We start from the raw sequence: 72,089 nt of genomic DNA on the forward strand, positions 1-72,089 counted from the left end.
AATAGGTCAATCCATAGAAAAGTAGTCACCGGGGGCTACAGGGAGGAGGAAATGGGAAGGGACTGCTTAATGAGTAGAGAGTTCCCTTTTGGGGTAGTGAACATGTGCTGGAACTAGATGCTGGTGACTGTAACACAAAGTTGTAAATGTATTAAGTGCCCCTGAATTGTACAATTAAAACAGTTAAAATGGTGATCTTTATACTATGTGTATTGTACTATAATAAAAAGATAGATTATGAGAGGGAAGGGATTGGAGAGGGAAAATATGGACATTTCTTTCAGAACTTTTGCTGTAAATGGGAGTTGATAAATGGTGCAGTGGATATGCAGCAAAGGGAAAGGTTTTAAAATATTGAAGATAGTTGCATTTTATAATTATTAAGTAGATGCTGTTGAATGAATGAATAAATGATGTGTGGCTACCAGACAGGCATAGAGAGTGCCAGAGTTCACCTCAGGATGAATAGATGAAGACTGACATTGAATCTTTAGAGCCGTAACAGATGATATAACAGATGACATCATGACCCACTTTTTCCACTGACACTCATGGCCTCACTATGCTAAAGAAATGAATTATGGTACTAGGAAAGCAATATAAAATATAGATGACCATAGAAACTAACTGGCACATTGCTTAGAAAAGCAATTAGATTTCACCCCGATTTGTCTTCCTCTAGTGAGATAGTGGATAAAGCTCACTCATGTGTGCTAATAGCCAGTTGTGTGAATGAGAAATTCAATTCCTATTGATACATTGTTGGTGAATATATCAGATGAATGATTCATAGAATTAGATGATTGCATATAAATATGCTCCAATAAACTCCAAATGCTGATTGAAAATATTCTATAAGTCTTTAGAAATCTGCCTATTGAAGATTCCCATTATAAAATTATTAAAATTAGTATTCATATCTCTAATTGTTTTACTTTTCTAAATCCTTTTATTATTGATATACAAAGGTAAAGAGAGATATACACAAAGGTAGAAAGAGGATTAAAATGACCCTCCACATATGTATCACCCAAGTTCAACAACTGTCAATCCACAGTCAATCTTGCTTTGTTTATAACTCCATCCACTCCTTTTCCTACTTACTGGGGATTATTTTGAAGTAAATCCCAGATAACGTATCATTTTACCTGTAGCTATGTTAGTATGTATCTTTTAAGCACAAGGCCACTCTTTAAAAACATAATCACAATACCATTTTCACATAAAAAATAAACAATACTTGCTAAACATTATCCCTTTTAACCCAGCCTTCCACTATCTAGTTGACAAAGAGTTTGTCCAGTGTGAAAACCTAAATTATTCAACTTAAAATTCTATCAGTGGGTTGAACTAACACTGACATAAATTGAATCCAGTTAATTTCAGATAAGAAGTACATAGTTCATAAGGGAAAAGTTTTATATCAGATGCGACTGAGCCAATGAACAGTGACTGATTCTGGAACACCCAGAGAAAAAGGCTATAGTTACCTATACTCAATAGTGTACCAAAGAGGAAAGGTGCTAGCTAGAAAATTCTATCTACCCACGCAGTATCCTGATCATTTTATTGAGATGCTCAGCAAGTGCTGTATGCGGACTTGACATGGCCAAAAAGAGATGCTTTTCAGTTTTAAAGGCAACATCTTGGAGACAGAGATAATAGAGAGTTTTCCAGGATTCATTAAATTCATCAAAGACTAGCCATTTCAGATAAAATGAAATGCTGCCTGCAGAGGAAATTCATATTGTCAGGGAGCCAAAAGTCTCCAGATGTTAGGGAACTGCAAGTTTTGAGATTAAACATGTAAATTCAGTTTTTCAATTGTGAAGGTACTGACTCTGAAAATAAAAGACATTAGATAAACTGGCCATATAGTATTGATTTACAGGTCTTGATTTTCTTCCCCATAGTTTATGTTTTTAAAGAGGAATGGAATGTATGATTAGACTTGGAATAACACATTTTGGGGGAGACTTACCAGAATTATTTTAAAAAAAAGAATAATAAGGGAGAAAGAGTATTTGGAAGTGAAGTTTATAGGAGGGAAAATTCTCTCAGTGAAGTTATAAAATGGTACTCTATGAAAGACAACTGATATGACATAGAAGGTTGAACTTGCAAGGAGAGATCAGACATTAACTTTTGTGCCCCCTGTATTTCATCTTTCTTTGAACCAGGTAAGTGCTTGTATCACTGAGGATTAGAGTAAGCTACATATAACAGGAAAAAACCAAGACAGGACTTTATTTCTCATTTACATAAAATAAGTCTGGAGGTAGTCGTTGCTGGTTTATGAGACAACTCTACAAAGTTGTTATATGCTCAGATTTGTCCATATTTCTGATTTACTATCCTTAGTTTATCCTTTGTCTTCATTGCCCAAAATGGCTGCTGGAGCACCAGCCATTTCATCTATATTCCAAGCAGCAAAATAAAGAATGAGAAGAAAGGTTGCTCCATTTTGCAGATGTCTTGTAGTAATGCCCACATAAAATTTGAGTAAAACATATTCTCTTGGCCACACCTAGATGCAAGAGACAGTGGAAAATGTAATCATTTAGCTGGGTGCCATGTGCCAAACTAAAAAAAAAAAGGCAAAGATGTTGGGAAACAATTCTCAGCTTTTGCCATAGAACTCCATATAGAATAAAGATAAATTAAGGAAAGAGAGAATAAGTACATTTCAGGAGGAAAAAAAAGTAGTAAATATGTTGAGGAAAATAAGTATGTGATTAGAGCTGGGCGTGGTAGCTCACATCTATAATCCCAGCACTTTGGGAGGCAGAGGTAGGAGGGCTGCTTGAGCTCAGGAGTTTGAGACCAGCCTGGGCAACATGGTGAGACCTTGTCTCTACGAAAAATTAGCCAGGCATGTTAGTGAATGCCTGTAGTCCCAGCTACTTGGGAGGCTGAGGCAAGAGGATCACTGGAGACAAGAGGTCGAGGCTAGAGTAAGCTGTGATTTCTACTGCACTCCAGCCTGGGTAAAAGAGCAACACTCTTTAACCATTGTTTACTGAAATCACATAACATGCTAAACACTATGCTAGATGCTTTATACACATTATCGCATGTCATAAACAACACAGCACTGAGGTGGTAGATACAATTAACCTGATTTTACAAATAAGAAAACTCAACCTTAGAGAGGTTGGGCAACTTACTGAAGGTTACACAGCTACTAGATAGAAAAGCCATGATGTAAACCCAGTTCTACTTGATTCCAAAGTGTATTTTTCAAAAATTCTCTTTATATAACAGGGTTGGAGAACAATCTAAAATAAAAATAAAGTAATATAAAAGAAAAGAAAATAAAAATAAATTTAAAATGATTTAAAATTAAATCAAAGAAAAATCCTCAGTGTGATCCATGTAGCGGCAGCCTTGGAATTACTTGGAAGCTGTTAAAAAAGCAGACTCCCCACCCCCACCCCAAACTACTAAATTTGAACCTGATTTAACCAAGACCCCAAGGTAAGTAGTAAGCCCATTATAATTGGAGAAATACCACTCTCTACCACCCTACTATAAATATATCAGATCTCACCGATAATAAAACCCCAAATTTAGTCTTAGGGACTAAGTTGCAGTGTGAGTTTCTATAGTAACACTAATTCCTCATATGTCATTAGCAAATAGGGGAATGATTTCCAAGCAGTATGGAAGTCACCTTGACTCAGCTGTGACTTTTTTTCCCAGCACATTAATTTTTTGATCCCATCAAGTCCATGTAAAACAAATTAACACAGCTGAGCATCTAGCCACAGAGAACAAAGCACGGCACATCGTGCCCATTCACTTCAAGTTAGCTTTTGGCTCACTTTATCTCCATGTTGTGTCTTTGAACTGCTTAGTGCAGCAAGCACTTAATCTCTGCATTGACTCTCTTTTCTCATAACTCAGCAACTTCTTCCTCTTCTTATACCCCTTCCACCAAGCACTTTCACCTTCTTTGTAGTAAAAGTACTATATTTGCTATATTATTTCCTTGATTGGTGGCAATTTAACATGTCTTTAATAATTCTTATTAGGATTTTGGCACTTTTGTTAGTTGCATTGGTTTTAAGAAATCTATCTCAGTCCTATTTTTCCTTAGTTTTCCCAGTAATTTTTCCAATCAATTTTGCAGAACGAAAGGAACAACGTACATTGTATTAAAACAAAAATGTCTGCATTCTGGAATGGCGAAAGTATTTCAGAATAAACACTAACCTTCTGCTTTTAGAAAGCACCCATTATTTTTTATTTCTTTTTTTTTTTCTGTTTTTGGAGTTGAGGTCTGCTACATTGCCCAGGCTGGATTTGAACTCCTGGGCTCAAGCCATCCTCCCGAGTAGCTGGGACTACAGGTGCACACTACCGTATCCAGCTAGCACCCATTATTCTCAAAGATGCGGCACAATTATGGAAGATATGATGGGCTTTAAAATAGAGGAAATGCATCAAACTACTCACTGAGAAAAATTCCCAGATAAGAGTTAAAAATGCTCCCAGCATTGAAATATTATCATAATGAAATTTTCTGAAAAAAGTCCAAGTGATTAACACAGACCTTGACCCAGCTTCTGCCTCTGAGGCTTCCCCTGGTCTCCACTTCAGTTCTTGACAAACTCACATTTCCATTTGGCACAGAGACTACCCCCTATTATCCCTGGGCCCACTCCTGGGCCCTGGTGATTTTCCATTGCTGATACATACCTGCCTGAGCAGACCCCTAGCCCAGCCATAACAGGGATGCTTGCAGCTGCTCTCTGGAGTCCTGCCTCAAACCCCAAACCTCAACTCAAACGTTAAAACTCAAACCTCAGCTTCTGCTTGAAGTTGAGGATGTGACTGTGAATGAAATCTATGTTTTCTAAGGCTTACAAAACTCTTTCTTTCTCTCTGTTTCTCTCTCTCTCTCCTTTTCTCTCTCTCACACACGCACACACTATTACCACTAATTTAATTAATATCTAGTGAATTAAGAATTGTTGTTTCAAATAATGACATTTTGTCCTTAATTCCTCTACATCTCATATAACGCTTATGTCTGATTATGACATTTCTTCCTTGAATTTTGTCCTTAAAATGCATTCCCTTTTTGATCAAAACCCCTTGTAAGGATAGATAAGATACTGTTGGCACTAGAAGAAAAGCCAGAGTCTACAATTTTTTAGTCACTTTCAGTCCATTTTTCTTTGCTTGGCCCAAAATCTTAAAGAGGCTATTCAGTCTTTCTGAACTTTTCTTTGATCACCTTTAGAAACCTCATGTAACAAATATTTTATACCTTGATTTTTATTTAAATAAAAAATTTTAAAAATCTAGTGCACCACATGTTTAATACCCATACTCCCAAACATCGAAATATCTATTTTCTTGTCTTATTCTTCTCTTCATCTAACCCCTCCTACTTACTATAATTATATATATATATATTTTTTTTTTATTTTTTGAGACAGAGTCTCACTCTGTCACCAGGCTGGAGTGCATGATCTTTGCTCACTGTAACCTCCACCTCCCAGGTTCAAGCAATTCTCCTGCCTCAGCCTCCCAAGTAGCTGGGACTACAGGCACGCGCCACCATGCCCAGCTAATTTTTGTATTTTTAGTAGAGACGGGGTTTCACCATGTTGGCCATGATGGTCTCGATCTCTTGACCTTGTGATCCACCTACCTCGGCCTCCCAAAGTGCTGGGATTCTATAATTATTTTAATGTTATAGAGAATCCTGTTTTAAAAGTTTGCCAGTTCAGAGGAACAAGTCTACAATAGTATAGGTAAATCTTAAACGAATCTGCCTACTGTAAGTTCTTTCGTCTTTTTCTATAACAGTATTTTTTCTTTTTCTTTTTCTTTTTTTTTTTTTTTGGTATAACAGTTTTTATCTCACAAAAAACTCTCAGTTGTGTGTGTGTGGGTGGGGGTGTCATAAAATAACATGATATAGACAGAACACAGCTGTTTTTATAGATATACTCAAGACAGTGACAACACCCAGTTTCTCAGACAGTGATTTCCCCAAATCATACAAGTCATCAACTGAGTAATCAGAAAAGGAAAGCATACCATTTACAACTGAAGAAAGACAAAATCTGTAATTGAAATCTGTCCTCTCGTGGTTTTAGTCAAACAAATTCACAATTACTAATTTTGACAAATGCACATTCCAGGGAGAAGAGATACTGCAGCTAACTCCTGCAATACGAAATTTAACTTGACATTTTAATACAAGGAGATTGATGAGTATGTTGATAAGTGGAGACTCCAAGCCAGAATAAAACATACACCTTGTTCAAAAGAATCAAATCCGGCAGTTTAGGGGATTAGGATTGTATGTGAAGAAACTATATCAAAATCTACAAATGGGAAGGTGGGCTCAGAGTTGAGAGCTCTGAGTAAGAATAAATAGTTCAAGAGAAAAGAAATGTAGTACTTTGGGAGGTAACTTGGGGTAGGAGAACAGCATGTAAGAGAGAGATGGAGAGAGAGGAGAGAGAGAAGACAGAGAGAGAGAGAATAATTTTCAAATATAGACATGAAACAGGATATAGTTAGAATGGGGCATTTAGAGTATCCTGGTGTTTACTGATGTTCTTATAAATTGAATATCTGATAAATATTTCCCATACCTTGCTGGATATCTTATCACTCAGAAAACAGATAAAACTAGAGTAATAGCTGCCATTTGTTAACCACTCAGTTCCGAGCACTATACTAAGCACTTTGTGTATGTGATCCAATTGAATTATTTCAACCATCATGACAAGTATTATCCTCATTTTATAAATAAAGAAATCAAAGCTCAGACATTAATTGTACATGTTAAAACAGCTGGGAGGTAGAAGAGAAGAATTTGAACCCAAAGCCCATGTTCATAACCATCCCCCAAAAGTGAAAAAAAAAAGTCGTAAGAAAAAGGTAAGTCTGTTGATTTAAATATTAGAATCAGACTTGCTGCTAGAAATGAGGAAAAGAGAATTGTTTTTATTCAAATACAGAGGAGAAACATATGGTTCCATGAACAAAAACTCTAAAAGCTAATGTAATATAAGAGAGACAGGAAGTACCAATGCATATTCACCTGGCCATCAAGCTTAGTTTGAAGCTAAGATTGATTTAAACTGAAATTTAATATGAACAACAACATCTTCACCATGCAACATGGTTGTGTGATTCTTAACCTGACAGGAGACTTTTCCCACATGACTAGTTTTGAGGTCATTTAGCAGCTGATACACTTAAATTATTTTGAAGTGAAGGATTAAATTGTTCACTGACAGAAATCTAATTTCTGTTGCAAGGAGTTTAATTGTCAATGAGCGTGTATTTTTTTCTTTCTTGAGATGATGCAACAACTGCCACTGTTGAGTTTGCTTAAAGCCACACCAGCAGGAAGGATTTAAGTGCTTTGAGCGTCTAATCTATATTGGTCGAGGGAAAGCATGTTTAAAATGTTAAAAGTGCTTGTACCCTTTCACTCTCCAGCTTGCGGTTTTAACAACTAGCCTTAATGCCAACTTCTTAAAGTCTCCATTAAAAAACACACCAAAAGAACCTAACATATTTGGCTAACTAAAACAGGAATTCACTTGATGAAGCTTTGAGCTCTGGCCAGTATGGCCACTTAGCTAATGGATTCCAGCCAGTGAGACTAACCTTGCCCCAACCCCAAAACAGTTGACCCACTGTGAGTGGAGCACAAGACTGTCCACTTTCTTATCCACCCCCTATAGCAGCATAAGAAGGGTAAAAGTGAGTTGTTCTGTGTGTCATTAAAACCCTGGAAGTGTCCAGAAGTAGTGGTTGCTGACAATGAGGAGTATATGGACTTAAATGTCTGCTTTTCCTGTGTTTTACTTTAAAATGAAAATACATTCAGCAACTGGACACAAAATTTCTTTTTAAAAAACGTTTTTATTATTATGGATTCATAATAGTTGTACACAATTATAAGGTACATCTAACATTTCAATACAAGCATACAATGTGTGACAAATCAGTCCAGAAGTAGTGGTTGCTGACAGTGAAGAATATATACTTATATGTTTGTTTTTCTTGTGTGTTTTACTTTAAAATGAAAATACATTCAGAAACTGGACACAAAATTTATTTTTAAAAAACGTTTTTATTATTATGGATTTATAATAGTTGTACATAATTATAAGGTACATCTGATATTTCAATACAAGCATACAATGTGTAACAAATCATGGTAATTGAGGTATCCAACACCTCAAGTATTTATCATTTCTTTGTGTTAGAAACATTCCAATTCCACTCTTTTAGCTATTTTGAAATACACAGTAAATTATTAGTTTCCCTATTATGCTACCAAACACTAGATTTTATTCCTTCTAATTGTATTTTTGTACCAAATCTGAGGGGGCAGATTTTGTACTCATCTGCCCCCTCCCCACTACCCTTCCCAGGCTCTGGTAACCATCATTCTACCTTCTCTCTCCATGAGTTCTTTTTTTTTTTTTAAGCTACCACATATTAGTACGAACATTCACACTAATGTCTTTCTGTGCCTGGTTTATTTCACTTAATGTCTTCCAGGTCCATCCATGTGGCAGCAAATGAAAGGACTTTTTTCTTTTTGTGGCTGAAAAATATTATCTTACGTATATGTACCACATTTTCTTTACCCATCTATCCACTGATAGACACGTTGATTCCATATCTTGACAATTGTGAATCTTGCTGCAATAAATGTGAGAGGGCAGATAACACTCTGATGTACTAATTTCCTTTTTTTTTTTTTTTTTTTTTTTTTGTATTTATGTAGGAGTGGGATTGCTGGCTCATATAGTGGCTCTATATTTAGGTTTTTGAGGAATCTCCATACTGTTCTTCACAGTGCTGTACATTCCTACCAACAGTGTACAAGTGTTCCTCTTTCTCCACATCTTTATCAGCGTTCATTATTGCCTATCTTTTGGATAAAAGCCATTTCAACTAGGATGAGATTATACTTCATCCCAGTTTTGATTTGCATTTCTCTGATGATTAGTGATGTTAAGCATTTTTTTTCATATACCTGTTGGCCATTTGTATGTCTTTTTTGAGAACTACCCATTCAGGTCTTTTGCTCATTTTTTAATTGGATTATTTTCCTATATTGTTTGAGCTCCTTATATATTCTGGCTATTAATCCTGTGATAGATGAGTAGTTTGCAAGTATTTTCTCCCACTTGATGGGTTGTCTCTTCACTTTGTTGTTTCCTTTGCTTTGCAGAAGGTTCTTAACTTGACATGATACCATTTGCCAATTTTTGCTTTGCTTGCCTATGCTTTTAAGGTCTTACTAAGAAATATTTGGTTCTGAAGCATTTCCCTAACGTTTTCTTCTAGTAGTTTCAAATCTTAGATTCCAGTCTTTAAGCCATTTTGTTTTGATTTTTTTAATATGGCAAAAGATAGTGATCTAGTTTCATTCTTCTACATATAATTATCTGGTTTTTCCAGAACAATTTTTGGAAGAGACTGTCCTTTTCCCAATGTATGTTCTTGGCAGCTTTGTCAGAAATTAGTTGACTGTATATGTATTGATTTATTTATAGGTCCTCTCTTCTGTTCCATTAGTCTATGTATCTCTTTTTATGCCAGTACCATGCTGTTTTGTTTACTACAACTTTGTAGTATAATTTGAAGTCAGGTAATGTGATGCCTTCAGTTTTATTCTTTTGCTTAGGATTGCTTTGGCTATTCTGGGTCTTATTGTGGTTCCATATAAATTTCAGGATTTTTTTCCTCTTTCTGTGAAGAATGTCATTGATATTTTGATAGGGATTACATTGAATCTGTAGATTGCTCTGGGTAGTATGGGAGTTGTAACAATATTGATTCTTCCAATCCATGAACATGGAATATATTTCCATTTTTTGTGTGTCCTCTTCAATTTCTTTCATCACTGGAAAGATATCTACAATAAAAACAAAAGTAAATTTCTTACAAGTAAGTCTTTTAAGATAAGAAATTTTAAGATTCCTCCCAAGCTATACTGAAAATTTCCAAAGAGCAGGTATTATCTCTGTTATATTAATCACTATATCCAGAGCCCAAAGTATAGCAAACAGAAGACCCTCTATAATATAGGTCAACTGAACAAATGAACCTCTATATTTTACGGAGTTAGTTTGAGGTTTTTATGTTATCTCATCCCTATAGAGCCATAAAATGAATTTTTTGTTGGGGGCACACAAAATTGCACCACGACAGCTTTTTTCTTTAAAACAAGCACAAGAATAAAGCTAAACGCAAATATTCGCCGCACTGGAAAGCACTCCGCGTGCGCTATCCCGCTCTATTGGCTAACACCGCAACTCTCAAAGACCCTGTCGCAAGATAATCACCTTTGCGCTTGCTCAGTTGCGGACTCCACAAACAGAGGGCGGGTTCCAAAGAAAAGGAAATAGTCATTGCGCCTGCGCCGCTCCTTCTGGGCCTTAGGCTGGCTGCGCAGGCGCACAGGTACCATTTTGACCGTAAACATCCTGCCGATTTGAACCGAGGATTTGGGCGGCAGGAAGAGCCGCGGCGTAACGGCAGCCATCTTGTTTGTTTGAGTGAATCGGAAAGGAGGCGCCGGCTGTGGCGGCGGCGGGAGCTGCTCCGAAGCTACACCTCGCTAGGGCTCCCCCCTTTCCCCGCCCCCTCCCCCGACCCTTTTCCCCTCCCCGGGCCACCCAGCCAGCCCAAATCCCAGCGGAGAGCAAGGTAAGAGACTCGGCCGACCCCTTCTTTTCCTCCAGCTCCCTCCCCCCACCCTTTCCCCGCCGCGCTGCCGTCGGGGAGCCGGACTCCTGGGGGCGGGAGGGCGAGGGAGAAGGCGGCCCTCGCCGCGCCCCCGCTTGCTGCCACCCTCCCGGCGCCCAAGCGGCGGCGACACCCGCCCAGCCCCCTTCGCCCCGGGCCCGCCCTCGGCCCGGACCCATGCAGCTTGGGCCCGCATCATCGCTTGTTCGGTAACAAATGGTTCTGATCCATTCTGAGATCTACAAAGGCTGTTACTCTGCGGGTCCATCTCACGTCTCCCCGGAGGCCGGGGAAACCCTGGGCTGCGGAGGGAGGGGAGGAGGTTTGAACAAGCCCGCTCTGGGGACCGGGCCGCCTACTCCGCGGGTAAAAATGGCTGTCTGGGAGGAGGCGGTGGCGGGCCCGGCTCCCGCGGTGCCAGCCCCGGGAGCAGCAACCTTCCGCCAAACTCGGGTGCGGGGCTCAAGAACGTGCGGACCTGGTGGGGCGGGGAGGGGGGGGGAGGTCGGTGTGTGCCCCTCAGCCAGTGACTGCTGCTGCCCTCCTTTTTTGAAAAGATAATTTTTACGTTGGGAATGCTAAATATTGCCCCGACCCGTAGAAAAAGCGACGGAGGGAAGTTGCTTCTTATTCCAAGGATATTTGCATAATTGGTTTTTCCCTTCAACTTTTCCAATCATTCTTTAAAGTGATTAAGGATATCGGGTGTTGTAGAGACTCTCTGGGGAAGTGTGTGTTTCTGATAAATGCTTGATGCCCTTTTCGTCGCAGAAAAAGCCTTTTTGCGAATGATCCGCTCTGATAGTGTGGGGTGACACTGTCGGGTTGTGCTGCCAGACTTAGCGGCCGCCTTCAAATTTGTAAGAGGGAAACGTTGGGGATTTACGTGGTCATTCTGATTTGTTAGTGTCTTCAACGTGGAGAAAAAAGCGTTTGTGTGAAGGGTTTCTGGGAAAGGCTTGTGTTTATCGGCTTCTTTTTGCAAGGGAAAGTTAGTGTTTGCTGTCATTATACTGGTTAGAAGAGTAATTGGTTTTCAGGCAAAAATTTCTATTTTCTTAAATTGGGTGTAAATGCCAGCGGGCTGTGCGAGTCTGTAGGATTTTGGAGACAGGCAGGAGAAGGTTTCTGAAATCATGAAGTCATTAAATACCTTTGTTAATGTCGGAGGCAACCAATTATTTTTGGAAAAGCGTTGATGAGGACATACGCCGTATCTAATCTTCAAATAAGTTAACAGTTTGTATAGTTGAGGTGACAGCAGTGCATAACTAATAGACATAGTGCTTTTTATACACAAGTCGGGATTACAAAAGAGAATTTCTGGTGAATTATTATTTTGTGAAACATACAAATTCTGAGAAACTGTCTTTTATGTTTGGTACAGAATGGAAATTTTCTAATTCTTGAGGAATAAAGGCTGTACTTTTAGTTTAAATGTCATACCAGAGTTGTTAGGCATACTAGCTGGTTAATGTTTTGCTGCAAGATTTCTTCAGAGTTACTCTGCATCAGCAGTGGCACTATGTTAGGTGTGCCCTTGTATTTAATTTTCATAATCTTTTTTGGTGAGTATTATCCCACTTTGTAGTTGAGAAATATCTTATTCACCGTTACAGAACAACTAAGAAAAGAGGGAGCTGAATTTGAACCTACGGCTGTCTGATTGTAAAACCTTTAGTCAAAGGATGTTAGAACCAAAATGGAGTTCTAGTGTGCAGGGTTAGAAATACCTTCTGAGATCCTTCCCACCACTACCCTGCAGAGGTAGCTCCATTCTGATCTGAGTTAGGTATTGATGTTGTCAAAGGTTAGGTAAATCACCAGATTTCAACCTTTCAGGTTTTTATAGTGGGGAAACTGAACTGCATAAAGGTTAGGCAGCTTAACCTGCTAGTTAATGACAATAGCAGGATTATGTCTTCTGAAATAGTTTTTACTTTGAATAGGTGGTGTACGTGTATGTCCCGAATTAAAATATATGTGTGTGTGCATATATATATATATCAAACAGTACAAAAAGGTAGGCCTCGCTTGCCCAGCATACCTACTTTCCAGAGGTAACCAGTATCACCAGTTTCGTGTGTACATCACAGATATTTTAGGCTTATTCAAGAACTAAATATATAGAGAAAGAGCATTCTTTTTTAAAACTCCAACTTTTCTGCACTTAACCTGGAGATTTTCCATGTTAGCCCAAATGTTGTATTCTTGTTTAAAGCTGTGCTGTACAATCGTCCCTTGATATTAAAGGGGAATTGGTTCCAGGACCAAAACCACGAATTCCAAAGTCCCTTATATGAAATAGTGTAGTATTTGCATATAACCTACTCACATCCCATATACTTCAAATCATCTCTATTTATAATATTACAATTTAAATGCTATGTTAATAGTTAATATAGTTGTTATAGTTTTTTATTTGTATTATTTTTTGTCTCCTCCCCCCTCCCCCAACAATTTTTGATCCTGGGTTGGTTTAGTCCATGGATGCAGAAGCCATGGATAAGGAGGAAGGACTGTATTCCGTTGTTTGGGTATATTAATTTATCATATCATTTATTGATGGCCAAGTAGGTTATTTCGAATGTTCTATTCTGCTCTGGCAAGGCAGCATAGTGTTGTACTTAGAAGTGTGGATTCTGAAGTTCAAGTTCCACTTCCATTAAATACTAGTGACATTTACTTATCTTCATCTGTTTTCTCCATTTGTAAAATGGGCCAGTATTTACTTCTCTAGGACAGTCATGAAGAGGTTGGATACATGAAACATGTAGTGCTTTAGTAAGTTTTTTTGGGGTTTTTTGGTGTTTGGATTTTTGGTTTTGTCTTTAGTAATACGCATCTCCAATTATATCTTTTGGTTACTGAAAATGCAATTTTTGGCTAGAAAGTTTAAGTGAAATTTTTATAAAATGTTGTCATATTGTCCTTCAGAGAGGACAGTACCAATTTACACAACCACTGTCCTGCCATGCTTTCTAATGTGTGAAATTTTGGTAATGACTGATACTATCCTAGAAGCATGAGCCTCAGTTTGATTCTTTGAAACAGTCTTAAATTGCCATTTTTTGCATTCTTGAATATGTTCTAAAATAGCAGTCTTTCTGCTGTTTCACATCAGACTTTAATTTTTTAGGATCAATTGAAAAAAAATGCTTGCTGCTTTAGAAAAAATTGATTCTCAAATCATGAAATGCTAAGTTATGCTCTGGTATCAAATGCAGATTTTCTGCACAGGGTTTTCATAAAGGATTTAGCAGGATATAGAATCTTCAAAACCTGAAGAGATTAATCGACTTTTTAAAACATTAGATACAGTTTGGTATTATCAAGGGAAAAAAAATTGGCTTAAAAGGGAATTATAATTACACTTTCTCCTTATTTAGATACATACCAGGAGTCGATCCACCACTGCTCCTTTGGCTTCCTTTAGCTATTAGAGTGATTTCCTCTTGCTAATTGTTTCCCACATTAATTTTAGCATTGCTCTGCCTTCCTTAGCCCCATCCTATGCCAAACAGACATCTATTTAGGAATCTCTGCCTCTGCATAGCTGGGATATTTTAGGCACGGTGCTCTGACCAGCAGCTGAAGTGCTGGCCATGAGCTACTGACACCTGTTGAAAAATACCAGTAGTTTTAATTTTTAAAACGTCTAAAATTTTTTACATATGTCAATTATGAGATCACTTGGTGGATCTTATTTACTTATTCATTAAGCACATATTTAGTAATTGTCGTGCAACAGATAGTATTCTAGAAGCTTAATATTAGGGAGTTTTTTGTTTAGGATACAGTTGCTTGCTTCCGTAGTGGAAGTTGGGGCTTGTCCTGTACAACAGCGATTATATTTCTCAGAAAACGCTGCCATGTTGGATTTCTATGAAGTTCTCTAGATTTTATAACAGTAGGAGCAGCTTAAGTTTTGTTAGAACATTTTAAGACTTGAAGTAGGCACTGATTTGAAACATAGGAGGCTCTCTTCCAGTATGGAAGCGTGTTTTAATCTGTAAAATACTAAATGGCAAATAAAGCATCTTTTAGGTGTTATTAGTTAATGCTCGTACATTAAGAATATTTTGTCTGCGTTCTTAGTATAGAGCATAGTATTTCTTCATTCTTTTCTTTTTTTTTTTTTCCAATAAAAACAGAGTCTTGCTATATTGACCAGGGTGGTCTGGCACTCCTGCCCCTCAAGCAATCCTCTTACCTTGGCCTCCCAAAGTGCTGGGATGACAGGCGTGAGCCACCACGCCTAGCCAATTTCTTCCTTCCTTAACTCCAAATTTAGGAGGAAGAGTTTACAACATTAGACAGTTGACAAAGCCTGTTTGTTTTTCTTTTGAGAGAAAATTTTTTTTGGTATGAATTAATAATCCTTTGGGAACATTAGATTGAGAGAATGAGAATTTCAAGGCTCTTTGCTGTTAAGTGATGGAAATGGAGATAAAGCAAACCTGACTGCAGTAGTCTTGCACCACAGCCCCCCACCCTCCCAAATATTTTTGACATGTAAGAAATCTGTTGCCTATGATATGCTTAACTAAAATATATTTTCTCTACATCATTGGAAAGAATTGGCACATTTTTAATTGAAAGTACAGTAAGCAAAATTCTGATTTTAAGATTTACAGACTCTGACAACATGAAAAACAGTTACTCTGTGTCTTTTAGAAAAAAGCTAATTCAAAAGAGATTTTAGTCCCACCTGTGGTGTAAGAGATCCAGCTTCTCTGTCTTTGCCAGCATTTGATGTTGCCGCTGTTTTTTAATTTAGCTCTTTATTAAGTGTGTGGTGATAACGTTTTTGGCCTTAATTGGTATTTCTCAAATGCCTAGGATGATTGAACGTCTCATGTTCTTATTTGTCATCAGTAAACTTTTTCTGTGAAATTTCTCTTCTTTGGCTCACTTTTTTTTTTTCTTTTTAAACAGTCTTGCTGTGTCACCCAGACTGGAATGCAGTGTCGCTTTCTCAGCTCACTGCAACCTCCACAGCCTGAGTTCAAGCAATTCTCCTGCTTCAGCCACCTGAGTAGCTGGGATTATGGGTGCATGCCACCACATGTGGCTAATTTCTGTGTTTTTTAGTAGAGATGGGGTTTTGCCAGATTGCCCTGACTGGTCTTGAACTCCTGGCCTCAAGTGATCTGCCTGTCTTGGCTTGCCAAAGTGCTGGGATTACAGGCATGAGCCAGCATGCTTGCCTCTTTGCTTACTTTCTAATTGGATTTTTTTTTCTTTTTATCCCTGAAGTTTTGAGAATTCTTTACATATTCTATATCTGAGTTCTAGTCAGATGTGTGGTTTGCAGATATTTTTTCCCTAGTCTGTAGTTTGTCTTTGCATTTCTCTCGTAGAGCAAAAGTTTAATTTGATAAAGGCGAGTTTATTGAGCAAGAACTTTTCTTTCATGGGTTGTGTTTTTGGTGTTGTGTCAAAATTTTTACCAAGCTTTAGATACTGAAGGTTCCCCCTGCCATTTTTTAAAAGTTTTGTCTGTTTTGAATTTTTATATAATGTGTGAAATTTAGGTGGAGGGTTTTTTTCTTGCCGTTTTTGTTTTCTTGGGGGTATGTGCGTGTGTGTGTGTGCATGCGTGCATGTTTTCTGGCCTTCAGATCGTATTTAATCACTTCAGCACCGTTTGTTGAAAAAATCTATCATTTCTCCATTAGATAGCTTTTGCATCTTCGTAAAAAAAAAAAAATCAGTTGAACTTAGTTGTGCGGGCTGTTTCTGGGTTCTCAGTTCTGTTCCATTGACTGTGTTTCCTCTGCCAATACCAATCTTGAGTATTATAGCTATGCAGTAAGTCTTGAAATCAAATAGACTAATTTTTCTTTTTAAAAAAATAGTTTTAGCTTTTTTAGTTTATTTTCTTTTCCATATAAATTTGATGATCTTGTCTATAAATATAAAAAAACTCAATAACTGTATTAAAATTTCTTTAAAAACTAAACAAATATGACACTTGTCAGCAGTCACACTTCGGGACAGTTGTCCTAGAGAAATGAAAACTTAACGTTCACTAAAAATATGTACATGAATATTTATAGCAGCTTTATTTGTAATAGCCAAAAACTGGGAAACAACTAAATGTCCTTCAGTAGGTGAATGTCCAAGCATATGGTGGTATATGCATCTCATGAAATGCTGTCCAACAGTTAAAGGGAATATACTATTGATAAATATAATAGCTTGGATCCCAGAAGCATTGTGCTAGATTCAAAAAGCCATTTCAAAAAGTCACATAGTATATGATTCATTTATATAACTTTCTCAAAACAACAAAATTAAGTCCAGTGTGGTGACTCACACCTGTAGTTCCAACTACTTGAGAGGCTAAGGCAGGAGGATTGCTTGAGCCTAGGAGTTCAAGGCTGCAGTGAGCTATGATTGCATCACTGCACTCCAGCCTGGGAGACAAACTGAGACCCCATCTCTTAAAAGAAAAACAGTAACAAAATTAGAAACATAGAATTAGAAATTAGAAATGGTGTTTGTCAAGACTTAGGAATGGCAGGAAGAGAGGGATGAATGTGAAGAGTTTTATAGTGATGGAATAACTATGTATCTTTTTGCAGTAGTGATTATACAAATCTGCACATGTGATAAACTGTTATAAAAGTCTATAGACATATTGAACCAATGTCAGTGCCCTGGTTTTGATACTATATTGTGGTTATTTAAGATGTCACCATTGGGAGAAACTAGGTAAAGTACACAGGACCTACTGTCTGTATAACTTCCTGCGACTATTTTAAATTAAAATTTTAAAGTGCTTTTTATGTATTGTACGTGTACTTGATTTTGTTTCTGTAAAGCAAGGCATATATCGTTTTCTAGTAGTGGACATTTTAGAAAAAAATTAAAACAATAGATTTGTTTTAAATCTGGAAATTCATGCAGCTAATATACTCTTCTGAACTGGGATTTTCAGGCTGCCTTTCTTAATACATTAGAATGCTGAAGGAAAGTAAAATGTCAGTAACATATTTGTGATTCCAAGACTTTCAGTCATAAGATAAATCTTCTGCTGTACCATTGTCCCTGATTTCATATTTAAATTATAAGTGGACAAATGCTTTGTAAGTTCTTGAGTTAAGAAAACTATATATATAATTCTTTACCTTTTTTGAACCTTGATTTTTCTAAACTACCCACCTGTAAAATGGGGCCAGCCCACCTGCTTAGCTTTGCTTGGTGGAATGTGAAATGCTTAGTACAGTACTTTTCGTGTAGTAGCAGTTTTACAGATAATTTATCCCAGAATCACGATTTTTAATGGGATTCTAAAAATGGAAATTTCCACAGATAGATACCTGTATCTGAGTATCTTTCTTCATAGATTTTCTTTTCTTGCCATGAAAAATATATTCTCTAACTTCTGGCCAGTAAACAGACTATTTCTACTGTCAGTCATGATAGAAATGAAACAAGGCATGAAAGCAATTTGACTCTTGGCCCTTTTACTTTTAGCTCTTAGTATTTTGGGGTCTGTTTTTTTTTCTTCTCTCAAAATTAAAACAATAGATTTGTTTTAAATCTGTTGTTTTTAAAATACATATTAAACATTTACTCAAGCCTTTTATAGTTTTTATATTAGTGAAGAAAAATTTTAGATTTCTTATGTCTTGATAAGTATTTCAATTGTCAGATGATATTTACATTAACTGTTTTTCCCCTTAGGTTTTCTTCTATTTTCATAGCCAACCAGAACAATGTTCTACGCACATTTTGTTCTCAGTAAAAGAGGGCCGCTGGCCAAAATTTGGCTAGCGGCCCATTGGGATAAGAAGCTAACCAAAGCCCATGTGTTTGAGTGTAATTTAGAGAGCAGCGTGGAGAGTATCATCTCACCAAAGGTATGTTTGATGTTGACATTTTTATTCACTTTGTTGATTTTTTATTGATATGTGAAAATAGAACTTCTGAAAGTTTTTTAGGTAGGTGCATTGGAGGGCAAGGAAAATCCTTCAAAGTTTTTATTATGTGAAGTCCTTATCACCTCTAGATACATTTGATATGATTACGGTATGATTCTCTTTTTCTTTAAAAAACTCTCTATATGCACTGATATTTTGATTTGCCTATTTTTAATGGCAAATAAGCATCAGTCAGGGCAGTGCCCAAATATTGTTTACTGACCTGTTCCTTAGAGGAGCTTTTATTTGAGACCCTGACTCAAAAAAAAAAAAAAAAAAAAAAAGAGGTGGAAGTGCTGTAAATGCATATTACTTAGTAAAATAAGCCAATCTAAAAAGGCCATATATTATGTGATTGCAGCTGTAGGACATTCTGGAAAAGCCAAAACTATACAAATGAGACAGTAAAAAGATGGGAGGTTGGGGAGAGAATGGAGGGTTGAGTAGGCAGAGCGCAGACGATTATTTTTAGAGCAGTAAAACTGTTTTACTTGATAGTATAATAGTTAACAAATGTCATTTACATTTGTCCAAACTCGCAGAATGTATAACACTAAGTGTGAACCCTGTTGTGAACTAGGGACTTTTGGTAATGATGTGTTATAAGTTTATCAATTTTAATAAATGCAACACTGATGAGAGGTGTCAATTGTGGGTAAGATTATCTGTGTGTGAGGAAGGGGGTGTTTATGAGAAATCTGTGCCTTTTCTTAAGTTTTGCTCTATTTCCTGGATGCAGCCTTCTAACAATCGTTATGTTAGTTTTTATGTATATACACAAAGAAAACTTGTGTACATGTACACAGGAAAGCCTAGAAGGCATACCAAAAGATTATTACAGATTTCTGTAGGTGGTAGGATTACAGGTTGTTTTGTTTTCTTTTTAAAGACTAGCCATTTAGTAAACATTTCTTGTTAAATGTTTGTTCACACCCTTAAGTGTTTCTTAAGATTTATTTTTAGCATTATAATTGATATGCCAAGTGATGTACATGTTTTTGAGATTTCTGATAAATACTAACAGTTTGTTCTGGTGAGATTGTACCAGTTTGCAGTGCTGGTCAAATTGTATGAGAACATTGGTATTTTCCATTTTTTTTTTTAATAGGTATGCTTGCTGGGATAAGTTAATGGAAAAGGTAGAAATCGTACTCTTTTTCTGGAAAGTATATGTGTGGCTAATCTTTAACATCCGTAAGCAAGTATCGAGTGTTCAGCTTAAAAGGATAACAGATTTTTTCATGATATGTACCGAGTACTTTGTGCCCCTTTAGGGACACTACAAAAGAGTATGAGACAATCTGATAATGAACATATACACAAACAGCCACAAAGGAAAGCAGACAGTTCAGGAATAATGTAAAAGATTGTAATGTGTTTATGAGAGAAAGTGATTTCTCTTACTTCAAATTTTTTAAACCATTTCTGACTGAGCTTTTATCTATTTGGTAACAAGATGTAAAGATATTTCCAGAGAGTAAACTGGCCTGAAATTTCTAATGTTTGCTTTGGTGTGCAGTTCGTGTTATGAAAATGTTGGTTTAGTTGTTTAGCGTAAGTGTCACACGTGGCTCATTTGCAACTGCGAGCTTGCATACTCTTTTTCTCTTCTCTCTTCCACTCCCCCATTGGAAGAGCCACTGGCCCCCTTTGCAGAGCCTTCCCAGAATATGTAGCCTGAAATCTTTATTATATTTATGTTTACAGTTTAACACACCCTGGCTCAAAAACATATGCCATACGTCATTTTACCTACTGCTAGGCTAAACTCTGAACCAACTAATCCAGAAAGAAAGCTTTTGCCCAAACACCACTTTTTGAAAGTTGCTAGTGCTAGATAAGATAATAGTTAGCAGAGGTTTTTTCCCTCCTCCGTTCTTAGGTGAAGGTTCAGTCAATATTAATTTTGAATTTTATAGCACCACATTACAGATTCTGTTTTTCCATTAGGAGCAACATTTTAATTTGAATTTTTTTTTAAATTAGGGATTCATCATCTGATACATTCTGAATCTGATCACAAATTTGGTATAATTTCAGATGTCTAAAAATGTATGGCCATAGACATCATCCTTTATGCTGTAAGTCACATAAAATGCTCATAAATACAGAACCTGAGTGTCATAAGCAGGGTCCTAGAGTACTATAGAGAATACACATAAAATTTAAAATACAATATTTTCTTTTACAAATAACAATAAACTAAGCATAATTGAAACATGAAGCAAATGTTTAAAAGCTTTTTTTGTTACCTTAGAACTTGTTGCGTTTTATGGCATGGTTTTGGAAAGTATTTGGGGATGTTTGAGTTCACATTGCCTTGTTCTTTCAGTAAATTTTCCTTATGGCTAGAGTAATTTTGAATACTTGTGTTTAGATGGAGTCTTGTCTCATTATTTTATCAACTACTGCTTTTCCACCTACTGTATCTCATATTAATGTTGATCAAGATCTGCCTTGAAAAAAGGTTGGGAGTATATTTTCTGGTGAAAAGCTATGGCTACTATTGTTCTTTATCAATTAGTATGCTTTCCAAACTTTGTTTTTAAATCAGTATGCTTTCCAATTAGTGGAAACTTAGTAAAAAGTAACTTAATAAGGGAAATAACAGTCTTAATTAACTAAAATTTTGGAAACAGGGAGATCTGAGATTGGTTCAGCAGCTTGATTATGTCATCCAAGGATTCTCCATCTTTAGTGTGTTGGCTTCTTGTCCTCATACTTTAGCATTGTGGTTTACAGGGTGACTGCATGAAGCACCAAGCAAGCCCTACCTATTCACAAAGCAGGAAAGAGAGAAGGAAGAGAGAGACGTTGTTCTTTTTGGGGGAAAATCTTTCTGGGAAACTCTCTGGCATACTTCACCTATTACTCAATTGACTGTTTCATGCCCACTCATGAACAGGTATTAGTAGAGAAGAATGCGACATCTGCCAATGTGCGGGACATTTGCTTCTCAAACAAAATCAGAATTGACTTAGCCAGCAAGAAACAATGGCTCTGGTCTGGCAACCAAAAGTGTTACGTGCTCCTTAATGTGCTAATGACACAATTCATGGAATGGTTTAGTGCTCGCTTCCTAGCTTCCTTCATGTTTGTGTTAATTCATGAATTACCACTCACTGTTTCTTTTCAGGATATTCAATATTCAGGGAATTTATAGATAAGGACAGTGAGAAATGTATGTGATTATAAGGCAACTTTAAAGGAAAAAGATAAAAAAATAAAGACTATAAATAGCACGAAATGCAGGTTTTGAAATATGATTAATGTTTTATTCATAGGTGAAAATGGCATTACGGACATCAGGACATCTCTTACTGGGAGTAGTTCGAATCTATCACAGGAAAGCCAAATACCTTCTTGCAGACTGTAATGAAGCATTCATTAAGATAAAGATGGCTTTTCGGCCAGGTATTGTTGAACTTGTTTTTTTTTTTACTTTGGAGTTTCTCTTGTTTTTTTGTGTTACTTAGCTAAACACATTTTCTAAATCTACTTGCTTTATTGTAATTGCAATACAAGGAACCCTTCAAAGATAGTGCAAGGCTTGGGGAGGCAGTGCTTCAAGGGAGGAAACCTACTTGCATCTCTTCTCCCTGTGAGGTAATGGAGCTCACCCCCTTTTTTGTTCTTCCTTTGGAGCTGCCTTTTTAATACTTTTTTCAGCAGCTTACATAGACTGAGTCATCAAGAGGTTGAAATGTTGAAAACTTAATTGTTATGTAATGATTTTTTAAAATATAGCTCAGAAAAGACAATTTTAGGATTTTAAACTTTTTTTCCTAAGTAAATATTCTTTGTAGTTTTTTGTTATTTTGTTTTAGGTAATGATCAGTTATAAAACTGGAGTCTGCCAACCACACCACCATCTAAGTAGATAATTAATATTTAAATTCACGTATCTTTCTATAATTTTTAAAAGCATTGATGAAATTTTTATTCTAATGAAAATAATGTGTATAGTAGAAACACCTTAAACAGTTTCTACTGAGGATACATTCTAGTACTTCAGTTTATGTCAATATTTGAACAGTAAAATGTTTGAGATCTAAGATTTTATTTAAAAGTAAAATATTTAGGAAAAGACAACAATACTTAACATGTGACCAACAGCACATTTTATCTAAATAACATGCTTTTTGTCTTTCAAAGTAAGGCATATTTATTATAGACAACTTGAAAAATATAAAGAAAATTAAAATTGTGTAATTCTTTCTCTAAAATAACCAGCTCCTTTTAACATTTAAGGTACTCTTTTGCAGTCATTCTTTTTCCGCCCTCATAAATACCATGTTTAATTAGGAAACTATTACTGGTTATTTGTTGATATGTCCGTTTAAACATTTATGAGCTTAATGCATAATTAGTGCTTTGACTTTTTCCTAAAGCAAGGAATACGATGTATGAGTATGGAAAAAGAGAAGTACTTGTGCTTCAAGGTATTTTGCATATGTTGTCAACCTTTCTATTAGAATATAAACTTAGGAAATTATACCTACTTATCTCTCTCTAATCCCTAGATAATTTATGGGTAGCTAGATATTCAAGCTTACCATTTCTTTTCTAGGTGTTGTTGACCTGCCTGAGGAAAATCGGGAAGCAGCTTATAATGCCATTACTTTACCTGAAGAATTTCATGACTTTGATCAGCCACTGCCTGACTTAGAGTATGTGTCTTCTTTTAAAAAAAATTGTTGACTTGGTCTACAAAAAGCAGTAGTATTAGCTTTCAAATATATAGTTTTCCTTGGAATGTTTTACATTAACAGGTAGCTAAAATGCATATGTATGTTTGTTTAGGATAGTATATAAATATGGAACATAAAACCTAGAAAGTTGTTCTTCTGTAAGAAAATCGTGGATGTCAGCTTTAACACAGCTAAGATGTGAGAGTTTTGACGCGCTTAGGCCAAAGCTTATGTAAACTGAAACAGTCAGGTATGCTTGTTACGTAATGATAGCAGGGATTGTAAACTGTTGCTTCATGATATTTTTCAGAGTTACATGTTAAAGTCGGCTACTGGTTATCTTCTTGGCCAGGCTATACTCAGAGCCATAATTCTGTTCTGGTTTGTTTTTATTTTTGTTTTAAATGAACATGCGAGATAACTTTTTATGAAGAGCAACAAAGGGTCATTGTCACGACACACATTTGAGAGGAGAGAGTTACACAGAAATGGCCGTTACAGCGGAGTACTGTAGTATGTTTCCCTTTTCTCAAGCCATTACCATCCAGCTATCATGCCATGATGTTGGAACGTGACTGTAGCTTTCCAAGGGACTTAGTAGCATAACTGACAACCAAGCCACTCTACACTATTACAAATTTCTCTGCTTTTTGAAATGATCTGTGGCTTCTAATTAGAGTAAGTTCATGACCTATTTTGTTATTGCATGTGTATTGATTAGTTCTAGGCTCTATCTAGCTATTTTACTTTTTTCTCTCCTTTTGACATTTTATTTGAAAATTTTTTATCGTGGAAATTTTTAAACATAACTAATAACTAGAGAAATTAGGATTATGAACCTTACATGTCATTCAGCTTGTTAAATTACAAGTATATTGCCAGTCTTATTACATCTATTTTTCCCCCAGCTTACCTCACAGCCCCCACCAGATTATTTTAAATTAAGTAACAGATAATCTTATTTCATCTGTAAATAGTTCGATATTTGTCTCTTAGAGGTAAAAGAATTTTTAAAGCCTCCATAACACATCACACCTTTAAAAAAATTATCAGTAATTCCTTATTATAGACATACTTTGGAGATACTGTGGGTTTGGTTCCACTGCAGTAAAGCAAGTTACACAAATTTTGGGGTTTCACGGTGCCTATAAAAGTTATGTTCACACTGTACTCTATAGTCTATTAAGTGTGCAGTAATAGTATTATGTTTAAAAAAGCAGTGGGCATAACTTAAAAATACTTCACTGCAAAAAAAAAAATGCTAGTGATCATCTCAGCCTTCAGCAAGTTACAGTTCTTTTGCTGGTGGAGGATTTGCCTCCATGTTGGTGGCTGCAGACTGAAATGGGTGGTGGTTGCTGAAGTTTGAGGTAGCTGCGGCAATGTCTTAAAATAAGACAGCAGTGAAGTGTGCTGCATCGATTGACTCTTTCATGGGAGATTTCTTTGTAGCATATAATGCTACTCGATAACATTTTACCCACAATAGAACTTCTTTCAAAATTGGAGCCAATCATCTGAAACCCTACCACTGCTTTATCAACCAAGTTTATGAAATATTCTAAACCCTTTGTAGTTGTTTCAGCAATATTCACAGTATCTTCACTAAGAGTAGAATCCATCTCAAGAAACCAATTTCTTTGCTCATCCATGAGAATTAACTCCTCATTTGTTAAAGTGTTATTCCAAGATTGCATCAATTTAGTTACACCTTCAGGCTCCACTTGTAAGTCTAGTTCTCTTGCTTTTTCCACCATATCTGCAGTTACTGCCTCCACTGAAGTCTTGAACCCCTCAAAGTCATGCATCAGGGTTAAAATTAATTTCTTCCAAACTTTCTATTCCACTGAAACTTTCTCCATATGAACACTAAGGTAGTTTTGTTTTCTTATTCATGTTCACTAGAGTAGTATTTTTAATTTCCTTCAAGAACTTTTCCTTTGCATTCACAACTTGGCTGTTCGGTGCAAGAGGCCTAGTTAGCCTAAATCAGCTTTAGACATGCTTTCTTCACCAGGCTTAGTCATTTCTAGCTTTTGATTTAAAGTGAGATACGTGTGACTCTTCGTTTTACTTGAACAAATAGTAGCCATTGTAGGGCTATTAATTGGCCTTATTTCAATTTGTTGTGTCTCAAGGAACAGGGAGGCCCAAGAAGAGGGAGAAACATTGCAGGGGGCAAGGTGAGCGGGAGGGCAGGAGCAGTCAGAACACACAGAACATTTCTTAAGTTTGCCATATTATTTGGGCATCCTTTGTGGCACCCAAAATAATTAAAATAGTAGCATCAAAGATCACTGGGCCAGGTGTGGTGGCTCACACCTGTGATCCCAGTGCTTTGGAAGGCTAAGGTGGGAGAATCGCTTGAGGCCGGGAGTTTGAGACTAGCCTGGGCAACATAGTGAGATCCCGCCCCCCCATCTCTACTAAAAAATAAGCAAAAAAATTTAAAAGATCACTAATCAAGATCACGGTAACAGATATAATAATAAAAAGTTTTTAAATAGCATGAGAATTACCAAATATGACACAGAGACATGAAGTAAGCTTGTGCTGCTGGAAAATGGCACCAATAGACTTGCTCAAGGCAGTGTTACCACAAACCTTCGGTTTATTAAAAACTCAGCATCTGTGAAATTCAGTAAAAAAAAAAAGTGCAGTAAAACAAGGTATGCCTATATGATATCTAGTCAGCATTCAACTGTCCCCAGTTGACATGTTGGCTTTTTTTTTTTTTTTCCCCCTCTTTCCAGTTTGAGTTGAGGCTAAACAAAGTCTACAAACTGCATCTGGTTGATATAGCTTATGAGTCTCCTAAGAATCTATTATAGCTTTGCCTCCCTCCTGTTTTTTTTTCCTTGCCGTCTATTTTTTTGTACACACTTGGTCAGTTGTTTTGAGGTATTATTGTTCTGGATATGGCTGATAGTGTTTAGATTGGTTTTTAGCGTTGTACACTTTTTATTTTTTAGTATTTTTAAACTATATGAGAGATTATTCTTTATTAGAGGAAGAAACTGAGTCTCAGGGAAGTCAGGGAACTTTCGAGTTTACACCGCCTGTAAGTTGCAGGGTCCTAATGAAAACCCATGCCTATCTAGCCCATCATTTCTAATTTTTTCCTCTATACTTGGTTTAGTGACTTCTGCATATCACATTGTATTTGCTGATTATTGATGCTTTTCAAATTTAAATACAAGTTAATTTCCAAATCACTTGCATTCTTGGATTATACTGGAATGTATGAAGATATTAAATATTAAGGCTTCTAAAACTTGGTGGGTTGTGTGTATATATGTGTATTTTTTTTTTTTAATTTTTCTTATAGAGAGAATTGGGATTTTTTTTTTCTTATAAACACAGTGAGACTTGAGACTAAAATGTATTTGACCTTCTTTTAAAGTGACATCGATGTGGCCCAGCAGTTCAGCTTGAATCAGAGTAGAGTGGAAGAGATAACCATGAGAGAAGAAGTTGGGAACATCAGCATTTTACAAGAAAATGATTTTGGTAAAAGAGAAACAAATTACTAGCCATTAGTTTATAATGTTATATTGTGCCGCTAATAGCAGTTTCAGAAGAAAACCAGACTATATTCACATTGACAGAAAGACTTAAAATTTCATGTAATGCATTTTCATCAAGAAAAGAATTTGGCTTTCTTACCAGTATATTAAGCATCATTTTCATATTTAGAGCTAATTGTTTACCTACTCCTCTCCCTATATACAATCATAGAACCTATATATTGATTTCTGCGAGGAGTCCCAATATTGAAGTAGTGATCACATTTAAACCAACCATTTTGGAATGGTTAGATTCCCTATTATACTTGCTATTCAAAAGCAGGTATTCAAAACTAGTAGCAAGCCATACTCTTTTTTAAAAGACGGGGTCTGTGCTGTGTTACCCAGGCTGGAGTGCAGTGGCTCTTCACAGGCAGGATTATACTACACTACAGCCTCGAACTCTTGGATTCAAGTGATCCTCCCACCTCAGCCTCAAGTAGCTGGGACTACAGGCACATGCCACTGTACCCAGAACCAGATTATTTTCTTGATGAAACACATTATAACAAGAAAGTTTAAGCTGTGACTATTAATGTAACTTAACATATGTACATATTTAGAGTTTAACATATTTTAGGATCATTTAAATCTAGATCTAAGGTTGAATTTGCTAGTCATGCCCAAGTATTGTAGCTGTGTGTAATTGAGTCATTTTTAAAAATTTAGATGCTAAGATTTAAAGTTTAAACTAGATATTTTAACATTTGAAGATAAGACTTCAGTAAGCAAATGTGACATAATTATAATAAATCATTAGCTGTTTTATCACAGTGCTATTTCTAATCTTTCTAAACTAATGACAAAATTTGTTTAGGTGATTTTGGAATGGATGATCGTGAGATAATGAGAGAAGGCAGTGCTTTTGAGGATGACGACATGTTAGTAAGCACTACTACTTCTAACCTCCTATTAGAGTCTGAACAGAGCACCAGCAATCTGAATGAGAAAATTAACCATTTAGAATATGAAGACCAATATAAGGATGATAATTTTGGAGAAGGAAATGATGGTGGAATATTAGGTATGTGAGAAAATGATGTTTACTCGAACATAAACAGAATTTCTTTATTGTAAAGTTTTGGAAGCAGTTGCTAATTCTGAGTCTTGAACAACTTTTAAATATATGTGAGTGAATTGTGATCAGTTGGTTCAGTAAGACATTTCGGTAAAATCAGCCTCTTAAAATATTATAACAAAACTTAAATATGCTTATCAGAATGCTGAATTTTATTAGTACTTAAAACTGTTTGTGTTTGATAGCTGTGTTAAGTAAATATTTTTTAAAATAGATAAATGAACTAGAAAATACAAATGAAGAATGATAATTTTTTTATATACTAAGTGTTTTATACTTTTATAAACTATCTGGAGGAGAAACAGATAAAAATTGAATATATGTTTAAATTTTATCCCTTTTAACGTAATTTTGTTTTTCCATTGATTGGCTATTGTGGTTTTGGCATTTCTTTTAGAAATTACAACTAACTTACATTCCCTATTTCAGATGACAAACTTATTAGTAATAATGATGGCGGTATCTTTGATGACCCCCCTGCCCTCTCTGAGGCAGGGGTGATGTTGCCAGAGCAACCTGCACATGACGATATGGATGAGGATGATAATGTATCAAGTAAGCATTTCATGTTCAGTGATTCTGGGTATGATTGTATGGCATCCAAAAAGATACTTACCATAGAAGATGACAAACTAGAAGTTACAGTTTTTAATGAATTACAAATATCTTTAAGTACAGTGCTTATGATTGATTACTGGTTCTGATTCTGTGTTTAATCTTGCGCCCCTCCCCATTTTTTGGCCAATTGAGTTACAGGTCTGGTGGGGCTTTCCCATTAACTAGAAAAATATTTTTTCTTAGTAATAATAGGATTTCTTTCTATTTCATGAAGAGATTTTTCTCCCACCATTTGTAGGATATATATTACATACCAAAGTTTTTGTGACTGTTTTTTTTTTTTTTTTTTTTTTTTTACAGTGGGTGGGCCTGATAGTCCTGATTCGGTGGATCCCGTTGAACCAATGCCAACCATGACTGATCAAACAACACTTGTTCCAAATGAGGAAGAAGCATTTGCATTGGAACCTATTGATATAACTGGTGAGCATATGAACCTTTAGATTTATACAGCATACAACATAAGGTCTTACTTCTGGTTTTTGCCTGTCTACTGATCTGCTACTGTTGTTTTAGATAACTAGGCTTCTTGCTTTTTTCTGGTTTTTTGCCTGTCTACTGATATGCTACTGTTGCTTTCGTTAACTAGGCTTCTTGCTTTTATGTCACAGTCATCTGTCATAGTCTTCTATCGAATTATAATTTTGAGTATTTTGTAGAATGTCTGTGCAAGTTGCTGTGAAATATAAAAGTATAGAACAAGCTTTCTGATAATGCGTATCTTAGTCTCCTGGGGTTCCCAAAATGTTAGCAGCTCACATGTGTAACAACTAGAAAACACTGGAAAAGCATTTTTCAATAAATTACAATTCTAAATGCTGTACAGTTGGGCTACAAGCTGGAAAAAAACTAAAAGTATTCTTTAAAAAAACAAAACAAAACTGGAGGCTGGTGTGGTGGCTCACACTTGTAATCCAGTACTTTGGGAGGCCCAACCAGGAAAACCACTTGAGGCCAGGAGTTTGAGACCAGCCTGGGCAGTAAATATAGTAAGACCTGTCTCTTCAAAAAGAAAATTTTTTTTTTATGTGCTCTTAGAATTTGCCTTTTTCCGCACGTTCTGAAAAAAGAAATCTTTTTAAATTTAAAAACTGGAAATGTCAAAAATTCTAGAATAAGTAATTTTTTTCTTGTAGTTTTTTTAAGTAACATTGTAAGACACATTATTTATATTTGAGGAGGGCTGCTTCTGAATGACAGACAGTTTGAGATAATGGGGATATAAAACTTAATAGTTTCTAGATGGTTTATGAGGACAGTAGGAAAGAATACTTGAAATCGATTACAGTGTAATTTAGACATAGTTTTTACCTTTAAGTAGGACAAGATTACCCTTTTGGGTTTCCCATTGATGAGGGAAATGTACAATTAAGTAAAATATATACTTTATTAGATAGTGAGATTAGAGAGAGACTCTCACTGTGTGTAACATCTTTTTGTGTATATATATATATATATTTTTAAGTGTTGATCCAAAAACCTTTGGGGTATGTCTGACAGGGTGAAATTTTGAGGATTTTATTTAACCCCATGAGCTTTTCTGCATTTTAAAAAAGTGAGACAATACCACCTACTTGTAAGTTTTAAGGATTAGAAATGACTCTTTTAAAATGTCTAGGATGGAGTTACAGTTCTATCTGACTGGGCCTGGGCTTGTTTCATTCTATCAAGCAGCTTCCACAACTGCCATATATGAATTATAACTTTTCTAATAAAAATAATAGTATTTGCAATCATTAAAGAAAACTCAGTCTGTGAGTTTGAGTGATGGGCCCTGTTTCAAATGAGAAAATGAGCCCAACTCTGAAGGGTATGATATGTTCATTGTTTGCAGTATAAAACTACATAGTCAAAAATGTATTGGACCTTACATCATTTTACTTATTTTGTGCTAAAAGTCTATACTCATTCAGCAAATTTTTGTTGAATGCCTCTATTTTGTTCCAGCCTCTATTCTAAATCATGGTTGGAAAACATCAGTTAAAACATTCTATCCTCATGAAGTTTAACTTTTCTGCTCGAGTCTGTGTGTAGAAAAGCAGGGAATATAGTCAGGCCAGATCTTGTAACTGTGTGTTCCATGCTGGCCTCTCAGGAAAATGATCTTATTTTTTATTATCATTCCAGTTAAAGAAACAAAAGCCAAGAGGAAGAGGAAGCTCATTGTTGACAGTGTCAAAGAGTTGGATAGCAAGACAATTAGAGCACAACTTAGTGATTATTCTGATATTGTTACTACTTTGGATCTGGCACCACCCACCAAGAAATTGATGATGTGGAAAGAGACCGGAGGAGTAGAAAAATTGTTTTCTTTACCTGCTCAGCCTTTGTGGAATAACAGACTACTGAAGGTAATACAGTTTGCAGAATTTTTACTTCATATACATTCTGAGCATCTAAAAAAAAAAGATTCTAAAACTTTTGAATCATTTTTGATTAAGTATTTTGCAACCGTATGGCACGTTTTCTTTTTTCTGCCTTAAATCACAGTGTACTGGGCATAACTTTATTTGAAATATATGGATAAGTGACACCTGCATTTCTAAAAGATGTAAAATGAATTTTCCTTATTTTAAAAAGCCACTGACATGTTTAATAATACTTCTGTCTGTAATGAACTATTAGTTATATCATCTTAGTGTGTTTTACATCTGAATTCTTGAAATGTTTTCTGAATAAAACATGAGTGGTTCTGCTTTTTCCACAGTAAAGAATTCTGGCTTCAGGAGGTTTTTTGGTTTTTTTGTTTGTTGTTCCATTTATAGGCTCTTTTCTGCTCACATTCCACAATATTCCAAAATAAGATTCACAGGTGTCTGGTGAATGAAGCAGTGCTGTTCGGCTACTATTCTGTCTGAAGTTGAAATATGCACAGAACCTATTGATTTTACTGTGTATTTAGAATATAGTAGTATATTCTAAATCTAAAGTATCCCAGAGCAACAAAGTTGTGCTCTTTATTGTAAGCACTGTCATATAATTATTTTTAAGAAGGTCGTTAAACTATTTATTCTTTGACTCAGTAATTTCATTATTAGAAATTTTTCCTAAGGAAGTAATTCAAAGTATGGAAAAGCTACCTCTGTTAATGTTGATTACATTCTTGTTCACAGTTTTAAAAAGAGAGAAGCCTGACATTTTAAGAGTAGAGGAATGGTTCAAAATGAAATATGTAACCATTAAAAGTAGTTTAAATGAGACTGGGAGCAGTGGCTCACGCCTGTAATCCCAGCACTTTGGGAGGCTGAGGCGAGTGGATCACTTGAGGTCAGGAGTTAGAGACCAGCCTGGCCAACATGGTGAAATCCCGTCTGTACTAAAAATATAAAAATTAGCCATGTGTGGTGGTACACTGTAATCCCAGCTACACAGGAGGCTGAGGCACAAGAATCACTTGAACCCGGGGGTGGAGGTTGCAGTGAGCTGAGATTGTGCCACTGCACTCGAGCCTGGGCAACAGAGCGAGACTCCGATTCAAAAAATAAAAATAAAAAATAGTTTGAATGATAGCTAATAAGGTTACTATGTAAGTGAAGAAAACACAATTTAAAGCTGTTTGGTATGAGACCAGTTAGGATGAGTTTTAGTTGATGAATATGAAAATAAACTGCAGGCAGATAAATGGAAAACCCTTAAGGTCGTGAGATAATGGATACAGTTTTTTTAGTTTATCTAAAATGTCTGCAGTTATAATTTGAAAACTCATTTAAAATCATTTTCAGATGGAATGAATTGTGAATATGATAAAAGCCATGCTAAATTATACACTTAGAATATACTTTTGGAAGATATAAATCAGTGGTGACTTTAGTTAGATTTATTTTATCATTGAAATTTTTCTTTTTTTTTTCTTATAGCTCTTTACACGCTGTCTTACACCGCTTGTACCAGAAGACCTTAGGAAAAGGAGGAAAGGAGGAGAGGCAGATAATTTGGATGAATTCCTCAAAGAATTTGAAAATCCAGAGGTTCCTAGAGAGGACCAGCAACAGCAGCATCAGCAGCGTGATGTTATCGGTTTGTTCTGTTAGAATAGTTCCTTGATGAAGTTCACATGAGTATTTGGCTTAAAATTTACCTTTATACTGTCAGAGTGAAAGAAATGAGGAATCAAAGATATACTCAAATGTTTGGGCAGGGAAATACATTGGACCTGATTGCCTTATTTAAGTATGAAGCTTCCTGTCTTTCCAGAGGTTTAAGGTTCAGAACTGGCAGGGGAGATAGTCTGCTAAAGAATTGTCCTACATCGTACTGGGGGTAGGACTTGTCCTTTTAAGATCCCCTTTACGTATATTGCTAAAAATTGACTAAACCTTTATGGAACTAAAATTTTATCTGGCCGTCTTCATTAAAGAAAACATTACATATGTCTTAGTGTACTAGTTTTAAAAAATAAATGGTTCTATAATGTTCAAAACTGTATGACCTATGTTTTCTCTTCATATGACCAATTGCAGATGAGCCCATTATAGAAGAGCCAAGCCGCCTCCAGGAGTCAGTGATGGAGGCCAGCAGAACAAACATAGATGAGTCAGCTATGCCTCCACCACCGCCTCAGGGAGTTAAGCGAAAAGCTGGACAAATTGACCCAGAGCCTGTGATGCCTGTAAGTAAGCAAATCTATCCATTAAGTCATTTGAAGGTATTCATACAGCAGTAGCAAGTGGTGTTTAGGGAGGCCTTTTAAAGTATCTTGGTTTTGACAGAAAATGGTAAGGAATGAGTCCCGAGGAAGAAGAGCAACAGGATATAGATAGTCCACTCCTAATGGGAGGATTTGTTCTGGGAGTCTCTGCAGTCTTTCTGACTCTTTTTGAATAGTATTGCTTTAGAGTGCTCCAGAGTGAGCATCCTTGACTCTGAAGTTGGTTCTGATTTATTATTTGGCAAACATTCCTGCATACCTTCAGTACTAGGTAGTTTTAGGTCATCTTATTAAGTAATCAGAATAAACTTGTCAAATACCTGAGAAAATGTAAAGCATTATCTGTCTGCTTCATTCAAACTTTGACTACCATTAAGTTCGGCTACGATAGGAAAGCTAAGCAATTATGAAGGAGGAAATAGTAGGGTTTGGATTAGGGCTTTGCAATCTTAAGTCTATAGAATAAATGAATTTGAGCAAAGGGAGGCTTTTTGATAACCTTAGGCTTCTTGTTCAGCCTCCATCAAGAATACTCTGCCAATTTTAAGAACTAGTTTTCTGTGCCCTCTGGTGGTAAGAGTTGTCAATAAGAGCATTTTTCTGTATTAGCTCAGGACTAGGAAGACAGTAATGAGTAGGTGACTTGCATAACCACCCTCCTTCTGGTAATTCTTTGGTTTCTTAAAGACTGGTTTTGATGTTCTTAACTCTTTTATATTAAGCCTGAGAGAAAATAAATATAGGAAGTGGACCCAGAAAAGCAGTGTCCTCACTCCTATTATTTGCTGCCGTGAGACATTCAAGACTCTCAGAGTGAAAGCTTATGATTTTTAAGTTAAAATATAATAACCTTACAGAAGCTTTAGTAGTTAAAAAACATTTGACTCCTAAAAAGTAAGTATGAAAATGAAACATGGTTTAAGATAACGGTCAGTTTCTTTTGTAAGCTACTTCAATGTAGTTTTATAAAAAAATCAAAAAAAAATATATACTATAATAAATTTTTTCTTGTGGGGAAGTGTGGAGATATAATCTCAGTATTTTCAACTAGAAAACTTCAGCCACTGTGTATTTGCATATTTAAAATAAGCTACTTTAAAAACATACATCTTAAATTGTCTTATTTGTATTGCTTTAAGCCTCAGCAGGTAGAGCAGATGGAAATACCACCTGTAGAGCTTCCCCCAGAAGAACCTCCAAATATCTGTCAGCTAATACCAGAGTTAGAACTTCTGCCAGAAAAAGAGAAGGAGAAAGAAAAGGAAAAAGAAGATGATGAAGAGGAAGAGGTAAACTAATTAATAATTTTCATTCCAGCTTTAGCAAAAGCCTCCAGCCAGCTTTTTTATTTTTCATATTGGGGCTAACTTAATTGATGTTGAGCATCAGAGTTATATAAAAAGAAGAATATAAGCAAAATTTTACCAAATTCATAGTGGTATCGATCATCGTTAGGAACATCAAATTTTATGCTGTGCTGTAACTCATTGGCTCCCTTGTGGGCTGTTGAAGGACATAGAATTGCCCTTACGCTGATTTCTTGCCTGACTTCTAGACTGCTTGTAGCTGCTTTTACTATCTTGTCAGTGGTCAATTCTTAACTGCTGTTATCATCTACTTATAACCTCTTATGTATCTGTGGTGGCCTGGAAATCAGATAACTGTACATTTTCCACTTGTCTGGGTTTTGTTTTTGTTTTTCCTTTAGTTGGACCCCAGGGTAAAGCATAACTTTGCTAAAAACTTAGACTGAGTGAAGCCTTGAATGACTTTTTCTTTTTACAAAGTAAGAGGTGTTTTAGGAATCAGTTTCTTTTTCCGGGGGCGTGTTTACGCTGTTGAAGGTCCTCCTTCTTCTCCTTCTCCTTCTCCTTCTCCTTCTCCTTCTCCTTCTCCTTCTCCTTCTCCTTCTCCTTCTCCTTCTCCTTCTCCTTCTCCTTCTCCTCCTTCTCCTTCTCCTCCTCCTCCTCCTCCTTCTCCTTCTCCTCCCTTCCTCCCTCCCTCCCTCCTCCTCTTCTTCGTTCCTCCCTCCCTCCTCCCTTCCTTCCCCCCTCCCTTCCTCCCTGCCTTTCTCCCTTCCTTCCTCCCTTCCTGCCTTCCTTTCTCCCTTACTCCCTCCCTCCCTCCCTCCCTTCCTGCCTTCCTTCCTCCCTCCCTCCCTCCCTCCCTCTCCTCCTCTTCCTCTCTTCTTCTTCCTTATTTCTGCATCATTGAGGTTGTTAAAACTTAGAATTTATTCTTCTGTTTGATATTCTGTCAGATATGTTACTTAAACCTTTTAATTTAAAATAAGGTGTCCTTTAGGTGGCATTGAAGCTGTTTAAATTTCTTCAGGACCAAAAAAGGTTATGGATTGGATAAATTTTCATTAACATCTGTTCTTAATTCTAATAATAGTGCATATCTTTAATATGAATACCTTATTTTACAACCAAAATTAGCTTCAGAGCTATTCCTATGTGTGAGGGTATGCCATTATCTCAGACTTAGTTGTGAATGAGTATTAAAATAGTTGTGGTTTCTGTATATAGTTTCAGCATAGCCTGGGAACATCACAACTGCTGCCTTGCACCCACCTTGGACTTTAAAAAGTCATTTAGGCAGCACGTGGCTGAGAACTATGTTGCTCAAGTGAAATATATAATAAGGGTTATAGCCCGTTCATTTTAAAACGCCATATAGACCAATAATAAATCCTCAACTTAGCTAGTCTGCAGGCTCTTTGGTACTGCTCCACAATGAGATTAGGAGTCTGCCAGAACATAAGTCATCTGGAAAATCATGTTGCAATATTTATGTATGTATATTTAGTTGAAATAAACATTATATTTAATGGTACAGTTGATTTTTATCCTTAAGTTCTTGAAGAGGGACCAGTAACCAAAAGCTCCATGATCAGCAGCGTCCACAGACCACATAGTGTGTGTAGACAGCATCCTTATACTGCAGTATAAAAGCATACTTTTAGCCAAATGTTTGCTTGCATATAAACAGAGGACTTTGCCTTGTAATTTAAGAAAAACTCTTCAGTTTATACTCTAGATGCTAAGTGATTGCTCAGCAGCATTAAGTACAGTTTTCTCTTAGTTCAAAATACACAATCTCAGGGTAGTTGAGGAGCTTTTAGGAGATGTAGAAATACTTCATTTCGCATTGGACTTGTTTTGTCAGCTTTTTGGGGGTCATTTTCATTCAGGATGAAGATGCATCAGGGGGTGATCAAGATCAGGAAGAAAGAAGATGGAACAAAAGGACTCAGCAGATGCTTCATGGTCTTCAGGTATTACTGCTGTTGTCTTAGAGGAAAATGCTTTATCAAAGGATTTTGGCATTGTTCCCTGAAAAAAAAAAAAAGTTACATGCTGGAAACAGAAAGCATACCTTTGTGAAACTTTCCCCAAAACGACATTATTTTTAAATGTTTTAATTAAATACATAAACTATTAGGCCAAGAGTAAGCCTGAAAAGCAGAACCGTGGTGACATATTACACAACTCCTTTGTATGCCTGCACCTTCTTGTTTTTCGTTGAGTAAATTTAATGTGATGGATTATTACATTTATTGGGTCATTATGTAGCATCAGATGTCACTTTTCCTTGTGCTTTAATGTCCTAGACACAGACAAGATACCTTGAACATCTGCAGAATGCCAAGCAAGTTGCTCAAGGTTTCTTAAAATAGGACAGTTGACATTTAATTTTTTTTTTTACTTTAAAAACTGTAAGTGCTAGATTTTGCTATTATATTACATTAGATGTCTAAATAAATTGATTATTTTAATAATACATGCCAGAACAATTTTGCTGGTTTCTTGGACGTTCTTATTTAGATTTTAGATGTACCATAACATACTTTGGCCTTTTACCCTCTTGATTAACATGAGAATCATATACTGTTTTAAAAAGTGCAGTCTTTGTCCTGAGCAGAATATATAGTTTGTTTTTTCCAGTAACCAAAATTAGCATCTGTGTTAGTCTGTTTTGTGTTGCTCTAAAGGAATACCTGAGTCTGGGTAATTTATAAAGAAATGGAGTTTATTTGGCTCGCAGTTCTGCAGACTGTACAAGAAGCAAAGCACCAGCGTCTGCTTCTGGTGAGGCCTCAGAAAGCTTATAGTCATGGTGGAAGGCAGAGGGGGAGCAGGTGTGTCACATGGCGAGAGAGATGGCTAGGCTCTTTTAAACAACCAGCTCTCTTGTTAACTAATGAGCAAAAATTCACTGATTGCTGCGGGGAACCATTCCTAAGGGATCCACCACCACCCCCATCCCCACCCTCACCCTGTGACACAAACACCTCACTAGGCTCCATCTCTTAACAGTGGGGAATCACGTTTCAGCATGAGATTTGGAGGGGACAGATATTCAAACTGTGTCAGCATCCTCACTGAATTACTACTTTATTTTACAGGTTACTTTAAGTTATCCTTTTTTGGTTTTATTTCAGCGTGCTCTTGCTAAAACTGGAGCTGAATCTATCAGTTTGCTTGAGTTATGTCGAAACACGAACAGAAAACAAGCTGCCGCAAAGTTCTACAGCTTCTTGGTTCTTAAAAAGCAGCAAGCTATTGAGCTGACACAGGAAGAACCGTACAGTGACATCGTTGCAACACCTGGACCAAGGTTCCATATTATATGAGGAGCTAGAAACATTATAGCTAGTGTTTGATTCACTAGTGCTTACGAATTGCCCCCATGTGTAGGGGACACAGAACCCTTTGAGAAAACTTAGATTTTTGTCTGTACAAAGTCTTTGCCTTTTTCTTTCTTCATTTTTTTCCAGTACATTAAATTTGTCAATTTCATCTTTGAGGGAAACTGATTAGATGGGTTGTGTTTGTGTTCTGATGGAGAAAACTGCACCCCAAGGACTCAGAAGATGATTTTAACAGTTCAGAACAGATGTGTGCAATATAGGTGCATGTAATAATGTTCAGCGGCAGTCAAAAGTCATGATTTTTATCTTAGTTCTTCATTACTGCATTGAAAAGGAAAACCTGTCTGGGAAAATGCCTGACAGTTTAATTTAAAACTATGGTGTGAGTCTTTGACAAGAAAAAAAAAAACAACGCCTTTCCATCAGTAACACTGGCAATCTTCCTGTTAACCACTCTCCGATTAGGGATGGTATCTGAAACAACAAAGGTCGCCCTCTTGAGATTCGTTTTAAGTGTAATTCCCTAATGAGCAGAGGTGTACGTGAAGTTGTGTTGTGACTGATAACCTTCAGCTACAAAAAGATAGGACTGACTTGGTTTAAGTGTTCTGTTTTGTAAATCATTCCATTTGAGTCTTTCTGATGAACTTGGCTATCCTGAAATCTGTTATTTTAGTGAGGTTCCAAAATGAGCAAAGCTAGGCCTGATTAGAGTAGAGTAACTATTAAAAAACATAACTTTCTAGGAGCTATAAATCAAAGTTTTGAAAAGATGTTTGGATATATTTGAGTATTCAGATCATGAAAACAGAAATTGCCCTGCCTACTACAAGGACAGACTGATGGGAAATTATGCACCTGGTCAACTTAGCTTTTAAGCAGACAATGCTGTAAAAACTAATGGCTTCTCTGGTATTTATTATAAGTTTTAGTACTGATCTCCTTTTCCAGTGCTGCACACTCCTGTGTTTGGAACTTTAATAGCATTGCAACGAAATCTTATATCCAGTTTCCTGTAATTTAATTGAAGAAAAATACGTCCAAATAAAGACTTTATTATTAACAGACCAGATAGCATCAGAAATCATGTGACTATTATGATTATCAGAATATGTCTTAACTTTTTAGGGCAGAGTTAACACTGAAAGTTACAGCTTAAGTGTTGGAACTTTTGTGGCAAAAACATCACTTTTGAAACTCAGACTTCAGTGTATACCCAATAATTTAAAATTATGTGAAATGTTTTAAATTTGTGAACTCGTAATTACTGTTTTAATGATTCAGTTTCTTGAGAGTGGTAATTGTATAAAATTGCTTTTGCAGCTTTATATTCAATATGACGTGCCTGTAAACCAAGGAGTTTTCCCCGTTTGTAAAAAGACATTGTAGATAATTGAATGTTTGATTTTAGAAAGGTCATTAGTTTCTTGTTACACATTTTGTTAGTCTGGTTTTTGTTGCTTATCGGGTTTAATATTGTTCTTGAAAATAGTTGATGCTATGTTATGTATAACTTTTCTAATAAAAGTTGTGTTATAAGCTGTACTTTTTTTAGTATTTGTTATTCAGTTGGTGGTGGTCCCCAAGGGAAAGTTGGCTGAAAAAGTTATTATAGCCCAACACCTCATTTGTTTGCCTTATCTAGAATAGTTGTCCATATAAACCAAATGAATTTTTCAAAAGAGGTCTTAGACTACAAATGGAAGACAGACTAGCTTGTCTCCAACCTTCTTTGTTAACAGAACTATGTGACCTGAAATTTTAATGTATAACTGTTATGTGTGAATGTATTAAGAATAAAAATGAAACTAACAAATGGCTGGTACAGAGGAAGCTTTGGGACATAAATATGTATGTGCAACTGCTAAGTACATACAAACTGACATGCTGTGGGTGTACATCCTTGGTGCTCCAAACAAGCTAGGTGGGTAGGCAGGTGCTAGAAATACCCTAGGTCAGTCTCAGAAGCCTAACTGAAAACCAGGACATTCAGTTACCTGACATGTACCCACTTTTACATTCTAGCCTCTTGACTAGTCCTGCTGCCCCTGCCCCCCCAGTCCCCCGGCCCCCACTGTGAGCTTTAAAGCCCTGAGATTTTATGGTTTAAACCCTGATTTGAGTGTAAATATGTTGCTGTTTTTAATAGAAAAAAATCAGATTTGACTAAGCACCAATTATCCTGAAAGCCAAAGCAGCTTGAATTTGGGGCTCACTGCCATAGATACCTCTAGTAAAGAGTTATGATTAATGTGAAAGTGCTGAGAGCCTAGAATACAGCATGCCACAGTACCTGGGGGAAGTTCAGAAAGAAAAGATTGTCAGATGATAAAAAGCTTTTGCTAAAATGTAAAAGATGGCTTCGCATAGTAAAGTGAAATGATGTCTAGAGCAGAACCATGAGTGTTTGACTTGGAATTCAAAGGCCTAGGTGTAGACAGTAGAATCCAGTCTCATGACTGTTCTGAAACTTGGAATTACCAGAGTGGTATAGTGGGAAGAGCAATGGGCCAGAGGCCTAGGCCCCAGGCTATAATCCTAATTTGATTATAGAACCTGAAACTTCAGATGCTTCATTCTGTATCTGGGTCTAAAAATGAAAGTCAAGTCCCACCGATTTCCAAGAGTTGTGAAAACCGTATGAGCTAATTAAAAGCAATTTGGAAAACAACTAACATTTGTATGATGAAGATAACTGGCTTTCATTCAGGCTGCTTAGGCGCATGCCGCTTAGGTGCACTTAGGTTTTAAACTTCTAGAGTACGTCATGAGATGGACATCTCTACTTGCAGGAACCACATACACTTTAATTTCTCTACAACTGAATTCTACTTTACTACTTTAGACCTTCCTAATGCTTCATCTTTGGTGAGTGGCTCCTTCACTTTCCATGTCCTCTCAACCTGGTGATTCTGTTCCTACATTTCAAATAACCATTCCTTTGCTCACACTATTGAAGACTTGCAGAGATTACTTCAACAGCTCCAGTTACTCAAAATTTAGACTGTTTCCTCTAAACACATTAGAGTCAACTGGCAAGTCAGCAGAGGGACTTTGAAAAAGGTAGGACAGGAAGGTTTTTATTTCAAGACCATGCCCTAGAGCCATCTGCCCGGCTTTCTGTATTCCCCCTGCTGTCCTCCCAGCTGTGCTCCAGGTCATGTGTGCAAACGCTTAGGTGGCCAGGCAGGTCATGGAAATGAGTGAAGCAGCCAGGTGACCAGCAGTGGAGGGTGAGGAGGAACAGTGCTGAACTGGATGAAATGGGGCAGGGACCCCCTTTGAGCTGAGGACAGCATCTGGTCATGTTACTAACCGCTAGTTCAGAAAAGGAGACAGAGCATTGCCTCATTGCCTCAGGAAAGGCCAGAGGTCCAGATTCTTCTCACTCCTGATTTTAAAATGTGATATATGATTTAAAACTGAATACCATGAAGGCCACACACACCTTGGCAGACAGATCCAGCTCATAAACCTCAGGTTTGTGGCTTCTGTTGAGCTGACTTTGAGGACCACAAGGAAAGCAAGTTGTGCCACTTAAAGAAGCAAGGCTTTCTGGGCTCTTTCCTGTCACCACTTCAAAGGCCACAGGCTGGCTGCTTCCTCTTAATGCTGTCCAATGGTTTTAAGGCCCTATTTGATGTTCCAGGCCCACAGGCAGCATCCTCACCTGACTTTATGCTTCATGTGTGCCCTGCTAACTTTGTGTGACAGCTGTTGTATGACATTCCCAACCTAATGGAAATGTCTTCTGAAAAGCAGGACTTGAAAAATGTAAACTTAAAGACAAAAGTCTCATTTCCTCATATCATCCAAAGCCAAACAATGCAGGAATTCTCAGATGTTAGCTCAAGAGTCAGAGGGAAGATTGTAAACCTGTAGGCTTGACATATAGCCAGGGAATCAGCATTTTTAATAAGCACTCCAGTGGTTCTCAAGCAGACAATTCTCGGATCGTTTTCAGATACCAGAATTCAGCCTTACCTCGGAGCTGCCATCTCAAATGCTCGGCCAGCATCTGGAGCTGCGGCTGGGGGTAGGAAATGCCCTCCATGATCAGCTGTTACTTATGCTCTAGGACTAATTAGCTCTCAATTGGCCAACAGCTGTTCAGGGGGAAATTCTCATGCAATTCAAGGAGAGAATGAAGCTCTCCAACTTGAGCAAACTGGTACATTGTTATTTCCAGAAGGCATCTGGCCAAAGGGGTTCTCAGGTCCTGTTCTAATTACTCCAACTGTGACAGCCTGCTATGTGCTATGAAAGCGAGTTAAGGGCACCAATGGGTGGCCAGTAATCACACCAGCAATGATCATCAAAACAGCAACACAGCTTCTCTAATTGACCGAGTGAGTTTGGTCCAGTGGTTGAGAACATGGGTTGGAATGCAAGAGAGGTGAGTTCAGGATTAGGTCGGCCTCTAACTAGAAACTGTGGTGACCATCTTAACTTCTTTAACTCTTGGTTCTCTTCTGAGGAAGCTCGTAAGGCTCCTGTGAGGATTAAATAACACAATGCAAAGAAAGCACTTAGCATAGTGCCTGGCCAGTGGTCAATGCTATATATTAGCTGTTTTTCAGGCCAAAATACTTCCTGAGTGCTTTACTCTGAGCAAGGAATGATGCTAGAACTAAGTGTACTGATGGGAACAAAACACACAGTTGCTGTTAAGTTTTGATAAGTTTTTGGTAAGTTCAAGAAAGGACATCTCCAAAGAAGTAAACCTTCTTTCAATTCCCCCAGAGAAACTATTCCCCCATCTTCTCTATTTCCACGATATTTTATTCATAACTGATAAAACTTTTCATGATATGTCATACTTTGCCTGTCTACTTCTCTTGACTAGCTGACTATGGATCTTTGGAAGACTTGTCTATAATTCTAGAACTACCTAATCCAGTGTGTGACTCTGAGTTAGGGCACAATCAGTCTTATTGGCTTCAACATGACCATGATAAAGGATGAAAATAACTCCTATGAAGCCAATTTCTGTGAAAATTGGTTTTGAGAATAGAATATGAATTCTTACAGTTTCTAGACATACAGTTCCTGTAAGCTTTGGTAAGTGTGTGTTATTTTGCTTAGAAAACAAAAAAGGGGCTGGGCACGGTGGCTCACACCTGTAATCCCAGCATTTTGGGAGGCCAAGGCTGGCGGGTTGACTGAGGTCAGGAGTTCGAGATCAGCCTGGACAACATCGTGAAACCTCATCTCTACTAAAAATACAAAAAAATTAGCCGGGCATGGTGGCACGTGCCTGTAATCCCAGCTGCTTGGGGAGCCGCGGCAGGGGAATCGCTTGAACCTGGGAGGTGGAGGTTGCAGTGAACCGAGATCGCGCCACTGCACTCCAGCCGGGGTGACAAAGCTAGACTACGTCCGCCACCCCCAATCCCCGCCCACGCAAAAAAAAAAAAAAAAAAAAAAAAAAAAAAAAAAAAAAAAACAGAAGGGAGAATAATTTACCTGCCACCTTCCATCTCCCACGAGTCAAAGGTTTGCTCTTGGAACATTAGTTACCCATTTCTTCCAGGGCCACGAAGCTATCCCCTACCTCACCCATCAAAAGGCTCCTATGGGGTGTGTCCTTTTGAAATTGGTTCAGAGCCCACCTAGCAGAGGTGGTTGGGTCAGAACAAAAGGCTAATGGCCCCCGATTCAGTTGCTACATTGACCAGTTTGGAAGCGAGCACCTCCGAGTTTAAATACGTGGTAAAATACAGGAGAACACTTGATTTGGGATTCCAAATCCCTACAATAATTCTTGGGTATGAAACCTTGGTTTCCAGAAAACAACAGTGTCATTTTCTTCATGCTGTTTGGAGGGTTATAGCAGCTGGTAAACTCTGAGTTTCTTTCCCCCAAGCCATCCAAAATTTGTTTAGATTGACTCTGCTGAAATAACAGAGGCTGCCAGATTCCCTAGATTGTAGGAGTTGTGTATGAAATGTCATCCTCTGCTCAACCAAGCCCCAGGATCACAATGAGTGCTAAACAAGATAATGTATGCACATATACTTTGCAATCTGGAAAGCTCCACAAAAGTAGTTGCTATAATAACAAGGTAGCTTCCTTGGGAAGAAGAGTCCTCATATGAGATGAAGATAACATTATGCCTTCATTTGAAAGTCAATTTCAGCAAGGTAAGAGGATACAAGATAGTTCGGGTTGATTTCTTGGGGGAACCACTGCAAGTGTTACAAGCTTAAACATCTCAGGGAATTTCAGCACTTAAGGCTTTTCTTGAAGGGACTCTGGGGCAGAAGCAGCTTTCCCCAAATTTCTTGAAACACTAAAGGATAAAATTAATGAAGAAAAGAGGGGGATTTCAACTCAACATTACTGAACACCAGACACCATGCTAGGTGCTAATAGCATACAAAGACATAATCCTTGTGATTATACCTTCAAAGATTAGAAGGAAACAGTGAGTGGCATTTAAACTACACCTTGAAGAATTAGTGGGATTTATTCAACAGGTGGCGTGCAAGGGACAGGAAGAAAGGACGTTCCAGGAAGAAAGAATAGCACAGGCAAAGGCATGGAGGTAGAAAGGCATGACACTGATTCGGAAGACCCAATTAAGGAATCTAAGCCAAGGTAGCAGTCAGAGGACAGAAATCACTCTCAGGCTAAGCAGCTTGGCTAAATTTGCTACTAATTATTAGGCTCAAAGATCACCCTGCCTTCAGAGAGTCTGCTGTGCATTTGTATGTTTACAAGAAGTGCGACCTCTCCTACAACAGCCTTTTTGGCTTTTAATCAGATCCTGTTGGTTTGTTTTCGTTTTTGTTTATTTTTCTTTTTTACCTCCACAACCCACCAAACAGAATAGAAAGCTGAAAAATATTTCCAGACAAGAGTGTGCTTGTGGAGTGGGGCCATTTTTATAATTCCTTCTGGTTCCAGCTCTGTTTGCATATGAGCCTTACTGCCAGGAAACCTGAGTGGGCCCATCATGACTCCGGAGACCACAGGAGTGTCTCACACTGACAGCAGCAGGGGAACACTGAGCCCTGGAAAATCATGTAGGAGAAGAAAGAGCTGGAGGCTTCCAATGTCCTCAGACTCTTCCCTGGGTTGCTGACATGGGCATTCATGGCCAGGATTGGCAGAAGGGGTAGGACCAAAGGTAGAGTGGAGAAGGGCAGCCACTTCAACAATAAGCTTTCCTAGAATCTTTTGTAAGTCTCCCTTCTCTTGATCCTTGAGCACAGTGTACAGCAGAATGCCTTCAGGATGGCCCAAAGGTGACAAATGGTTAAGAGCTTAGGCACAGTCACTTTTGCTTTTAGAAGAACTATATAGTGATCATAATGCTACAACTTATTGCCCACTTAATAATAATAATATACTTATTATGGCATAGAATATACTTTCTATAAGCCAGCACTATGTTAATCATGTCACATACATTCATCTTCCCAACATCTCTGTGAGGTAAATCATATTATTATTATAACTTTATCAACAGATGCGGAAACTCAATATGGCCTAGACTATAATTGTCATTGAAGATTCCACTTGTTCCTCTATATTTTGCAGCTCAACTAAAGTTAGGCAAGGTCATGTGACTAGTTCTGGCCAATGGGCTCTGAGAACAAGTGAAGCACAGCTCTGAATTAAGGCTGTGAGAGCCCATGTGCACGTCTCCTCCATCTTTCTCTTTCCTGGACCACTGGTGGTTAAGGAGGGGAGAAATGCCACAGAAACTACTAGGTGATAGAACCTCCATCAGGCTGGGTCCCTGAGTGACTGGAGGGAACAGAGCCTTTTCGCAGACCTGGAATAGATACACATGAGGACCAAGAGATAAGCCTTTGTTGTGTGAAGCCACTGAGAGGTCAGTGTTAATTTATTATTGCTACATAACCTAGCGTATCTAGGCCTCAAGAAATTTAGTAACTGTAGATCGAGTTAAGTGATTATGCTGGAACTAGAACTACAATTTCCTGGTTCCCAGACAAGTCTTTTTTTCTACTACACAAATCCGAATCTGTGAGAAGAGCCATGGCTTCCATTGCACCATCCACTCTGGTATGTAGGAATGACTTCAGAACTTATCCATGAAAGACCCAACTCATTTGGGATGCCTCTTCCTGGCAGCTAATCGATGAGCTCTGACAGGGCAGGCTGGTTAGAGGCAGATGTGCAGACTGAATTTCAAAGTAGACCCTCCTTGTGACAAAGCTTAACTGTCACTAAAGCTATTGTACAAGCACAGTGGTCGCCAAACAGCCTCACAAAGTAACAGAAATTTACCATGGTTCAGACCCTGAGGCTTGCCCAATTTGCTTTTTTTTCAGGCAGGGTCTCGCTCTGTCATCCAGGCTATAGCACAGTGGTGCGATCACAGCTCACTGTAGCCTCAACCTCCTGGGCTCGAGCAAATCTCCCATCTCAGTGGCCCAAAGTGCTGAGATTACAGGCGTGAGCCACTGCACCCGGCCTGGGGCTTACCCAATTGGATAGGGAAACTCAAAGCAGATTCTTTGCTCTAAATGCTCCAACTTGGAGTAAGTATCCAGATCATAGGAGACTTAAATCAGAAATCCAATTTATTGACCAGGCATGATGGCTCACCCATTGGAGATCAGTGATATCCAAGACACCATTCCTGCCCTATCACAGTATCTTAGGGAATACAGATTAATAAGAATGCAATTGAAACAATTTTATAGATGCCAGGATTGGGTTATGCAACAGGTGTTAGGGACTCGGACTGGGGAGTCAGGAAACATTTTTGGACGAAGTGACAAATACTGAGCCTTGAAGGATGCACGAGAGTTAGGAAAGGAGAGTGGGAAGCAGAGTTCTGGTTTAAAGGGACAGTATGGGTGATGGTTCAGTGGGTGGACAAGCTTGCTGAGCTGTTTCTCTCCCCAGAGTGGGGAAAACCAGGGCTGGGCCTTTCTGGAAGCAAGAGAAAGTCTGTCTGTTACCTGGGCTTCTAGGTGAGTAGCCAGGGAAGGGAGAAACAGCTTGAGATTCTGTTTGCTCTCAATCTTTGCCCGTCCCCAAATGCAGAACACTAAGTCTAGTGGCCTGGGACACATTTGTAGTTTGTCTTTTGATCCTTGCCAGTATTTAAGACATGTTGAGGGTGGGCATGATGGCTCATACCTGTAAATCACAGCACTTTGGGAGGCTGAGGTGGGAGGATCGCTTGAGCCCAAAAGTTCAAGACCAGCCTGGGAAACATAGTGGGATTCCTGGGATTCCCTTCTCTACAAAAAATAAAAATAAAAATAAAAACTGGCCAGGCTGGGTGGCACACGCCTGTGTCCCAGCTACTCGAAAGGCTGAGGTGGGAGAATTGCTTGAGCCAGGGAGTTTAAGGCTTCAGTGAGCCACAATGACGCCAGTGCACTCCGACCTGGAAGACAGAGCAAGACCCTGTCTCTAAAACATAAATGAATACATTCAAGTTATTAGCTTATAATAAAAAATACGGTTGTCACATGGCTCACAATGATTTTGTTGACCTGACTAATCAGCACGTTCTCACAGTTAATGCAGTTGATCACTCGTTCATCCCCGAGACTAATTCTTGACCTGACTTCTGCAATATCTCACTCTTAATCTCTTTGATGTTTGTTTTTCCTGCTTCACTGGAAGCTCATTCTTAAATTCCTTCTTAAATTCCTTTGTTGATTCCTCTTCATCTCCCAGCTCTTAATACTGAAATACTGCAAGGCTTAGTCCATGACTTCTCTTTTCCATCTTTACATTCCCATGACAATTTCTTCCACTCTCAGGACTTCAAATACCATCTACGTGCTGATGACTCTTAATTTGATGTCTCCTTCCAGCTATGACTTTTCTCTTGAACTCTTGGCTGACTGATTGATATCTCCCCTGGGATATCTAACAGCCATCTCAAATTTACCATCGCCGGAGCTGACCTCCTGATCTTCACCCACAAATGAGCTCTTCTGCTGCTTCATCATAATAATTAGTGGAACTGTCCTGTCAGTTGCTCAGACCCACAACCTTGGAATAGCCCTTGACTCATTAGTTTCTCTCACACACACCACTTCATGCCCTCCAACAAATCCCACTGCTCCAGCTTCAAAAAATAGCTAGAATTCAACCACTTTTTACCACTTTTATCACTACTATCCAAATTCAAGTCACCATCCTCTCTTTCCCTAGATCATTGCAGTCACCTCCCAACTGGGGTTCCTTTCCACTAGCATACTCCCCTCCCTCAAACTCTTCCCAACACAGAAGTCAGAGTGATTATGTTTGTCAGATCACATCACCCGTCTGTTCAAAACCTCCCAGTGGCTTCCCATCTCTCTTGGAGTAAACGACAGTCATTACAGTGGACGATAAAGGTCCCATGCAACTTCTCTAGGTCCTGGTTCCTATAGTAATTCCTTCTCCCCCACCCCATGCCGTTATCTCTCTGATAGCATTTTCTACCACTTTCCCCCCTGCTCACTCCACCCCTTGTTATGTCTAGAACAAGCCTCCTTGTTATGTCTAGAACAAGCCAAACCCATCCCACTTCAACATTATTTCTACTGGCTACTTCCTTTGCCCAGAACGGTCTTCCCTCAGATGGCTACATGGCTCATTTCCTCGCCTTCTTCAAGTCTTTGTTTAAATTGACCTTCTCAAAGAGGGTTTGCCTGACCACCATAACAAAAACGGAAACACCCCTAGCAATTCCAGTACCTCTCCTCTGCTTTAGTTTTCTCCATGGCCCACAATTAAAGTACTATGTAGTGTGTGTGCATGTGTGTGTGTGTGCGTGTGTGTGTGCATGCCCATACATGCATGGATCTCCATTAGAATAAATGATAAATGTAAACTTCATGAGGATTGGAGGTTTTGTTTTATTAATTCACCCCTGTATCTTCAAGACCTCAACAAAAATCCCTAAAGCATAGAAGATATTTGATATTTGTTTTAGATAAATAATTATTCTACAGCTTATACATATAGCAAACTATGTGTAGAATATTGCCTGGTGAGCATGGATTTGAACAGGGACAGTATCTGATGAGCTAAATATTTTAATGACATCATTTTAGAATGCAGATGTGCCTGTCATAGTGACCAAGGTATTCCAGACTGTTTGACCACTGATTTTCCACTGCCAATGTTATCTTTCGGAATGAAGTAATTCCCCTGAAAAACTGATCTATTTGTTTTCTTCAAACATATTGTTGTCATCAAACTGGTGAAAGCTTACTTTGGTTAAGGAACCATTCTCCGTCTTCTGTAGAGTTACATTGTGTCCATTATGTGCTGATTGTATAGTTTAACTCTCAAAGAACAACTCCATTTGAAGTCCCCTGTTCCCAAGCTCTTGAGAGCACTGCCCTTTTATGGGGAGTTCATTCTCACATTCTTCTCCTAGAGGCTACTCAGCTGAACTAAGTTCTTCCTTACCACAACATCTGGCAAAGATGGCAATGGGTGTTTAGGTAGGTGAGCAAGCACTCTCGCGTAGCATTGTTTTCTCTTTGGCATCAAATAGATGCTTGTACAAATTCCAACCAGCAGGGGATCCTATAGTCTCATTCTCCTCTTCTATCCCTCTATGCCTTCCTAAGATGTGTGGTAAAACTTCATGATCAATGATGATAGGGGAAACCTTCTCATTGTCTCACACACACAGGATTATGCTAACCAATTATAGATTGGTTTCTACCTTCAGCACTAATTGATACTACTGGTGAATTCCTTCACGAGTGCCTGTATTTTTAATGATTAATTTAAAAGACTTTCCCCAAATCTTCTGCTCACATTCCCTCCCTCGGCTTCCTTAAATTTAGGAGACAACTTGCTACATGCTTATAAGAAAACATTCAAGCACTCACTCTTGTATTTGTGGTCAGCTGGTGGTCCATAGTCTCCCTCACGTGTCTGGTATTTGGTGACTGTGTTCAAGGTTGATGGACATAAATAACTAGACAAGTCACCACATACAATCTAGCAGGCTTAACAGGGTTGTCAAGAGCAGCGAGTGAGGACAAGCCCCAATGCACAAACATGGTTCAAAGCTCAGCTTTTCATCACGTTTGTTATTGTCTAAATAGCCTAAACAGCCAAAGGAAATCAATTTTTTTTTTTTTTTTGAGATGGAGTCTCACTCTGTTGCCCAGGCTGAGAGCAGTGGCACGATCTTGGCTCACTGCAACCTCCGCCTCCCAGGTTCAAGTGATGCTCCTGCCTCAGCCTCCTGAGTAGCTGGGATTACAGGTGCACACCACCACGTTTGGCTACTTTTTATATTTTTAGTAGAGCCACGTTGGCCAGGCTGATCTCAAACTCCTGACCTCGAGTGATCTGCCCACCTGAGCCTCCCAAAGTGCTAGGATTACAGGTGTGAGCCACACCCGGCCACAAATCAATTTTCTAAGCCCAGACTCAGTATGAGAGGGTGGTACTCAAGCAGTGTGGATTCAGGGAAGGGGATTATTATTGTGGACATTTGAAAAAATAATCCAACATGATGTTGTTGTTGTTTTAAACTATTTGGGAGCCCTCTGTACTATAATTCTCCTCAAAGCAATTTTTAAAATTATAATAATTCAGGGTAACACCAGAAAAAGAAAATACTTCTTCCCTGTACACTGTTGCAAGAAAACAAATTATTTGAAAATGCATTGTTTTAATTCTGCAGGGTTTATGCACTGTTTTTGTTTCCTTAGCATCCTTTCCTTTGAAGAACCACTTGTCTCCATACAGTGATTCTAGTGGGGTTGTCAGTCACAGTGCCCTATCCTAGTCTTTTCCATCCTACCTCCTGACTTGGGTCTGGCTAAGCCTCAGAGGCTGGTCCAGGAAGAGAACACACGACCAAGCAGAACCAATCAGATGCTTTCCCTGGGAGTGATGGGTTGGGGTGGGGTAGAGAGAACCCTCTGTCTGCTGGAGGATATGAATCTGGAGCTAAGAGTCAGCCGCCATATTTCCCAGCATATAGAGAAATCCTGTCCACAGAGTGAAACAAATCAGCAAAACAGGGAGGAGAAATTGGAGGCAGTGACCCGGGGGCATTTAATTCTGGTTCTAGTTTAACAGGTCCTGGTTCCTACAGTAATTCCTTCCATTCTGCTTTACCAAAATACCCTTTTCTGATGAGTGACCCAATACATTCCTTTTTCCTTAAGCTAACTTGAGCTGAGTTTTCATCACGTGCAGCCAAGAGCCCTGACTGATTTGAAACCCTGTAATAGCTATTAAATCAGCTCATCCTCTCATTCCAGCCCAATCACCATCTTCAGCCGTCAGCTCCTGAATGCTTTAAAACTTCACTAGAGAAAGTGCTGTCATGAAGAGGGCATGGAGGAGCAAGGAAAAGCAGCCTGAAGGAAATGAATGGACCATTGGGATAAGGAAACAGACAGGATGAAAAATTACCTCTCAGACAGCAGAGAGGGGAGACAGATAAATGGGAGACTTTTGGCAGCCAAGAAAGTAAATGAAAGGATAAGAAAGATGACATGGAATGCTAAGAACAGTATTACCCGAAACACTCACAGAAGTAAGAGCTCGGAACAATGGCTCTGGGGTTGTCAGTGGTTGTTTTTTGGAAAAAAAAAATATACTTAGGATGATCATGAAAAAGAAAAGAGAAAGAGCAATGAGTGAGCCACCCCATTGCACACTGAAATGAAAAATGGGTTGTGAAGAGAATTACTTCTTGAAGGAAGCACAGCCCTGTTACTTTTAAATTTTGGTATTCTATCAAAATTCCATTAAAATGATACAGGCTTATCCTCACATACAGAAGCTAGATTATGCGCAGCTTTCCCCAAGGATCATATTGTAACGTGTGCTCTAGGGTAATTATGTTCCAACATTCTGTTCCTTTGGCATAAAACTAAATCCTTTTCAGCTGCCTACCTTGTTGTCTCATACCACCTCAATGGTTTTTTTTCCTGCAACTTTTACATTTGTTTGCCAGTGTCTCCCAGGATCTCAATACCCTCACATTTGTTCATCAAGGGCCACCTCAGGTTTTTCAAAAGCAACACTCTTGCTCTCACCCAGAAACCATTTCTATAATGATGCACACATAATGTAAGTATTCCACTGAACTATGTTCAGGAATTGGCCTAGCATCTGTGTGGTTTGTTTGCAGTCCTTTGATTAGGGATGAAAGGGCTCCTGAGAGGCTGAAGGGAGGATGACTCATGATAGCTGTCAACAGTATCTGACCCACTCTAAATACAGAATCTCTGCTATGCTACTGGAATTAATTGGGCATCCAATAAAATCATGTATGTGGAAATGCTTTAAAAGTTAACCTCTACATGTGCTGATAATTTTCATTATATTTTGGTATTTCCTACCTTTATCCCTTCACTCAATTCACTCAGACTATAGTCTTTTTCTGAGTTATAGGGAAGTGTTGCTTGACTCATGACCCACTAGATTTATGATGTGATGACCCTGTCTCACCTGTCCTCAAGAGGTAAATCCTGACATTGTGGAGATGTGTCCAGCACTCCTACCTCAGTGCAGCAGCCTCCCTGTGGCTGTTCCTGGAGGTGCCCCGGCATCCAGAGCTTAGCCCTTCCTGTTCTACCCTCCACCATCCAGAGCTTAACCCTTCCTGTTCTACCCTCCACCCGCCCCTGTGCACCCTACCCATGCACTGACTGGCTCCAGCCTCTGGAGACCTGTTCTGGACAGGATATTTATCAAATAAAGTAGAGAAATTAATATTAAGAAATGTTATTAGGGTCAGGCACCGTGGCTAACATCTGTAATCCCAGCACTTGAGGTCAAGGCCGAGGCAGGAGGATCACTGGAGGTCAGGAGTTTGAGACCATCCTGGCCAATATGGTAAAAAGTCTACTAAAAATACAAAAATTAGCCAGGCATGGTGGTGCATGCCTGTAGTCTCAGCTACTCAGGAGGCTGAAGCAGGGGAATTGTTTGAACCCAGGAGGCAGAGGTCGCAGTGAGGCGAGATCATGCCACTGCACTGCAGCCTGGGCAATGGCGTGAGACTGTCTCAACAATAACAACAACAACAACAACAAATAGAAAAGAAAAGAAATGTTATTAGAACCAAAGGCAGAATGGAGGCCAGCATGGGACCAAAGGGAAAGACAAAACAGAGCCCTAAGAAACAACTGTCGCATGGGTTTGAGAACCAGAAGGTGAGATTCAAATTTTAAACTTTGCCACTTACGTACTCTGTGCCATGTAGCTGCCCAATAAATACTAAACAGTTACTTTATTTTCAGAGCTTCAATTCCAACTTCTCATATGTAAACTATGGAAGTAAATACTTACTGCAGAGGGTTGTAGTAAAGAGTGAATAAGATAATGTATAAAAAGTGAAGAGACGAGTTCTTGCTACAGAATTAGTGATCAATAAAAGGTATCTACAACAACTACTACCATCATTATTGTTCCAAAAAGCCTGAAAGAAAACATGTCTCTGATTCCCATAAATAGTTGGCCCAGACAACAGGGTATTCAGCATTGTAACAAATTTGTCTTTGGTGTAAGAAAACTGGCAGCAAATAAATTACAAGAAAGTCCCAATTTTTCATTTTTGCCTTAAGGTATATACGTTTATCTCCAACCTAGGCCATCCTGATCTGGTTTTTAAAAAATTCTCAGAGAAAAAGTCCAGTTCTATGAAATGAAGTCCATATTGGAAGAATCATATTTAGTACTTAGGAAAGCAGTGTTCAAGCCCTGATTTAGTCTCTGTTTCTTCTTATACTTTTATTAATATTTTTCATATTTAGAAACTGGAGACAGGGAAGGGAAGTAACTTCTCAGAAATGCTGAATGATTTTAGGTCTCTGTCTTAGTCCATCTGGTGCTACTCTAACAGAATACCACAGACTGGGTAATTTACAAAGATGATAAATTTATTTCTCACAGTTCCAGAGGCTGGGAAGTCCAAGATCCAGGCACCGGAACGTTCAATCTTGGGTTTCAAGAGGGAGCCTTATTGCTGTCATCCTCTGGAATGGAGATATACTGTGTCCTCACATGGCAGTGGGTAGCACGGGTCAAACTCACTCCCAGAAGCCCTTTTATAGTTGGCATTAATCCATTCATGAGAGCAGAGCCCTCATTACCTAAACACCTCCCATTAGGCCCCTCCCAACACTGCTGCATTAAGGATTGCTTCCAACACATGAATTTTGGGGAACACATTCAAACCACAGCAGTTCATTTCAGCATGAATCAGGATATTGTTCTGTGATTAGCCAAGGGGTAGGAATCAGCACTAATGTGATCTCCTGATGCCTTTTTTGTTGATGACCTTATAGGCCAAACTAGTGAATCAACTGATGTTCCATGTATTACAAACTCCAAATGGGTGTCCACCTGGCTGCCTTCAGCTGACAATCAATTTCTGGCTTACCTGGGTTTCCTAGCACAGGGTTGTTAAAAGAACCTCGGAGAAAGTGACATCTGCTTTCCATCAGAGCACATCCCAAAAAAGGGATCATAAGAGTTAAATCAGTGGTTTCCCAGTAAGAATAATCTGGGGAGTTTTAAAAATTACAGATTCCTAGGGCCCACTCCTGCAGATTCTGATTCAATGGGTCTGTTGTGTAGCCCAGATATCTGTATTTTTTCAAAGCTTCCCAAATGATTACAATGGACCCACGCAATTCAGTCTAAAAATAAACAAAAAGTTATCTAGGTTCATATTTTATTTCTCCACTTTTGAGATGGAAGTGAGTTCCAGAACTGTTTTCGTTCCTCTTTTAAATCCACTATATGAAAAACAACAGCACAAAGACAATAATAAATGATAACCGATAGTCATAATATTAGGACAATAGTTACTGGTGGACTCCACAGTATCTGGAAAATTCACATGCCATCTAAAAGGAGCACCACCACTCAGACCAAGCTATTGGTTGCCTTGGGGTAATGTGGGTCCTATATGGCCATATCTTTTAATTCATTTGAAGGGGGAAAGATCAGGAATATAGATTTTGGTTTGTGATATTTTTGTTCTATTTTTGAGATGGAGTGCCCAGGCTGGAGTGCAATGAAACGATCTGGGCTCACTGCAACCTCCACCTCCGGGGTTCAAGCAATTCGCCTGCCTCAGCCTCCCAAGTAACTGGGATTAAAGGCATGCATCATCACGCCCCAGCTAATTTTGTATTTTTAGTAGAGAAGGGGTTTCACCATGTTGGTCAGGCTGGTCTTGAACTCCTAACCTCAGGTGATCCACCTGCCTCGGCCTACCAAAGTGCTGGGATTACAAGCATGAGCCACTGCTCCAGGCCAGGATTATAGATTTTTATGTGAAATTTACAAATTTTTAAATGTTGGAAACTCATACGAATTCTTATAAAACATTGTTTGAGAGAAACAAAACCAATATGCACAACACAAAGAGCAGACAAGCCAGCAAACTGAGGTCTCATGTGTTAGCACATTTTCCTTTTCCTAAAGCAGGAAGTACAGGGCTGTGGAACTAGCATTGCCTCTGGAGGCAGGAATCCTAGGTTAGCTCCTCATTCTAGTGCATTTATAGAGCTAGCCTTGAACCTTTCTGGGCTTATAATATCTCATTTGTCAAATGGGAGCAAGAAAATTTGATGTCCACAATTGCTCTAAGAATCAAATGAAATCATAACTAAGAAAGCACTTTATCATGCTCATAAGTCTCAGCTCTGTATGGGATTCCTAAAGTGAACCTCATGTGTACTTATGAACTCGGCACTCTCGGATTCCATGCAGCACCCCTCATTTTCCTTGAGCTCCCCTTGCTGAGGTGAAGACTCTGCTGCAAAGGGGCCCCTGCTCCTGTGAAGCTGGTCCCCCTGCTGTGCCTATTCTAAGGAATGGCCATTGCTGATGAAGCTTGCTGCTCTGTGCCCAGGCCTGGTTTCCTGTTGCTGCAGAAGCCACTGGCTTATGCTCACGAGGGTCCACAGACCCTCAAGTATAGAAATTTGCCATCCTTGAGTTTGACAGGCATTTTAATGGAACGCTCTTTCAGCGTATCTCCCTATCATTCAGGTATGCATTTCAGGGGCCAGGCTGGAGGGTGATCTAAGTGACAAGCATGGTACAATGATAAGTTTTGACCATTCCGTCAACACTGATCCTCTACTCTTAGACCATACCAACGTGGCTTTTAAAAATTAATATATGATAATAGTAGTACTTATTTATGGGGTACACATGATATATGGATGCATGCATATAATGGGTAATGATCAAACCAGGGTATTTAGGATATGCACCACCTCAAACATTTATCATTTCTATCATATCAACCAAATATTCTTTTCTATCCCTTTTGAAATACGCAATACATTGTTGTTAACCATAGTCACCTACTGTCCTATCTATCATTAGAACTTATTCCTTCTAGCTAACTGTATGTTTGTAGCCATTAGTCAACCTCTCTTTATCCCCCATCCCAGCCCTCCACACACACACATCCTTCCCAGACTCAGGTAGCTGTCATTACGCTCTCTGCCTCCATGAGATCAAATTTCTTAGCTCCCACATGAGTGAGAACATGCAATACCTGTCTTTTGGTGCCTGGCTTATTTTTAACATAATGTTCTCCAGGCTCATCCACGTTGCTGAAAATGGCAGGATTTCATTATTTTCACATCTGTTCTCTTAATTAGTATGACTTCTTACCACTTAGATTTAACCAGAGGCTCTTCTACATACAGTTGGAATTGTATATGTCCACATTTAAAGAGCGTTACCTTGAGATTGATAACATACTTCTTTTGCTCCTAAGTAAAAATTTTTATTACTATAAAATATTTCACTAATGTATCAAAAATACTACAATTAAAACTACTGCTCTGATCAACAACAAAAAAAGAAAGCACTTTATAAACTGTAAAATGTTCATTTTCATTACTACAGTTAAACCAGAAAATGAGATGTGTGCAGTAAAAATGTTCTCAGGTAACAGGGACTGAAAAGTTTTGTCATTGAGTTAATCTTAGAAAAAGAGAGTTCTGGGTCAGCGAGTTTTGTGGTCAAAGAATGACAGGATCAGAGACGTAACTCCACATGGCCTTTGCTTTTGGCTCAATTTTGTTTCCACTCTCTTTTTCTCAAATAGTGCAAGCTGATAGCTTGTCTCAGCAGGGGCCTGAAGGCTTGGATGCTGGAATCCTCCAGTATCCTGGCATCATCTCTGCCACAGCTGGAGGGAGTGTGGACAGAGGAGAAGGAGTATGGAGAGGGCAGAGGCAGTGTTAGAGGCGAGTGAGATGACACAGGCCCTGTGCCCTGAATGCAATGGATTCCAAGACAGAGGATGAAATTGGTGCTGATTAAATGAAAGGAGGCTGCAAGCTCAGAATGTCAGATTTAAAGCTCTTTCATTGATGTGGAAAGTCATCTTGGCACTAGCACACAAGGAAAGAAGAGAGGCAAATCTGTCATCAGCTAAGCCTTGCAGAGCAGTTTCAGCCCCAACAACCTGGTGAGCCCTGCTCCTGGTGGAAGCTATTACATCCGATGTATAAACTGCCGGTTTCCTACAGTGTACTGAGCCTGCAATGAGTGCAGAAGTTCGGACTCTCTCGGAGTTAGGTTACATCCTCAAATTTCCAGCTGGGGAGGAGCTGGAAATGAAAAGCTAGGAACTGCTTTTTGCTACCTCTTCTCTTTTTGAGGTGACTCCAGCTAGGAATTATACGAAGCATAACTAAAATAAGGGCTCCTAGTCTATTTTATCCCTTTAGCTGTCTCCCAAAGCCAATTCTTGTCAGAATAATGTTTATATATGAACAAAACAAAATATCTGATTACAAAGAAAACTCATTATACTGAAATATAGTTGCCAAAAGATTTTAAAAACATATTTGTGGCTGGGTGTGGCTCATGCCTGTAATCCCAGCACTTTGGGAGGCTGAGGCAGGCGGATCACTTGAGGCCAGGAGTTCAAGATCAGCCTGGCCAACATGGTGAAACCCCATCTCTACAAAAAATACAAAAATTAGCCTGGCATAGTCGTGTGTGCCTGTAATCCCAGCTACTCGGGAGGCTGAGGCAGGAGAATTGCTTGAGCCAGAGAGGCAGAGGTTGTAGTGAGCCAAGATCACACCATTGCACTTCATCCTGGGTGACCAAGCAAGAAAGACTCTGTCTCAAAAAACAAAACAAAATAAAAATGTGTTTGTGATAGAATTTTAATAGTGCTTCTTATTAATGAATTAAATAAAAATAACTGGTACTAAGCCTAAAAGCTACCATAATTTTGAAGTAGCAATTATTAGTAATTAAAATAAATGATATTTGCATATAGCTGCAGTAATTGTACTGTGATATAAAAATGTGTATGCTTTCTTATTATTGACAAAGTCACAGGTATTATTAATTAATACTCTTGTGATTTTTTGTCTACATTTATAATTGAAGGAAGTGCTACATTTCAGATTGAAGTGAGTAAAGATGCAATCTTTTTGCTTTCAAGTTCAAAGATCCCTTAGGAGTCTATGGACTTCAGTTTTATTTGTTTGTTTTTTCCTAGAGACAAAGTCTTGCTCTGATGCCCAGGATGGAGTGCAGTGGAGCGATCATAGCTCACTGTAACTTCAAGCTACTGGGCTCAAGCAATCCTCTTGCCTTAACCTCCTGAGTAGCTGGGACTACAGGCACACACCACCACATCCAGCTAATTTAAAAAAGAAAAAAGGTTTTGTAGAGATAGGGCTTCACTATGTTGTCCAACCTGGTCTCAAACTCCTGGCCTCAAGCAATCCCCCTGCCTCAGCCTCCCAAAATGTTGAGATTACAGGTGTGAGCCACCTCACCTTGCTGAAGTCTGTGGGCTTCACATTAAAAGCCCTATTATAAAGTAATAGAAACTAATTCAGTTGATTGCCTCTCCCAACAGAGAGGCAATGATGTAACTCTTCAAATTTCTTACTTTGGAGAGCAACAAATTTGTTAACCACTGGTCAAAAGATTTGTAAAGAGGGTGGATCTCATCTAAATATTAAGATGTCTTTATTTTCTATAAACTGACTTAATTTCAAGTTCAAGACTCCATACAATCAAGCTAATTCAAAACCTCATGCCGGTCATTCTTGGTGTCTTCCCCCACCAGCTATAGGAATTTGTCCAAATTCCAGAGTCTTCCCCAGTCACACATTATTCAGGAAGGGCCTACAGGCTGGTTGTCCATAGAGGGTACCATTGTGTTGTCCCCTGTCCTTCTCTTAGAGTTATTTTCAGTGCAATGGTTCTGTGTTTCTTGGGACACAGACATTTTTCTTTACGTCTGCCTAGTGCCTTTCTTCATACAGGTACAATACAGCCATTCTGCTCTGGAGCCCTCAATCTCCCCATGAAAGCTGTGCCACATATGTCCTCCAAGACAATTAAGTATAGGACAGACCACCTGCTTAAATGTGGGAAAGGGGAAACAGGAATAACAGGAGGGAAGGAATGTTTAAACCTATTATCCAGTCACACATTTCTAAAATTCCACTTTAGGCTGGGCCTGTAATCCCAGCACCTTGAGAGGCTGAAGCAAGCAGATGACTTGAGGCCAGGAGTTCAAGACCAGCCTAGCCAATGGTGAAACCCTGTCTCTACTAAAAGTCCAAAAAAAAAAAAATTAGCCAGATGTGGTGGTGAGTACCTGTAATTCCAGCTACTCAGGAGGCCGAGGCATGAGAATCACTTCAACCTGGGAGGCGGAGGCTGTGGTGAACCAAGATCACACCACTACACTCCAGCCTGGGTGACAGAAGGAGACCCTGTCTCAAAAAAATAAAATAAATAAAATAAAATTCCACTTTGGAACCAACTTCAGAACAAATGCATGCTCTTGATATAAAAATCAGTCTCTTAACCACAAAAAAAACCTTCACAATTTACTCAAAATTATTATTACTCAATTTGTTGTCTCACTTTATTCACCAGCCTTTATTCCAAATAATTTTAGTCTATTGGTAAAAATCAAATATATTCTCAACAAACAAAGAATTACAGCTCTGAGGACAATATGCATCTTTAACATATCACAATCTACTTAGAGTAATACTGTACTATTTCAATAAAGGTCAAATATAAAACCATTGCTACAAAAACCCAAGCTCAGTAAAAGAAAATATTAACAAATTTGACTACATAAAAATTGAAACAACATACATAAAGTAGAAATTACATAAGCAAAGTAAAAACACAAATTAGAGACTGGAAAATTTACCCAAAAAAAGGGAACTAGTCTCTATAATATATTATGAGCTTCTAGAAATGAAGAAGAAAATCACCAACAATTCAATGAGACAAAAAGGAAAAAACAAAGAACATAAAGAAAGGCAAAAGAAATAAAAATAGCCCTTAAATATAATACTGGGTTCTTAATCTCACACATAATAGAGAAATACACATTTTAAAACATCTCTGAGAGATACCTTCTTTCAGTCAATATGGAGCTTAGGGATTGGGTTTATCCTCCTGCACAAAGCTAAAAAAACAAACAAAACATATGATACAGTGGGTTTTAGACATTGATCATCAGGCAGCTTAGGACGGCAGTGCCCAAGAGAAAGAAAAGAGATGAGCTCCCTGATGCCCAAGCTTACCGCCTAGAGACAACTTCCAGGTTGCAGTGAAGAAAGGGGAAACGGCAGCAGAGCCTGACAGTCTTCCTGAGTTGAGGTGATGAAGCTGGGAGTCCAACAAGGTCAAGATGACTAGAATTCAGAGGGTCACCTTCAAGAAGAGAAGCGTAAAAAGAAAAAACTTCAGCTTTTTGAAGAGGGTCCACCTTGAGTCTTCAGCTGAATACTAATCAGTGCATGCATGTGAGCATTGGGAAAGCATCACTCAAAGAGAACAGGGGGTCAATACCGAGAGATCACATGAACATGGGAAGAATTTGTGTTCCATCATCCATAGTGGTGAATCCTGTAATCAGGGGAGATTGGGTAGAGTCCTCAGAAGATTATTGCCTCAGCAGAATTGCTTGAACCCGAGAGGCGGAGGTTGCAAAAAGCCGAGATCACACCACTGCACTCCAGCTTGGGCGACAGAGCAAGACCCCGTCTCAAAAAAGAAAAAAGAAGATATTGCCCCAGTAGTAGGGAAAAGTTAGTCTGAGACTAAAGATTGTTCTGCATCTGCCTAACAAAGCTCAAAAGCAAGACTTGAAGGAAGCAAATGGTTTCTAAGGAATGTAACTATACCCCATAAAAGAAGCTCAATACAGGAATATGAAAATATCCAACAAGGTTAAATTCACAGGTTTTGTTCTGTGAACCAGTACGAAAATTCTAGACATGCCTAAAAGGAGGAAGGTGCAATACATAATGTGCCAGAAAAGACACAGATTATAGAATTAGTGGACAAAGATAATAAAACAGTTATTATAACTGTATTCCATATGTTCAAGAAGATAAAGATTGAACATGTTAAGTTCAAGATTGAACATGTTAAGTTCAATCAAGTTAAAGACAAGTAAAATCTTTGTATATAAATATATATATATATAATTTTAATTTACTTCAGTAGCCATGCTGTAAAATCTTTTTTTTTTTTTTTTTTTTTTTTTTTTTTTTGAGACGGAGTCTCACTCTGTCGCCCAGGCTAGAGTGCAGTGGCGTGATCTCGGCTCACTGCAAGCTCCGCCTCCCAGGTTCACGCCATTCTCCTGCCTCAGCCTCCTGAGTAGCTGGGACTACAGGCGCCTGCCACCACGCCTGGCTAATTGTTTCTATTTTTTTAGTAGAGACGGGGTTTCACCATGTTAGCCAGGATGGTCTCAATCTCCTGACCTTGTGATCCACCCGCCTCGGCCTCCCAAAGTGCTGGGATTACAGGCGTGAGCCACCACGCCTGGCTGTAAAATCTTTTTTAAAAGATCAAAATTGAACTTCTGAAAATAAAAAAAAAAAAATACAATAATTGAAATTTAAAATGTACTAGATGGGATTAACAGACTATTAGACCCTGCAAAAAAAATTAGTGAACTTGAAAACATAGCTATAGAAACGATCCAAAATGAAACACACAGAGAAAAAACATTTTTTAAAGTTGAACAGAGCACAGTGAGCTCTGGGGAAAATTCAGGCAGCCTACTATATAGAGCCCCTGAAAAATGTGGAGGGAGAGAGAAAAAATATTTAAGAAAATAATGGCCAAAATTTCCCCAAATTTGACCAAAAAAAATATAAAGATGCTAACAAGCCCCCAATACAATAAACATGAAGAATCCTGCACTGAGATACATCATAGTAAATTGTTAAAAATTACTCACTGATAGAAAAATCTTACAAGCAGCCAGAGAATAAAGACAGACTATGCAGAAAGAAATCAAGATAAAAATAACAAGAGAATTCCAATAAGAAACACTGCAAGCCAAATTTCTTGCAACATACAGGAGTCCATTTTTACTGTAAAGATACAAGTAAATTAAAAATAAAAGAATGGAAAGAGACATAACAGGCAAACACTAAAAGACAACTGGGACGGGGCACGGTGACTCATGCCTGTAATCCCAGCATTTTGGTAGGCCGAGGTGGGTGGATCACCTGAGGTCAGGAGTTCGAGACCAGCTTGACCAACATGGAGAAACACCATTTCTACTAAATATACAAAATTAGCTGGGCATGGTGGTGCACACCTGGGCATGGTGGTGCACAGCTACTCAGGAGGCTAAGGCGGGAGAATCGCTTGAACCCAGGAGGTGGAGGTTGCAGTGATCCGAGATTGTGCCATTGCACTCCAGCCTGGGCAACAAGAGCAAAACTCCGTCTCACAATAAAAGAAAACTGGAGTGACGATATTAGGTACAGACAATGTAGATTTAAGAGCAAAGAATATTACCAGGGACATTACCAGGATCATTTCATAATGATAAAGTGGTCAATTCATCAAGAAGATATAAAATCCTAAATATTTATGCACTTAATAACAGAACTTAAAAATATAAGAAGTAAATCTGATAGAGCTCAAAAAGAAATAGGCAAATTCAGGCCAGTGCAGTGCATCATACCTGTAATCTCAGCATGCTGGGAGACCAAGGCAGGCAGACGACTCGAGGCCAGGAGTTCAAGACCAGCCTAAGAAACCTGGTGAAATTCCTTCTCTACTAAAAATACAAAAATTAACCGGGTGTGGTGGTGGGCACCTGTAGTCCCAGCTACTGAGGAGGCTGAGGCAGGAGAATCACTCCAACCTGGGAGGCAGAGGTTGCAGTGAGCCGTGATCACAGCACTGCATTCCAGCCTGGGTGACAGAGTGAGAAAGAAACAAAGAAAGAGAGAAAGAGAGAAAGAGAGAAAGGGAGGAAGGGAGGAAGGAAGGAAGGGAGGAAGGGAGGAAGGGAGGAAGGGAGGAAGGAAGGAAAGGAAGGAAAGGAAGGAAGGAAGGAAAGAGAGAGAGAAAGGAAGGAAGAAAGGAAGGAAAGGAAGGAAGGAAGAAAGGAAGGAAAGGAAGGAAGGAAGGAGAAGAAAAAAGAAATAGGCAAATTTATAATTAGAGTTGGATATTTCATTGCCCCTTTTATAAAAATTGTGAGAAAAAGTAGACAGACAATCAGTAAGGATATGAACAATCTGAACAAGACTATTAATCAACTTGACTTAAATGGCATTTACAAAGCTCTCCTACCAACAACAGCAGAATACATTTTCTTTACAAATGTACACAAAACATTTAACAGGACAGACTATATGCTGGGCCACAAAACAAGATTCAAAAAAATTAAAAGGGTTAAAAGCAAATGAAGCATATCCTCTAATCACAATGAAATGAAATTAAAAATTAACAAAAAGATGTGCTAAAAACTTTCAAATCTAAATAACAGTCTTTTAAACAATCCAAGGATCAAAGAAGAAACCAAAAGGGAAATTATAAATTGTTTTAAACTGGTAAAACTAAACACACAAATTACTAAAATCTATGAAATTCAGCTAAAGAAGTACATAGAATGGCATTTATAGTACTGAAGCATGTATGTCTGATCAATGGCCTAAACTTTCACTTTTAGAAACCAGGAACAGACGAGCCAATTAAACCCAACGTAAGCATAGGAAAGGAAATAATAAAGATAAATTTTTAAAAAGTGAAATCAACAGGAGAAAAATCATAGAGGAAACATTAACCAAAAAGGAAACTACACACCAATAACTCATAAACATAGATGCAAAAATTCTCAACAAAATCTTAGCAAATTGAATCCAACAATATAAAAAAGTATAATACACAGTTACCAAGTGGGGTTTATCCCAGGAATTCAAGGTTGTTTAAATATTGAAAATTAAGCAATGTCGTTTACCATTTTAACACACTAAAATTCTAAAAAGCATATGATTATCTCAATAGATGCATAAAAAGCATTTATTTGACAAAATAAAAAATCAATTTCTGATCAAAATTATCAGCAAACTAAGAAGGAAATTTTCTCAGCCTAGTAAAGGGCATCTGCAAAAACCCTACAGCTATATTCAGAGGCAACATTGACTGTTTAAGTAAAAAATTCTAGGACATACATTTTTAAATGCTTTAGCAAGGTTGCAAGACAAATAACTCCTCACTGTTAAAATGTCAGTATCTCCAAGCTGATCTATAGGTTTATTTTATTATTTTTTATTTTATTATTATTATTTTTTTGAGACGCAGTCTCACTTTGTCACCCAGGCTGGAGGATAGTGGCCCAACCTCGGCTCACTGAAACCTCTGTCTCCCCAATTCAAGCGATTCTCCTCCCTCAGCCTCACAAGTAGCTGGGATTACAGGCACCTGCCACCACGCCCAGCTAATTTTTGTATTTTTAGTAGAGACAGGGTTTCACTATGTTGACTAGGCTAGTCTTGAACTCCTGACCTCAATCAATCCACCCGCCTTGCCTCCCAAAGCGCTGGAAGATCTATAGGTTTAATGGAATACCAGTCAAAAGCCCAGCAAGCTATGGAAATGCAAAGAACCAGGTATAAGTTAAGTATTCCTTATTCAAAATGCTTGGGTCCAGAAATGTTTTGAAGTTTGGATATTTTCAGATTTGGGGATACTTGCATAACAGAATGAGATATCATGGGGATGGCACTCAAGTCTTAAACACAAAATTCATTTATGTTTCACATATACCTTATACACATAGTGTTAAGGTAATTTTATACAATATTTTAAATAATTTTGTGCATGAAACAAAGTTTGTGTGAATTGAACCATCAGAAAGCAAAGGTGTCACTATCTCAGGCACTGATGTGGCATCATGTTGGTGCCCAAAAACTTTCAGATTTTTGGAGCATTTTGAATATTGAATCTCCATTTTAGGAATGCTCAACCTGTAAACTAAAATAACTTGAAAAAGAATACCAAAGTTGAAGGAGTTATACTATTTGGTTTCAAGGTTTATTATAAGGTCATAATAGTCAATGCAATGTCATTTTTGGCATCAGGAGAGATAAATAAATCGAGACGATAGAATAGTGAGTCCAGAAATAGACCAACACATAAATGGTCAATCGATTTTTGACAAAGGTGCCAGAACAGTTCAGTGGAGGAAAGAATACACTTTTTAATAAATGGTGCTGGAGTAATTGGCTAGATATATAGAAAAAATGAATCTTAACCATTACCTCACACCATACACAAAAACTAACTTAAAACAGGTCATAGATCTAAGTATACAAGCTAAAACTGTACAACTCGAAAACAAAACAAAGGAGAAAGTTTTAAAGACCTTGGGTTTGGCAAATATTCCTTGAATACAAAAAGCATGAACTCTAAAAGAAAACATATCAACAATGGGACTTCATCGATATCATAAACTTTTGCTCTTCAAGAGTCACTGTTAAGAAAACCAAATACTGCATGTTCTCACTTAAGTGGGAGCTAAGCACTGGGCAAGCATGGACATGAAGATGGGAACAATAGACACTGGGGACTACCAGGGAGGGGAGAAAGGGAAGGGGGCCAAGTGCTGAAAAACTACGTGTTGGGCACTGTGCTCACTGCCTGGGTGAGGGCATCATTCATACCCCACACCTCAGCATCATACAATATACCCATGTAACAAACCTGAACATGTACCTCTTCAATCCAAAAGATAAGTTGAAGTTAAAAAAAAAAAAAAGTCACTGTTAAAATGAAAAGGCAAACGATAGACTAGACTAGGAGAGTATACTTTATATGTGCACACACATAGCAATGGACTTGTATCTAGAATATATAAAGAACACTTACAACTCAATAATAAGAGAGACAACCCAATAAAAACGGACAAAAGTTCAAATAGACCCCAAATTTAAATCCACCAGACAAAAGATGTGGAAGGCAAATTATGGCCATAAAAAAAATTGTTCCACATTAGTCATTAGGGAAAGGCAAATTAAAACCACAATGAAATGCCACAACGTGTAACTTGTAAACTGGCTAAAATTCAAAGTTTTACCATATTTAATAGTTGGTAAAGTTATGGAGCAAGTGAAAATTCTATTCGCCATTGATGGGAATGCAAAATGGTACAACCACATATTAGAAAATAGTTTAGCAGTTTCTTAAAAAGTTAGATAGATACTTAACATATGTCTAAGTCTTTCCACTCCTAAGTATTTACCCAAGAGAAAAATAAATCATATGTCCTATATGGACTTACACATAGAAGGTTAATTAACAATGGCCCTAAATTGGAACAAATCCCATAATGTTCATCAACAGGTGAACTTATTCCTCCTCACTGAAATTTCTTATTCCTTGACCAATATCTCCCCAATCCTCCTCTCTCTGCAGCCCCTGGTAACCAACATTCTACTCTCTGCTTCTCTAGGTTCAGTTTGTTTAGATTCCACATGTAAGTGAGATCAGCCACATTTATTTAAAGTCACTCCTCACTGAGGGTGTGGCAGTCTTTTCGGCCATGTGTTTCCATGTATGGGTGAGTACACACACAAAATAAGCAGGCATCAGATCCACTGCAGAGTCAGACTTCAGAATCTCAACACCCAACTGTATCCATCAAATTTCAAGTTTAACAATTTAATGTAGAGTCTGACTCCATTTTTGCTGTTTGACTGTTAACAGTTTTCAGGCCCCATGACTTCCCTTTCCCTTTTAGCCGCAGGTCTGGAAAAGTTGATGAGAAAGCCTATACATGCTCTTCATTCACTCTAACAGGCAAGAACACAAGCCCCAGGCCCCACATAGAAACCCTCCTCTCAACCCCAGATCCTAACCAACATAAAACCCCATGCCAGTCTTCTTTCCTTGCTCTCTCAAGCTGTTTTTGGAACAACTTGGGAGCCAGCTCATTATCCTCTTGGTGCATGTGTAGTGGCATCAGTTTCAGCATGTAAAACAAATTTGGGAGCAAGGGAGGGGAGAGTCCATCCCATCTATACAGAATGACTACGGCAATTGGGTTCAAGAAGGTATCTGGGCATGGTTCCTTTTACTCACTACTTGCAGGAAAATAAATTGCTAGCATAGGATGGGGGAAGCAACAAATGTGAATATGGTAGGCAGTTTCCAAGGTGGTCCTCAAGATTTTCCCCTCCTGACATCCATACTTTTCCCTCCACTTGAGTGTGGGCTGAGCCTAGGACTTGCTTCGAATAAGTAGAACATGGCAAAAGTGATGAGATGTCACTCCGAGATTCGGTTACAAAAATACCCTGACTTCCATTTCACTCGCCTTCACTAGCTCACTCTAAGGGAAGCCAGTTACTAAGTTGTGAGCTTCCATTTGGGCGAGGCCTAACTTGGAACTTGATCTTCCCCCATTAGAGTCTTCAGAGGAGATGGTTGCCCAAGCCAAAACCGTTGCAGTATTATGAGTACCCATGAGCCAGAGGCACCAGCAAACCTGCTCTCAAACTCCTGACACAGCACAAATAATGTTTTTGTTTTAAACCACTGCATCTGGGGATAATTTTGTTACTCAGCAACAGATAACCAATACAAAGAATGAGATCCTGAGTAGGAGGATTTCTGGAGAATGAAAATAATTATCATTAAAATAAAAAAGAGAGAAGATTCATGCCTTAGAGGATATTGGGAAGAGAAAGAAAGGGGTATAAGCAAGTTTCAAGGAATAAGCTGAAAGCACGTCTCACATTGACTGGACCAAGGTAGCCAGAGATCTAAGTGAAGCAACAGACTGCCACCAGTAACCAGGAATGACGGTGTCCCCTCAGACTGAGAAATCCAGTGATCACATCACTTAGCGAGGAAAGCTATCTGTTTTGTCCACTGGCATGAATCTTTGGTTGATCCCGTGGGAACACTAAGAATGAAGCAATTGCTCTGTTTCTGTAAAAGTGGAGTCCATGAAAACAGCTTAAGCCAGTGTCCCTTCATCATCCACAATCTCCTTTTACTAACAGTTTCACAGAGAGCAATTTCGCACTAATTGCAGCCTGGTCTTGATTTCCTGTCATTGTTACTTATTGCTTATAAGAAATTTATGTCTTAAATGAGGTGAAGTTCAGCCCCCTGTTCCCTGTTTCAGTCCTAGCAAAACATCATTTTATCTGACATCATTTTTTTAAAGCAGAATTTTCCTCAACATCATCTGTAGAGGGCTTCACCTTGCTATTATCCTGGGATGAGCAAGGGCATGCAATAGGAGCTCTCTCAATTTCTCTTTCCTTCAGATCTCTCTTCATAATTGTCAATCATTGCCTCCCTTTGCCCTGTTTCAGAAACAACAGCAGCTCTCCTTTTTTGCAAGGTTGGCCCTTCCACTACAGCTCTTAGCCCAATTCCTCTCTCTCTTTGCTAAGCCATCAATCACCTCCACTCAGATCTTCCTCTCCACTTGCTCCTTCCTCTTAGGCTGTAAACCTTTTCACCCATAGATATATTCCCTCACCACAGATGCCTCTTCCAGCTACATCCTATATCTTTCCTCCCCTCATCTGAATTACTTCTTGACTTCTCATCCGCTCCTTGACCCACAGCAATTTGTTTTATATAGCTACCATTCTACTAAATTGGATTCAAAATCACCACTGCAAGCAGGATGGATCCTGAGTAGCCATCAGTTCTAATAAGCTTACAGATATGCCCATGATTCCATCATTCTCCCATTGATCTTTTCACTGCCTGCTGTGTTCCAGGCGCTACTCTACATTTATCATAGATGTGCCATAGTTCATAGATGTGCCAGGAAGTATAACTATTCCAAGAAAACATCAGTAAACAAGAAAGAGATCTCTGCCCTCTTGGAGCTTACAATCTAGTGTGAGGCGACAAAAAGGAGAAGCAAACAAACATAATCAAGCAAGTATCAAGTATGTCAGCTATGAGAAGTGTCACAGTAAAAATGAAGTAGAAAAGATAATTAGGCAATGCAGTGGATGTGGAAAAATCATGAGGCAGAATTTTAGAGAGAGCCTCTAAGACACAATGGTTAGGAGAGAACATTGTGGAGCCAGAGGAACAAGGTTTTTTTATCCCATGTCTCTCATTTTTTAACTTTGTGCCCTTAGGCAAGTCGTGTAACCTCTTGATGTCTTCATTTCCTCATCTGTGGGATGAGAAGGAGGTTAGAACCTACCACATAGAGCTGTTGTAAGGATTAAATGAATTTAATACAAGTAAAGTATTTAGAACCATGTCTGAGTTCACAGCAAGAGCCCAGTGAATGTTAGCTATGACTCTGCAAAAGCCTGTTTTGAATCAAAAACTGCTGATTAACTGTGTGACCCTGGACAAATGATTTCACCTCCCAAAGCCTGAGTTTTCTCATGGGCAAGATGAACACAATTAGTTTTAGTTCATAAGTTTCATGCAAAGGTGAAATGAGATAATATCTATAAAGCACTTTGCAAATCATTCACCCATAATAAGCACCCAATAAAATGGTAGCTTTAAAAGAAAACAAGACAAAGAGACACACCTCCCTCTGTTCTTTCCATTTGTCTGCAACTTGATGAATATTTGTATGAAGTCTCCAACTCACCTTCAGGCTCAGGAGACAGCCTGTCCATATATCAATGTGTACAGAAATGAAATATGGGAGCCATACCTGAATCCATAAGAATGCATTCCTCCCAAACCGATAAGTTTGGTAAACTTCTCATTTTCCTGTAATGCCTATAGTGCCAAAAGACCATATTTAAAAACTATAGATATAGGGTTTTCTTTTTCCTTTTTTGAGATCTGTACTCAAGCCCTGCTAAGCAAGGATTTCAAAACAACACTGACAATTATGGATATGGTTTGGTTGTGTCCCTACCCAAATCTCATCTTGAATTGCTATCCCCATAATCCCCACGTGTCTAGGGAGAGACCTAGTGGGAGGTGATTGGATCATAGGGTCAGTTTCCCCCATGCTGTTCTCATGATAGTGAATGAGTTCTCATGAGATTTGATGGTTTTATAAGGGGCTCTTCCCCCTTCACTCCCCACTCTTCTCTCTCCTGCCGCCATGTGAGAAGATCCTTGCTTTCCTTTCGCCTTTTGCCATGATTGTAAGTTTCCTGAGACCTCCCCAGCCACGCTGAACTGTGAGTCAATTAAACCTGTTTCTTTTATAAATTACCCAGTCTCAGGTATTTCTTTATAGCAGTGTGAAAACAGACTAATACAACAGTGCTTGACTCAAAAGATAAACTCTTGAAAAGCTTTTGTGTAAATTAGATTTCGTACATCATCTTAAAGGTACAAAGGCAGTTTCAATATAAAGAATATTGAGAGTGAATCCTTTAGAAAAGCAATGGATCACTGCTAGCTTGACCCAGTTTATATATTTTATCTGCTTTCTATGTGTAGATGTTCAAATATCCAGCTGAGCTAAAGTGGTTATCTCTCTTGGATGAAAGCCAGATTTCTTTCTCTAGGAGAGTATATAGCATGAGAGACTGGTGAGAGTGGTGTTTCTCAGAGAGTGGAAAAATGTGTTTGTTTTTAGCAGCAGATGCAAAGCTTAGGAAATTCAATTTCCACAACCTCATGAAAGCTGTTTGTGGAAGACTTTTTTGGCTAAAATATGTCCTAAGAAATACGAGTCTGCACTGAGATAATAAACAATGACCTGGGATGGCACAAAGTTCTCAGACTTCAGCACCCTGGCAGTAACCCACATCAATAACTTAGTCCTAAATTCCCCCTTGGTTTCCCAGCTTGCAATTGGAAATAACAATGTGACTAGTAATATTTGACACTTGTATCAAAGGACCTATGATCTTTTTGCATCAGAGAAAGCTTCATGAAAAATGGCAACTCACGGATCAGAACCGTCAGCAACATGTACAGAAACCTGACTGAGAGGCAAAATGAAAGATGAGACCGGATATTTACCAAGTTCCAACAAGACATGAAGGTAATGATGTGGAAATAGAGGAACTGGGCACACAGGGGATGTGTATTCAAAGTATATTCTCCAAGTAGCTTTTGTGACTCACATAAAAGCTACTTAAGCACAGCTGAGGCTACTACCATTTAAAATTATCTTTTCCAGATCACATTGTTGCTACAGGTTTTTGGTTTTTTGTTTTTCTTTTTGTTTTTTTTTTTTTTTGGTTGGACCAAAGTGGCAAGATCTCGGCTCACTGTAACCTTTGCCTCCAGGGTTCAAGTGATCCTCCAACCTCAGCCTCCCAAGTAGCTGGGATCAAGCACTACCATGCCTGGCTAGTTTTTGTGGTTTTTGGTAGAAACGGGTTTCACCATGTTGGCCAGGCTGGTCTCGAACTTCTGACCTCAAGTGATCCACCCGCCTCGGCCTCCCAAAGTGCTGGGATTACAGGTGTGAGCCACTGCATCCGGCCTTACAATGTTTTGCTACTGGTTAAATTGGGTCTTTTGTTTCAAGACCCAATCTGCTTCTATAAGCAGATCTAAATCCTTAAAAGAAAACAAGGAGGTAGGGGGACTTAATTGTGTTGGGCAGGATGACTGGAGAGAGATAAAAAGAAAAAGCCTAATTTCTTTCTTAACTAATGAATGACACCACTTAGATTGTACTTCATCACCATTTGTGGTGCTGGGGTAGGCTCCTGAACTCAGAGAACCAAGGTGGCTCTTGATGTTGGAATAACGAGGCCCTTCCTACCAATGTCCTGCTGGAAATGGCTGGCTGCACTGGCTTCCCTAGCAACAGCCCAGATCATGTCCAGGGACATTAGAGTAAAGCAGTCCTGGGTTTGGATCCTGGTTCTTCTACTTGATAGTGGTGTGATTGGGGCAAGTTGCTTAGCATCTCCAATCTCTGTGTGTTTACCGGTAACACTGGGATCATGATGCCCTACTCA

At 38.5% G+C, this 72,089-nt stretch overlaps 1 protein-coding gene and 1 long non-coding RNA gene across 3 annotated transcripts; one reads left to right on the plus strand and one right to left on the minus strand.

Moving 5' to 3' along the window:
• Nucleotides 1–7,903: 7,903 nt before the first annotated feature.
• LOC105475943 (uncharacterized) lies at nt 7,904–10,543 on the minus strand. Its single transcript, XR_983725.3, has 2 exons — nt 10,344–10,543; nt 7,904–9,913 (listed from the first exon to the last, which is right to left on the minus strand). It is a non-coding gene; the product is annotated as an uncharacterized lncRNA (long non-coding RNA).
• A 29-nt stretch (nt 10,544–10,572) lies between these two features.
• Nucleotides 10,573–39,480, plus strand: LOC105475942 (RAD21 cohesin complex component). Of its 2 annotated transcripts, none has more exons than XM_011731463.2 (14): nt 10,573–10,707; nt 18,442–18,617; nt 21,962–22,091; nt 23,248–23,347; nt 26,772–26,878; nt 27,752–27,958; nt 28,442–28,567; nt 28,931–29,053; nt 30,758–30,981; nt 32,488–32,647; nt 33,091–33,239; nt 34,418–34,567; nt 36,475–36,558; nt 37,726–39,480. In XM_011731463.2, exons 2-14 carry the CDS (start codon nt 18,474–18,476, stop codon nt 37,915–37,917), a joined length of 1,896 nt encoding a protein of 631 aa, XP_011729765.1. In that variant the 5' UTR covers nt 10,573–10,707; nt 18,442–18,473; the 3' UTR covers nt 37,918–39,480. The 2 variants fall into 2 exon arrangements, with proteins under 2 accessions (XP_011729765.1, XP_011729768.1); XM_011731466.2 differs by lacking the exon at nt 10,573–10,707 and adding an exon at nt 11,184–11,199.
• The last annotated feature ends 32,609 nt before the right edge of the window (nt 39,481–72,089 follow it).

This window comes from Macaca nemestrina, chromosome 8 (genome assembly GCF_043159975.1).
Source record: "Macaca nemestrina isolate mMacNem1 chromosome 8, mMacNem.hap1, whole genome shotgun sequence".
NCBI classification, from domain to species: Eukaryota; Metazoa; Chordata; class Mammalia; order Primates; family Cercopithecidae; genus Macaca; species Macaca nemestrina.

Coding starts and splice junctions, on each gene's coding strand:
- LOC105475942 (XM_011731463.2), top strand. CDS start 18,474: ATGTTCTACGCACATTTTGTTCTCAGTAAAAGAGGGCCGCTGGCCAAA. Junction 22,092..23,247: donor AAAGATGGCTTTTCGGCCAG/GTATTGTTGAAC, acceptor TTTCTTTTCTAG/GTGTTGTTGACCTGCCTGAG. Junction 33,240..34,417: donor ACCCAGAGCCTGTGATGCCT/GTAAGTAAGCAA, acceptor TATTGCTTTAAG/CCTCAGCAGGTAGAGCAGAT.